General features: G+C 36.6%; 4 protein-coding genes across 4 annotated transcripts in view; 1 reads left to right on the top strand and 3 right to left on the bottom strand.

Annotated features, from left to right (window-relative positions):
• Positions 1 to 17,884: 17,884 nt before the first annotated feature.
• On the bottom strand, positions 17,885 to 18,451 carry LOC110689106. Its single transcript, XM_021865835.1, has one exon. The coding sequence runs from the start codon at positions 18,449 to 18,451 to the stop codon at positions 17,885 to 17,887; it is 567 nt and encodes a 188-aa protein (XP_021721527.1).
• Positions 18,452 to 22,202: 3,751 nt separating this feature from the next.
• Positions 22,203 to 23,008, bottom strand: LOC110689104. Its single transcript, XM_021865834.1, has 2 exons — positions 22,550 to 23,008; positions 22,203 to 22,508 (listed from the first exon to the last, which is right to left on the bottom strand). The coding sequence occupies exons 1-2, from the start codon at positions 23,006 to 23,008 to the stop codon at positions 22,203 to 22,205; spliced, it is 765 nt and encodes a 254-aa protein (XP_021721526.1).
• Positions 23,009 to 27,426: 4,418 nt separating this feature from the next.
• LOC110689548 (two-component response regulator ARR22-like) lies at positions 27,427 to 28,493 on the top strand. The gene is made up of 2 exons (XM_021866326.1): positions 27,427 to 27,657; positions 28,277 to 28,493. Exons 1-2 carry the CDS (start codon positions 27,427 to 27,429, stop codon positions 28,466 to 28,468), a joined length of 423 nt encoding a protein of 140 aa, XP_021722018.1. The 3' UTR covers positions 28,469 to 28,493.
• A 31,987-nt stretch (positions 28,494 to 60,480) lies between these two features.
• The window catches only part of LOC110689103, a 1,410-nt gene continuing 942 nt past the window's right edge, over positions 60,481 to 60,948 (bottom strand). The window contains exons 3-4 of the mRNA XM_021865833.1: positions 60,768 to 60,888; positions 60,481 to 60,722 (exon numbers count right to left, since the gene is read on the bottom strand). Coding sequence (XP_021721525.1) covers positions 60,481 to 60,722; positions 60,768 to 60,888 — 363 coding nt within the window. The remainder of the gene's footprint in view (positions 60,723 to 60,767; positions 60,889 to 60,948) is intronic.

Raw genomic sequence — 60,948 nt, 5'->3', positions numbered from 1 at the left:
AATTCCGAGCTATAACGAAAAAGATATGAGCAAAACATTCAACTTGGCTTAAAACCGACACTCTTCTACTAAAACGACCATATCTTAAAATATACAAATTATTTTCACCTAATTCTAATTGGGTTGGAAATTAGACTTGATAAAATTTCCAATGATATATTATATGCTTTATTTCGAGTTCCGGATCAAAAGTTATGATGATTTTAAAAACGCATAAAAACTTGAATTACCGCGCAGCAGCTAAATTGTCGCGACGCGGCAAGATCTGACGTGGCACGGGAGAAATTCCCGTGACACGATAATTTGGATGGGATTTTCATGTTTTTTAGTGCCCCGTGACTTGGCATAAGTACCGTGACCCGGCGCTATATGCCGTGACACGGTGGACTTTGCCGCGTCACGACGTTTTCTGCCGTGTCACGGTGGGTTGTTGACGTGTCATGGTGCTTAAAACTTCCCCGCGTCACGGGGAAATGTGCCACGACACTTCCGTGTCACGACAATAATTCCCGTGTCATGGTGCCAGTGCTGTGACACGGGACAACTCCGTGTCTTTTCCGCGTAATCCCTTCACGCGTTTTTACTCCCGTAGGTCAAATATTTCCCGCGTCACTCTATTTTTCCCCGCGTCACGCTAATTTCCCGCGTGACACGGTATAATCTGCCGTGTCGCGGTAGAATCTACCGTGTCGCAGTAGCCTTTTTTAGGGTTTTTATCTTTTTAGGGTTCCGTGTGTTCCCTCTGCTCATTTTCCCTATAATACCCCCCTCCTTTCTGCAGTTCGGGGCACCAATAATCATTCTCTTCTCCCTCTTTAACTTAATTTCTAGCCTCCTTATTCTTCCATAATAATTCCCCTAAGCACTCCAAGGAGTCTATACTTAACCTGAGGTTCCGTCCTTAAACCAAGGCGTGAAAGGTACAAATAACTGAGGGTTTGGACCAAATCAACTCTACTTTTTATTTAATTTAATTTTCATTTACTTTATTATTTTTATTGAAGTTACTAATAGTTTATTCATGATGTAGCAATTTAAAGGAACGCGCAGAATGTGAGTAATTATTTATTAATTTTATTACTCTTATTTTTATTTATATTGCTAGTATCATGATTAGGTTTATTATTTGATTTGACTTACGCTATTATTGTTGAATTGCTTCCAATATTGATGTTATTCTATTATATTTATTTTGATCTCCATATTGCATGTTAAAGGGAATATGTAATTGAAAATCACGCCTAATAAGATAATTTGGACGACTGGTTTAGGATCCTTTTTAATCTTGTTGTTTAATCAAGTGATCACAATATTTTAGAATTATGTGTGCATTAATATTCAACCAATTTAGTTAAATAATAGTTTGGAGCGAATAGAATTTTTGTTTGTATGCCTTTGAGATCGCAGGAATCACTTTTCATTATAAGAATCGAGTATAGGCCAATACGGGCGAATGTGACTCCATGACTCACTTCGTACCATCATCCCCGATCCTCCTTTCGTGGTTCCAAACCATATGGAGTTAGTAATCTCCTGGATTATGAATGGGGTGTAACCTTCACAGGTCAATCGTTGTTGCCTATCGTTGTCCCTTTATTCGTGGTTGCCTTAAATGATCCGTGAACGGTTTACAAGTTCCTTAAAAACTTTTGGCGGCTCCCTACTTTCCTTGTCCCTAATCGTATATGTCAATTCCTACTTCCTATGAGTGTCAAGCATATTCATCACATGCTTTTAACGTAGGCGCACTTCGAGCGACGCCTACACTCTCTAACTCCCATTCTTTGATGACAAAAACCCTCAAGCAAAAATATTTCCCTAACTCCGATATTATGAGTGCAAAAGTTCCGGCCAATGCTAGTTACACTTGGAGATCTCTTATGGCTGCGAGAGATTTGGTTGCAAAAGGGGATAGGAAGCTTATTGGCACGGGATCAAATATTGATGTTTGGAAGGACCTTTGGGTGCCTTCGCTGCCAAATTTCAGACCTCCAATTAGGTAGCAGATTGGTGATGATGCACCTAAGTATGTGAATGATTTGATCAGTGATGGTGAGTGGAATTTGAATGTTCTCAAGTCACATTTTTTGGAGTGGGAAGTCAATGAAGTCCTTAAAATTCCAATCCCACGTTTTGGTGAAATTGACTCTTGGACATGGCACTTTACAAAATCTGGTGACTTCTCTGTCCGTAGTGCATATCATGCTGCTCTTGGGGCCACGAATGAGAACTCTATTTCCTCTTCCTCTCTTAATCATGATACTACCTTATCTTATTTATGGGCTGCTAAATTACCACCAAAAATCAAGCATTTTGGTTGGAGAGCTCTCCGAAATGCCCTTCCTGTTAGGAGTAATCTGAAAAAGAGGGGTATATGTGCTGATGATACTTGTCCTATGTGTGGAGATGCTCCTGAAATGATTGGACATGCTTGTTTTTTTTTTCTACAATGCTGTGAAGACATTGTGGTACCTCTTCCCCCTTAGATTTGATGTGCAGGAAGATCTTTTCCATTCTGTTCTGGCTTGGTGTAAGGTGAAAGGAAATCTGATCAAGGATCATGCTTGGTGGGATAACTTCTAGAGTTTGCTGTGGGGAATATGGTTGAGGGGAAATGCTTGGACTTTCGAGAACAAAGACGTTCACATTGTTGATGTGCTTAGAAAGGCAGCAGGGATCATTGGTGAGTATGATAAGGCTAATGCTATTAGCCCATACGATATTAGCATCAGACCTGAGGTTCCTAAGAGGTGGGTCCCCCCCCCCCCACATGATGTTTATAAGCTGAATACGGATGCTGCAATTTTGACAGTGTGGATATTGGTGTGGGTGGCATTGCTCGTGACAGTGTTGGAGATATTATGCTTGCTGTTTGCAACAGGAAAAGGGGCTGCCCTGGAGTTGATTCTGCTGAGGCTATTGCTGCGAGGGATTGCTTGGGAATTGCATTAGAAGCTGGCCTCAACAAGATTATATTGGAATCTGATAGCTTTAAACTGGTGCAACACTTAAAAGGCAGAAAACAGGAACCTTCGTATTTTGGCCTAATTGTTGCAGACATCCTTAAGTTAGCTGAGGCTTGTTCTTTCTTTGGTGTTTTCATATTGGAAGACATGGGAATGGAGCTGCTCATAAATTAGCTTCTATTAGTAAAAATTATAATGAATTGCGTGTATGGATTGAGGATGCTCCCTGTGATTGTAGACACCCATTTGTGTCTCCCCAAAATCGAACCCGGTGATGAGTACCTTTCGCGTCGAATCATAATCGAATGAAGTGAAAGTGTGGAAAGTTTAGCGCTGCGAATAGTTTTAATTCTTTTCTCTGTTTTTGAAAACTTATTTTAAGAAAACAGCCAATCCAGTTTGTTTGGTCCATGATATGGATCCAATAATAGTGTAGTTTGATGGGGCTTGACAAGAGCTTTCCAACGATATATTATAAGCCTAATTCCGATGAATATTGAGGAAATTATGGCCAATTTACTAAACTGGACCCGGTTTGAGCTTTATATGCGGCCCAATGATCTAGGGGAGGGCCTAATATGATTTATCATTCCTAATGCAATTAGGAATGGTTTTAGTCCTCTAGAATCTTCTAGAAGGTTCTTTTCATTCCTAATTCAATTAGCATTGATAAATTGACTTTTGACTTTTCAGAGTTTTAATTAAAATCAAATAGCATTTTCCAGGAAATTATATGATTTTATCTTCCAGTACGGTAAATTTATCTGATTTTCGAAAACGCGTTAAAATCAGGCTTTACGCCTAACCCCAGGCCTTGGCGCCTGGAACCAGGCCTGGCACTAGTGTTGGTGCCTGGCGCCAGTTAGCCAAGGGTGGCGCCAACCCTGTTTTCTGTGCGTCAGACTCTGTTTTGTTTATTTTATCTTTTTGGCTGATTTTCTCTATAAATAACGTATTAAAAAATCCGTTTTCATTCATCATCTACATCTATCATTCACCAATTCACGAGTTTTTCTTTAGCATTCTCTAAATCATTCATCTCTCTCATTCATCTTTTTCTAAATTTGGTTTTTCACATACAAAATTCCGCATTCGCAAGATCTAGAAACACCTAGCCATATTCAAAGTTGCCTTCGCCCTAGACGTGAAAGGTTTAATTTCTGAGGGTTTGTTCCCAAATCTCTATTTCAATTATTTAATTTGATTGTTTGTTTATTATTTTCCTTGAAGTTACTAACGTGTGTATTTTGTTATTAAAAAGAGGTACGAGGCATCAAAGTAAGTACTTTATTGATTTATTGATGTTATGATGTAGAAATCATGTTTATGTTATTATTATGATATTCCTAGTATCATGTCTAGGGTAACAAATATATTAAATATGATTGTTATGATGCTTCCTATGTTCTTCCTAATGTTTATTCATGTTAGTATCATGTTAGGGTTAAAGATTTGATTTTTATTTCTTAGTGACATGCTAGGGTTTGTTATTAATCTTGTTAGTATCATGCCTAGGATCTTACTTTTATTATGCTTTAACATGAATATTATTATAATTATGATTATTATAATTATTATTAATTATGATTGTTATGATTATGATATTCTTTATTGTGATTATTATTATGATTATTATTATTTTGATATTGATTATCATGATTATTATTATTGTTGTTATTATGATTGTTATTGTTGCTTGATATTTATTGTTATTGCTTGATCACCTTTATTGCATGTTTAAAGGGAATTGGTACTTGTAATCACGCTTAATGAGATAATTAATAATCTTGTTTAGGTTAATGTGATTATAATTTAAGTGATCGCCAATAATAGATTTGTTTGTGCATTATATTCAACCAACATAGATTAAACAGGTTTAGGGTAATCCTAATGATTGCATGTTAATGAAAAAGCGCACATGAATACGATCAGAATAAAGTAGAGGCCTATTATTAGGGCAGGTTCAATCTCTTTTAGGTTGGATTTGTACCTTCATCCCCGAACCCTTATTTGGTTCTAGACCTTATGGAGTTGACGATCTCTTGGATCGTTAAGGGGTGTAACCTTCATCCTATGAACGGTTTACAAGTTCCTAAAAAAAAACTTGTTGGCGACTCTTTTGCTCTATCTTCTTCCCTTTTGGACGTCACCGTACTTTAGTGTATGATCACAGTGGGGTTCGAGCTAGTGGGATTAAAGCTTGAAATTATTCCCTACAGTGATGTAAACATTATTGCTGCTGGTGATGTTGATTTTGCTTAATAATATGTGATAGTTTCCCGCAAAAAAAAAAATCAATAAGATTCCGCATAACTATGTTTTATCATCAAAATAACACAAAAGTCATTCAAAATATTAGAGTTTATAAATGTATTAAAGTCAAAATGCAAACGTATAAAATGTATACTTCCTCCAATTTTAGTTACTTGCAACCACATTATTTTATCATGCACATACAATAACCTAGGTACGTTGATGATAAATTAGAAAATGAACAATTAATTTCATAATTATATATATTAATGTTCCACTATTTAAGTTAAGGGTAGTAGGGTACCATGCATAACCGAATATTTCTTTTGTTTCTTTTGTTGTTGTTGGTTTTGACTTTGGATAATTCCAAGTTTGTAATGAATTTTTCTTAATCTGATGGCATTTCTATAAACATATTGAAAAGGCGTGATCATTTATTCATTACTTTTGGTGAGTTGTTCAATTACTGTATTGCAACTTGCATTTACTATTTGGTGAGTAAATTACACATGTAACCCTCAACTAGTACATGGGTACTTGAAAAGACGATTATACCCCCAAATAAACAAATTGGGAATTAACTGGGTACAACTCTTCGACTTTTCATGGTTACTAGGGATTCTTACGCGCCCGATGCGTGCAGATGGCTAGCCCTTTTAGGAGAATTATCACTGGTGGCCTTTATGCCTAATGATATTTGCATAATATTTGCATGGTAATTTTTAAGTACTTATTGAGACAAATTGAATAAATTTAACAAGTCATCATAAAATTACATACTTAATTTTGTACTCCATGTATAATTGAAATTAATTTTGAATACTTTTAATTAAATACTTCCTCCGTTTTTTTTAAGTTGTCATCGTTTGACTTTTACACTGTTCACACACTACACTTTGACTCGCCTTTGTGATTTATAGATACGATAAAATATAATCATGTGGGATCTTGTTTGAATCGTCGATATGTATATTTTATTAATATCTAATTTTTATAATTTTACAATGTTTATAACTGAAGTTATTAAGCATAAAAAACATGTGTTGGCAATCGTGATAATAAAAAGGTATCAACTAAAAAAAACAGAGGAAGTAGTGTTTATATTCCACATTGAAAAAACAAAAAAAACAAAAAAAAAAGTCTGAAAGATGCTTTAAGTATTGAAATAAACACAAATAATTAATCAATTTTGGTGATTTACGAGACAATGTTGAGGCTTTTGAATTCAATAGGGGTAAATATGGAAAAGAATATTTTAGAGATATAAATGTCAAGCACTATTTATAAGAGTATTCTTAAAAAAAATTTAAGGTAGGGAAACTTTTAAATTATTGACCAAATATTCTCATTAATATATTTAAAATTTGAGTCATGTGAGATATTTAATTTGTTACATTTGTTTCTATGTGAAATATTCTCATCAAATTTTATATTTTTTGTTGATATGTAATTAAAATTATTTATATGTAGTTAAATATAAGTTATAGAGATCGTGAAAAATCAAAATAGGAACAATAAAAGAAATGAAAAATGGAAATTGATAAATCTACCTTTGGCTTTTCTTCTTAAAACAATCCCACATTTTCGAAAATTGGAAATAATCCCACTTTTTCGAAATTTGGAAACAATCCCCCCTTTTCGAAATTTGGAAACAATCCCACCTTTAACCTCAATATGCTTAAAACAAGCCTTTTACCAGTTTGTCAAATTAACACCTTGTTTAAGAAGGTGACTTGACACATGTCACCATCTTATTGGTTTTCGTTTTTTAAATAATTGTAGACCCCTGATTGTGTCTCCCGAAAAACCAAAGCCATTGATGAGTGTCTTTCACGTCATTGAATATCGAACAAGGTGAAATGTTAAAGAGTCCTATGAATTCTTCTGTTGTCTAAAATGTTTTCTAATAAAAATGATTTATTTATGTTTTCAAAAATCATTCATTTGTATCCAATTTATGAAAAAGTCCAATCCACTTTAGTTTGGTCCATAATATAAGTCCAGTAATTGTGTAGTGGGTGGGGTTTGAAAAGACCTTTCCAATGATATATTATATGCCCAATTCCGAGTTACAACGAGGAAGTTGTAGCCAAAATACTGAACTGGGTCCTAAATGAATTTTATGGGCAACCCAATTATCATGTAGAGGGTCCATTAACTATAATTGTATTCCTAAAGTTGTTAGGATTTATCCTAGTCTTCTACAATCTTCTAGAAGATTATTTTGAGTTCTAATGGGATTAGGATTAGTAATTATAATTAGATTTGATTTTGAAAAGATAAAGAATTCTATTTGGAATAAAACAAGTGTTTTTAAAAGATTAAATCTGGGTTTGATTAAAGATAAGTATGGACTCCAAGTAACCTAATTTGATTACAAGAAGGACTCCATATGAAAACTTTATTGCACAATAACCATCTCGTCGCGATATGTCCATTGCGCCGCGATGGGCTTATCGCACTACGATGGAGCTATCGCATCGCGATAGTCTTGTTGCGTCGCAATGGATTCGTTTTACTCTGAGTCTGTTCTAAATCTTTTCTACCATTTACGTTTGTTTTTTCTCTATAAATGGGTCTTTTTCCTTTGTTTTTAAATCATCAACAATCATCTATCCTCTCTCTCTCTCTCTAAACTAAAGCTTATTTTTTTCTTTCTCTCTTTCTAAGCCTATCCTTTTCAAAATATACTATACGTCCATCACGAGTCTCGAATACACTTAGCCAAGCTCGAAGTTGCCTTAGACCTAGACGTGAAAGGTTGATAATTATGAGGGTTTGATCCCAAATCTACTTTCTATTCATATTATTATTATAGTTTGATTTAATATTTTCATTGAAGTTACTAACGTGTGTACTGTTTTGATAGAAAGAGGTAAGAGGCTTCAAAGTGAGTAATTTCATTGCTCTATTTCTATAGAAATCATGCTTAGATTGTTTTATTAATTCCTAGTATCATATTTAGGTTGCTTTTATTGCTTTCTAGTATTATGTTAGGATTAAAACATTGATCTTTATTGCCTAGTGACATGGTAGGGTTTGTTATTAATCTTGTTAGTATCATGCCTAGGATATTGCTATCATTATTATGCTTTGATGTGATTGAGATTATTGTGATGATGATGATGATTTTTTTGTATCAATAATGTTACGTTGCTTGATATATTGTTGTTATTGCTTGATCACGCCCTCTCTTGCAGGTTTAAAGGGAATTTGTTCTTAAAATCACGCTTAGTAAGATAATTAATAATTTTATTTTAGGATAATATGACTTTAATTAAAGTAATCGCCAATAATAGATTTATTTGTGCATTAATAATCAACCATCATAGATTAAACATAATTTAGGATTAATATATTGATTGTATGTTGATTGGAAAGCGCATGTGAATACGAAAAGAACAAAGTAGAGACTTATTTAGGGCAGGTTCAATCTTTTTAGGTTGGATTTGTACCTTCACCCCTGAATATCCAGTCATGGTTCAAGACCACTATGGAGTTAGCGGATCGTGAATGGATTACAAGTTCCTAAAAGTTGCTTGCAACTCGTTTGCTCTAGCTTCCTTCTCTTTAGACGCCACCATACTTAAGTGTATGATCACAGTGTGGATCAAGTGTGAGATGTTTGAAATACTCCCTACAATAATTTTTTTTAAAAAAAGGATAATTAAAAAAAAATTAAAAACTCATCTGCGTGAAGCCAAAGGTGGTATTGTTTTGAACAGCCAAAGGTGGGATTATTAGTTTTCATTTTTCTTAAAATAAAGCAATGAGAGTACAAAAGGTTTTATTTCATAATTAAATGTACCATTACGTAAGTGAAAGTTGGGGCTAAATATAGACATGTACTTTTAGTCTCTAGTCTTGAAATGGAATTGTGATGATGATACAAAAAACCCGTTTTTCAGGCTAGATCAAAGTTAGAATGTTTATGAACTTTAGAATGTACGATAAAGTGATATGAAGTCTTTGAGACCGAGCTTTTTAAATTTTGATATTGTTATTTATTAGGTCTAAAATACGCTAAAAAATGTTTAATCTTGATTAATAATAGACTCAAACGCGTCAAATACAATGCTTAGGTCAAACGAGACTTCCATTGTAAAAAATAAACGAGTTAAACGTTAATCCTTACAATTTTGGTGCAAGACTTATACCGATGGATATCCCTTTCAACAAGTTTTCCAACGTATCACCAACCTAATTTTGATTTAATTCGAAAAAGATATGAAGAGAATATTAACCAGAGCCCAAAACCGACACTCTTGCACCATTTCAGCCATTTCTTAATCCTAATTGGGTTAGATGGTGGCAGTGGTGCAAACTGCAAATATTAGAAAATAATAATTAAAAGGTGTATAAAATTGAGCTTCTCTATTTTTCATATAGTAAATATTTATATTTATTTACAAGTTTGTCATTAATATACGTACAATGAAACAAATACTACGTATTTGTATATTGATTAGAAACTTCTCTTTCATAATTACAGAAATAAAAGATAATATTTTGGTATTCAAGTTAGATTTTAATCAATTAAAAATAAAACGTGATTACACGAGAAAAGGGCGTTTGATGTTAGGTCTTCAAAAAAGACTATATTTTATGCCTATAATTAAAGTTTTAAGGTAGAAGTTCGATTTAAAATGTAGATTTTAAACAATTAAACATAAAGTTTGAATACGTGGTGAAAACTCATTTCGGACACTTTTGTTAACTATCCACGGGTAAGTCAAAGTTGCAATGATAATAGAATGCGAGTAGTGAAGGCAAGGAAGTATGATAAAAGGAAGCAAGGGGCAAGGAAGATAGATGATTTTGTGCCTATAATTTTTTTATAGGGGTTATTATCTATTAGCAAGAACGTTGGCCTTTTACATATCATTTCTTTTGTTTGGCAATTAAAGGCAAACATGATGGTTAATAACCAACTATTTATTTATTTCTAAACATTCGGGTCACTAGTTAACACTATATTATTATGGGTTTTGCTCAAAATAAGGTCAGAGACCGGTCAGAATAATTCAGTTTAGTCATGTTCAGAATCCATTAGACATTGAATTATACCAATATCTTTTAAGCTTATTTAAATAAACCAATTTCGTGGAAAACATTGGAACAAAACCCCTAAAAATTGATTTATCTTATTCGTATTTCTGTGAAAATTTCAAAATTATTATTTGACATATATCTTTATTAGAAGAGGTGAAGCACTTATGTTTTGTTTTGGGGAAAAAAAATGTCAACTATGTTGCCTACTATATACTTCTCATGTACATGTAAGTTGAGTTATCATTAGTTTGAATAGAACATGTGAGGTTACATAAAATTCAATTCTAATTCCCATTTTATTATAAAAAAAATATATAACATTTAAATTAAATAGAAAAATAATCAATATTAATCGTAATACAACGTAGAAATAAGGGTTAGTTGACGAAATTGATATATGTAATTCGTAGCTTAGTTTCTTTCTCAAAAATATAGTATATGAGACTGGTTTGTAAATCTTATTTTCTTACAATGTATTTTTTTTTTTTCAAAATCTCGTGAAATGATAAGTGATTTTGTGAATCTCTTTTGATTGAGTACATAATGTTAAGTGATAGGCCGTCGTCGAGCCTACCAAAGATAAAAGTCCTATTGGTCTCACTAGCTAATTGAAAGGATAAGAAAGGGTCGAGCCCAAGAGAGGCGTTGAATCAACCACCGAGATACTACCATTTAAATAAGCTAAATGAAGTCAATATTGGGTTGATTTTATGTAACATGAATTAATTCAAATCAACTAAGACTAAAGGGTGATTAACAATATTTAGAGGATTATAGGGCTCAGGATATACCGCTCAACTTCATCACAAATCACAAATAGCATGTGGCAAACAATGGTAAATTAAGGGGGTAATATAGGGGAAGTTATCTAAAGCACCCAACTACTCTCTCAAGCTAGAGGGATTACTTGAATCATGAATACAACCTACTCTCGTGGTTACAAAGCATAAAACAAGTATTAAAGCATAATTACGATGACAAAAACATTCCCTTGACTAGAAATTCCTATTCTAATGGCATTTCAAGTCAATTAATCATAAGGGAGCTAACTCAAGTTCATCTCTCGATCCTTCGTTGAGAAAGCTTGGATAATATTTCTAGCAATGGCCATATACAAAACTAAGCAATTAAATCACTTATGCTCAACTAATTAATATCCAACAAATACCAAATTAACACATGCAACAAGTAATTAGTGACTACATTGAGGGTTTTACCCAAACCCTAAAAACTTAGACTACTCACAATCCATGGAGATTAAAGCAATTAAGTTTTTCAAGCTACTCATGAACAAGATTCAAACTAAAGATTAAGCTAATTAACAATCTAAGCATACAAGAATTAAGTAAATAATTAACAATCAAAGCAATTAAAATGGAAGAGAAGAGTAAGAAATGTTACTAGAAGCTTCAACTTTGAATAACAATGGTGGAACTTGTCTTCTACAATGATTGAGATTGAAATTTCCAAACTAATAATTAAAATCTAACTAATGATTTGAGAATATTTGTGTTTTAAAGATTACAAACTAAGAGAAAGCTATAAAAACTTGGATGCCCGTATAAATGGGCTAAAGAGAGTATTTACAAGACCCCCAAATAAAGAATACGGAGAAAACAAGAGTTGGGCACGCCTGCAGGTTTGCACGAACGTGCCAGGCTTGGCACGGACGTGCAGACTAAGCTGCACGGACGTGCTACCTTATGCACGGCCGTGCAGAGCCGAAGGACTACAATCAGAAGCTACTGCTTTGGCTTGGGAATCCTACACGGACGTGCAGCATATGGCACGGACGTGCAGACTAAGCTGCACGGACGTGCTACCTTATGCACGGTCGTGCAGAGCCGGAGGACTATAATCAGAAGCTACTGCTTTGGCTTGGGAATCCTACACGGACGTGCAGCATATGGCACGGACGTGCAGGCCTTGATCATTAGAATCAGTTTTGAAAGTGATTAAGGTTGGGCAGGCTGCATGAACGTGTTGAGTATCTTGCATGGACGTGCCTAATTCTGCACAGATGTGCAGACTCTGAAAGCTGCAAATTGGAGTTCCTGATTTTCATGAAGCACTCTTGCACGGACGTGCAAGGTATGACACGTCCGTGCAGGCTCTCTTAGGCCCTTTACTTCCCTTTTTCTTCGGTTTTGCTCTTTTGTCATGGCTTCTAACCTTGGTTTATCATCCATATGATTGAAATGGTCGTCTTTGGACCTAAAAACTTAACATAAACACTAACAACCCATGAAGCAAAGGGATACACAAAAATTGTACGAAAATAGAGTAAAAGCGAACCAAAACACCAATTTATCAAGTAAACAAGGTCCAAAATCACCCTAAAATCATATCGAATAACAAGTTATCAAATCCCCCCAAGCTAAGCTTTTTCTAGTCCTCGAGCAAAGCAAACATGTCAAATCAAGAAGGAAGATTACTTGCTAAATGATCAAACCAAGGAGAGGTAATAAAGAGGAAACAAAAAAACATAAATCCGCATGGTAATAACCATAATCACTTTTAGCACAAGTGAAAAGCAATTTAAACCCCTAAGTCGCCTAAGAGGACAAGTTTTTATCTCGTGAGGGTTTCCATTGATCTTAACCCACAACTCACAAAAACCACAACAAAACTATCAAACCACATCATTACTACCAAAGTAATCAAAACACATCAAAACCAATGTTTTTATTACCTAAGTTAACTCATCGGGATATAAATCACAAGCAAGACAAGTGAACGACTTTCAAGAATTACCAATCATACAAATGTGCACATGAGTTGGGGGTAGAGAGGAGAACTAAGAAAGGTTGCAATAGGATACTTCTTTAGGCCTTTTACTAGTTCATTAGGGCACGTCTAGATATTCCAAAAGTTGCAACAAGCCCTTTTTTTATTTTTTTTTTATAAAATCTCAAAATGCAAGTCCACCTCCCAAAAAGCACTCCCAAGCCCCTTTAACTACACTCTAACTCGGGAAATACACAAGAAACATCAAAATAGACAATGCGTGGCAGACATCCACAAATTGACCTCAAGATTAGAAAAAGTGAAAATTTTGATAATTTTGGAGGAGTTTTTTTTATCTCCCTTTTTTTCAACATACATGCCCTTGCCTCTTTTAATTGTGAGCGGCTCTTTCTTTTATTCGAAACATGTGGCTTATTATGCCATTTATTACACAAGATACAAATAGAACCAATTCCCTAATAGAGTTTCATTTTGGGAAGGAAAGAGGGCACATCAAGTGCACAAGGGACTGCAAATTGATTCAAACATATCCTACTTTTGGCAAATTTGACAATATCCTATGCTAGACGTGCAATTGAGCATTCATTGGTTTTTATTTCATATACTCTAATGCAATCAAGATTAAAAGACCTCTATATGACCCTAACTCTTGCACACACCTTTCTAAAAGAACTTTTACTCATCACTCAAGAGTCAAGCAAGCAAAACATATAAGCATCGTCGTTTAAGTCTCATCCTTGGCCTTTTTTTTTTTTTTTTTTTTTTTTTGTTACTATAAAGCAAGAATAATTGCAAAGTTAAGATAAACTAAGCTAAGCATAACTATACATCTAAATAAAGAGAGAGGAGAAGTATTCACAAATTAACAAATTTGGATTTAGGGTGTTGGATTTCAAAGGGAGCAATTTTAGATTTAAGGGGTTTGGATGTTAGGGGAAACGAACAAACAACATGCAAAATCAACACCATCAACACAAAAACACATATGAACCAACACATGAGCCAATGACTCCCCCCAAGCTATCATGGACATTGTCCCTAATGTTAAAACAATATAAGAAAAAGAGGAGGTAAAAAGGAATACTAACTCATTGGCTCGGGCCGCCTTGGGAGCTTGAGCCCTCCGGGTACCAATGTCGGTACATGTTTTGAAATTCACCCAATTTTGATCGAAGACCTTCGAAGCTTGTCCTCATATTGTCATAGGAGGACCTCATGTCTTTGTGAGACTTTCTCATAGTCTCAAAATCGGTGGACATGCGGTTGAAGCCTGCATTCATGAGCTACATTTGTTGCTTGAATGAAAGGTGTGGGTTGTCCTTACCCACACTTTGAACTTGGTACCCTTGTTGATATCCATGGTGTTGTTGTTGATATAATTGTTGTTGTTAGAATTATTGTTCCAGGTGCTCTTGTTGTTGTTCCTGCTCTTGCTCTTCTCTTTCCTCTCCCTCTGCGTAGGGAGCCCAAGGAAAGTTCTTGGTAAAGACCCAATTACTCTCTTCATAAATGACGGTCCTCTCGAGGGTTAAGGAGGTAGGTGTATGGAAGCCTACTTACTAACCAAACAAAGGGGTAGGGTCCTTGTACATCCTTGATCCCTTTCATTGTTCCCAAGGACATCATGTCCAACTAGGTCGGCCCAGGACAAACCTCTTCATCTGCAAAATCAAGATCAAGAAAAGCAGCAATTATGGTGATCATGCCACCTATGGTGATGTTGCCGGAACCCGTGGCAAATGCCTCAAGGAGGTCCACAAACCAAGCCCCAACATCTAAGGCCGAGTTTTCATCGCTCAAGTGCCAAAGGAAGTAAAGCTCCCTAGTTGACGCTACCCCTGAGCTGTCACCTCTAGCAAATGTCGTGTTTGCGATGGTGCGCTGTGAAAGTCTGAAAGCGGGGTGAATAAGGGTTGTGGCCTTATCGAACCTAGGGTTGTAATCAAATAGGCCCGTAAGTCGTCTTCAAAAGTCCCCCGAATCATAGTTTCGGGGGTACTTGCCCTTGGCTCCTATGGTTCCCGTATACTTGGCAATCCTAACCCAGACTCGATGACCTGACCCGAATGACCCAAAATCGACCCGAAACCAGTGACCCAAAAATGACCCAGAACTCAAATCAACCCGACCCGACCCATACTTGACCCGAAGTGGAATTGACCCGACCTTGACTCGAAACCTGAAATGACCCAACCCGAAATGACCCGACCCGAGATGACTCGACCCGAAGTTGACCCGAGACCCGAAACGACCTGACTTGAATTTAACCTGAACTAACCCGAGACCCGAAGTTGACCCGACCTTTAACTTGAATTAATTGACCCAAATAGACTCAAAACCCAAAGTGAGATGTGTTAATAGACCCAACAACATCTTACATGACTACATTGACTTTCATAAAATAGCTAAAATAATGGTCAAAGTGAGATGTGTGAATAGTGCAAATTGTCAAATTGTTGCGAGTAATTTGGAACAGAGGGAGTAAAAGAATAATACAAAGAAATTATTACAACAGTGACAATGATAATAAGAGTATTAAAACTAAGATCAATAAGAGAGTGAGGTATAACTCAATTAGTTAGAGCACCTCTTACTTTCAGGAGATCCTGGAATTGATTCTTAATCTAACACTAAAAAAAAGGTCAATAAAAGTCAAACAACTACTATATTCCATGAAAAAAGTAGCCTTAATAAATATAGTGAGTTTTTCATAAAAAAAAAAATATATATATATATATATATATATATATATATATATATATATATACAAAGTTGAATTTAACCAATTGCATCACTCGAATATGACCCGACTCGAAGTTGACCCATAAATTGGACCCAAAAATTGACCCAACCCGTATTGACCCGACCAGAGCTCGACCTGAAGTGTTGACCCGATACTCGACCTAACTCGATTATTAGTCGACCCGAAATCAATCCGAAACCCGAAATAACCCGACCCGACCTGAAATGACCCGACCCATACCCGACCCGAATGACCCATTTTCCAGGTCTAGGTTACCGTAGTAAGCCATCCAAAGGCTTTGTTTACCCTCCCAATAGTCATTTTATGGTTGACATTCATGAGGTAGAAGGTGATGTGACGAGGGGCTTGGGTTGTGTCTCTGTGCACGTAGAGGGTGGAGAGGAACTCAAGAGTTAACCTCTAGTAGGTTGGGGCGTGCTAATCTAGCCAAGGTCCTAGGTTGGAGCCCTCGAAAAGCATTCTTACATCTCCCCACCCCTAAGGTGTCGGCCACATCGCCATTGTAGAATTTGGTTGGCTTGACTCGCCTCCTATTATTCTTAACATAGTTGGCCAAGAAGTCCGGGTCATTAAAAACAATGCCCATTGTATCCACTTGTGGTGGATCAATGAAAGGAGGAGGTGATGGGTTGCGGTACCTATTGTCGGTGTTTTTAGGTCAATTTCGTCGAGACATGGTTGGTCTTTATGCAAGCAATCAAATAAGACAAAGCAAGGAAATCACTACAACAACACAAAGGGTACTAAGTCCTCTAAGCCAACAAATCAAGCCTCACAAAACACCAACAAGCACAACACAATCAATTCAAGCTCTAAGTCCACCACCTAAAACAAAGCAAGCAAATCACCAAACAACCAAGACTATCTCAATAATGCAATTCACAACAATTTCAACACTATTTTCATGCAATATTATCAAACAAATCAACACAACAATTCACTTAAGCAAGCATGTTCTTCATTCACAAAAATCAACCCCACAACACCAAACTTACTTACAAAATTTCAATTCTCACAACATTCACCAAACACCTTCGAATTCACAAAAACTTGACAATTATCAACTATCATTCACTCATGAGCAATTAGAAAAAAATTTCAAGTAATTTCATGCACAAACAACCACAAACTTAAGCTAGCAAGTGTAAGGGAGAGGAATGATTATACCGAGCGTATCGTGAGTGTGAAACCCGCAAATGAACCTCCCTAAGCTTCCATGTACTTGCTTGAGCTTACTCCTTCAACCAATTGCTTCAATTTCAACCCACAAGAAAAACCCCCAAATCAATTGTTTTCAAGTTAGGGTGTGATAATTTGGGTGATTTTTGGGTTTAAATGTTGAAAAGGAGTAGTACTTTGTGATTTAGAGTGAAAAGGAGTGAAGATTTTGTAAAAATTTGTTGAAATTGGGTGCAGATTTGAGTGTATGAGGGAAAATTGAGTGAGTAAGAAGGAGGAGGAAAGGAGTTTAGAGAGAGAAAGAGGAGGAGGGTTGTGGGTGAGAAAGAAAAGAATGAATTTTTTTTCTTTTTTTTTTGTTTAAAGCTGAGCTGAATACTCGGGTTTCTTGGGTTACTCGGCACGGACGTGCATGTCTGCACGGACGTGTTGAATTTGGCACGTCCTTGCCGAATATGAATTTTGTTTTCACAACTTCCTGGTTGCTCCTGATTGCGGTAGCACGGATGTGCATGATTATGCACGGACGTGCAACATTAACGGCATGGACGTTCTTAGTTTAGCACTTCCGTGCCAAACTTCAAAAATCCAATCCTGACTTCCTGATTCGTGCTGCCTTCCTCTTCACGGACGTGCTATGTTCTGCACGTCCGTGCAGACCTAATGCTGTACTGACTTTTTTTTAAGGCATAATAATAATAAAATTATTATGATCAACATTATTATTATAGCTACTACTTCACTTCCAAGGATGATTTTCTTACTTTCTCTTCATCAATACCTACAAAAGATATTAAGAGAAGAGTTAGTAATAATAAGAAAGATGGAAAGAAAATAATAGTTTGTGAGAGAGAGGTTGAGAAACTCGGGTTGCCTCCCGGAAGTGCTCTTTTAACGTCACTAGCTTGACGACATTGCATGATCATTGAGAGTAAGGAACATTAAACTCATCAAGGTGAACAACCTTGGCTTCTTCATGCACAAAACCGTCAAAGTATGCCTTAACTCTTTGGCCATTCACCTTGAATGGTTCACCATTGTCATTTGAGATTTCAATTGCACCATATGGAAACACCTTCTTAACGGTAAAAGGTCCTCTCCATCTTGACTTAAGCTTACCCGGAAACAAATTCAACCGGGAATTGAATAGTAGGACCTTGTCACCTTCTTTAAACTCCCTTTTGCTAATATGCTTGTCATGCCAAGCCTTGGTCTTTTCTTTGTAGATCCGTGCACTCTCATATGCATCCAACCTTAATTCTTCCAAGGCATGGAGGTCAAGAAAACTCTTTTCACTGGCACTTAGAAGGTGAAAATTAAATGTTTTGATAGCCCAATGAGCACGATGCTCAAGTTCTACTTGCAAATGGAATGACTTCCCATAAACAAGCTTGTACGGTGTGGTGCCAATTGAAGTTTTGAATGCGGTGTGGTAGGCCCATAAAGCATCATCAAATTTGGTTAACCAATCTTTTCTAGACCTATCCATCGTCTTCTTGAAAATCATTTTTACTTCCCTGTTTGAAATTTTGACTTGACCACTTGTTTATGGGTGGTAAGCCAATGACACCTTGTGCCTCACACCATATTTCTCAAGGAGAGCTTGGAAGGACCGCTTTGCAAAATGTGAACCTCCATCACTAATGACGGCACGTGTTACCTCGAACCTTGGGAAAATTACTCTTTTAAAGAGCTTGACCACCACCTTAGCATCATTAGTAGGAGATGCAATCTCTTCTACCCACTTTGACACATAATCCACGGCCACAAGAATGAACTTGTTCCCAAAAGAGGTTGGGAAAGGCCCCATAAAATCTATGCCCCATACATCGAAAATCTCTAGCTCAAGAATGTTGTTCAAAGGCATATCACTTCTTCTTGAAATATTACCGGTTCTTTAACACTGGTCATAAGCTTTCACCACACCCCACACATCTTTGAACATTGTGGGCCAATAAAAACCACATTGTAAGATTTTCGCCAAAGTCTTGTTAGCACTCATATGCCCTCCATAAGTTGAGGAGTGGCACATTGTGATAACATCTTCAATTTCAACATCCGGGACACACCTTCTAAAAAGGCCATCAACACCTTGTTTGAAGAGCAAGGGGTCATCCCAAAAGTATTGACGAACATCATGTAGAAACTTCCTTTTTTGTTGAGAGGAGAGGTCGGGAGGAAGAATAGAGCAAGATAGATAGTTTTCAATGTCCGAAAACCATGGTGCCGATGCTTGAAGAATAGAAAATAGTTGATTATCCGGAAATAAATCATTGATTGGCAAGTTATGAAGATCACCTACAAAGATAGGCAACCGTGAAAGATGGTCGGCCACAACATTTTCGACACCTTTCTTGTCTCTAATCTCAATGTCATAGTCTTGTAAGAGCAAGACCCACCATATCAATCTTGGCTTTGGTTCCTCCTTGGACAAGAGGTACTTCAAGGCCGAACGGTTGGTGAAGACTATGACTTTAGACCCAAACAAGTAAGACCTAAACTTCTCAATTGAATGAACAATGGCTAGAAACTCCTTTTCCGTGGTTGTGTAATTCCTTTGTGCTTCATCCAATGTCTTGCTAGTGTAGTAGATAACATGGAGCTTCTTATCCTTCCTTTGTCCAAGAACGGATCCAACGGTAAAATCCGAAGCATCACACATGAGCTCAAAAGAAAGCTTCTAATTGGGGGGTTAAATAATAGGGGCCAAAATCAATGTCTCCTTCAACCTATCAAATGCTAGCAAACTGTAGACACCCATTTGTGTCTCCCCAAAACCAAACCCAGTGATGAGTACCTTTCACGTCGAATCATAATCGAATGAAGCGAAAGTGTGGAAAGGTCTAGTGGTGCGGAAAGTTTTTATTTCTTTTCTCTTCTCTTTGTTTTTGAAAACTTTATTTTAAGAAAACAGTCAATCCAGTTTGGTTGTTCCATGATATGGGTCCAGTAGTGGTGTAGTTGGATGGGGATTGCAAAGACCTTTCCAACGATATATTATAAGCCCAATTCTGATGAACATTGAGGAAGTTATGGCCAATTTACCAAACTGGGTCTAGTTCGAGCCTTATATGCGGCCCAATGATCTAGGGGAGGGCCAAATATGATTTATCATTCCTAATGCAATTAGGAATGGTTTTAGTCTTCTAGAATCTTCTAGAAGGTTCTTTTCATTCCTAATTCAATTAGCATTGATAAATTGACTTTTGTTGACTTTTCAGAGTTTTAATTAAAATCAAATAGCATTTTCGAAGAAATTATATTATTTTATCCTCCAGTACGGTAAACTTATCGAATTTTCGAAAACGCGCTGAAATCGAGCTAGGCGTCCAACCCCAGGCCTTGGCGCCTGGAACTAGGCTTGGCGCCTGGTGCTAGTGCTGGTGCCTGGCGCCAGCTAGCCAGGGTTGGCGCCAGCTCTGTTTCCTGAGCGTCAGACTCTGTTTTGTTAATTTATCTTTTTCGGCTGATTTTCTCTATAAATATCGTATTAAAAACTCCATTTTCATTCATCATTTACATCTACATTCACCTACAATCAGTTTTCATTCATTAGCATTCTTTTAATTTTCTCTTAATCATTCATCTCTCTTTAAACAATCATTATTAAACACAAAAGGGGCATCATTTACCAACAATTGAGTGAGCGGCTTTGCGAATTTTGAAAAATCCTTTATGAACCGGCGGTAAAAACCCGCATGTCCAAGAAAGCTCCTTATCCCCTTCACATTTGTAGGGGGTGGGAGGCGCTCAAATACCTCAATTTTGGCACGATCTATTTCATTGGCCCTACTAGAAATCACGTGACCAAGAATATTGCCCTCCTCTACCATGAAATGACATTTTTCCCAATTCAAAACTAAGTTCGCCTCTTGACATCATTTTAACACTTTAATTAAATTCAAAAGACAAATGTCAAAAGATGAACCAAAAACAGAAAAGTCATCCATGAATACTTCAATTGATGATTCAAGCATGTCAGAAAAGATAGACATCATACACCTTTGAAATGTGGAAGGTGCATTACATAGTCTAGATGGAATCCTTCGATAAGCAAAGGTACCAAAATGACATGTGAATATAGTATTTTCTTGGTGCTCGGGTTGGATTGGGATTTAGAAGAATCTCGAATATCCACCTAAGAAGCAATAATGACTATGTGATGCTATTTCCAATATTTGATAACGATGGGGAGTGGGAAGTGGTCTTTCTGGGTGGAATTATTCAATTTTCTTTAATCAATGCACATCCTCCACTCGGTGACCGACCTTGTAGAAATGGTCTCACCCTTATCATTCTTGATGATGGTGACAAGGGAATAAACGCATCGTCAATTGTCCATCCCTAGATCAAATACAATTTATACAACCTATACAAACCTAATACGAGTATAAGGAAAGCATAGGGGTCGAACCACGGGGAACGAATAAACACCACCAAATGTTATCGACAATTAAGCTAGTCCGGAATAGGAGATAAATAAACTAAAGTCTAAAGATGCTAAAATAAGAAATAAATGTCACTCATCAGATGGTCATGCCTCCTTTTTTAGGCACAACTTGAACTGGGCTAACCCACTTACTATCGGAGATAGGGTAGATTATGCCCGCTTCAAGAAGTTTTAAAACTTCTTTTTTCACTACTTCCTTCATGTTTGGATTGATCCTTCTTTGGTTCTCAATCAAAAAAGCATGATCATCATCAAGTAAAATTTTATGCATGCAAATGGTGGGACTTATCCCCTTAATGTCATAATTTTGTACCCAATAACATCTCTATACTCCCTTAGAACAACTAGCTGGAGTTTCTCAAGAGAGATATCATCATGCTTGGCATTGACAATAACAAAATAACTCTCACTATCATCAAGAAAATCATATTTAAGTAGAGGGGGAAGGGGTTTAAGTTCAACCTTATGAGAAGGCGTAGTCCTCCCCTCTTAATTTACTTCCACGTTAAGCACTTTTAGTTTCATTTAATTCTGGACTAAAGGTTGGTTGAGCAAAAGATCATACCCCCTTGTTTCTTTACCTTCCTCAACTAAGCCTCCTGTTAGGATAACTTGTAAAGGATCTCCATTAAACAAACTTTCTTTAAGTCCCTTTCTAATGCATCGATTCTATGAATTTTATCAAACGATGGCTTTTTCAACATTTGTGAGAATGAAAATGAAATTTTCTCATCCCCCACATTCAATGTCAATCTTCCTTCATTCATATCAATTACTACACCTGCAGTGTTCAAAATGGTCTCCCCAAAATAAGGGGTACCCTTGTGTCTTCATCCATTTCCATCACCATGAAATCACAAGGCACAAATACTCTCCCAACTCGAACTGATACATCTTCAAGAATTCTTAAAGGTAGCCTAACCGTGCGGTCGACCAATAGTAAGGACATTCTTGTTGACTTCAAGTCTCCAACTTTCAAACTCTTCTGAATAGAATAGGGCATCAATCTCACACTTGCCCCAAGATCACACAAAGCATCCATAGCTTCCAAATCTCCAATATTCACCGGTATTGCATAGCTATTGGGGTTACCAAGCTTTTGAGGAAGCTTAGCTTGTTTTGAATTAGTGCACTCACCGCATTAGGAAGGGAGATGGTTGCACTCTCCTCAAGCCTACTCTTGTTGGATAGAAGATCCTTCAAAATTTTTGCATAGGTAGGCATTTGTGACATAGCATGAAGAAAGGGGATATTCAATCGAAGTCCTCTCATGACTTCAAGAAATTTCGAAAACTTCTCATTCAACTTCTTTTCTACAATCCTATGAGGAAATGGAATGGGAGGCCTGTATACTTTCATGGGGGGATTTTCAATTCTTTCCTCATCTCCCTCATTTTTCTTTATGGCTCCCTTATCTCTTTTTTGTTTCTCTTTTTTCTCAACATCAACTATTTCATTTTCAAAATCATCCTCACCTCTCACCACAACTCCCTCATCTCTCTTTTGTGGATCCCCTTCACTCATAACCGATCCTTCATAAACTCTCCTCGATCTCAAAGTAATGGCCTTATCTTGCTCCTTTGGGTTCACAACCATTGAGCTTGGGAAGTGACCGCTAGGATTGGAGGATAAACTTCCAACTTGTTACGTAATTGAGCCAATTGATTCTCAATTATCTTGTTATGCGCTTGGAGTTGTTGGATGTTTGCCGTCATATCCGCATTGCTTCTTGCTTGTTGTGTCATGAAAGTTTCAAGCACGGATTCAAGGCTAGTCTTTTGAGGAGGTGGAGGAGGAGGAGTGGGTTGGTTATATTGTTGTCTTTGTTGGTTTTGGTCCTTTTGATTAGGGTGACAGTATGGAGCTTGTTGTTTTGTGGATGGGGTTGGTTGTATTGGTTTTGAGGGAGGCCTTGGTTTTGTTGCTTCAACCCTGTGTTTTGTTGGGGTTTCCAACTTTGATTGTAGGGCTGGGAGTATTGATCATTTCTTTGCCCAATGGCCGCCGCTTGTTCTTGGTTAGTTGAGTTGCAATAGGAGGACAAGTGACCATTTCCTCCACAAGTCTCATAAGACATGACTTGTGAAGAAGAGCTTCGAAATGTAAGGGTGGCTTGATCTAGCTTGTGAGCTAGCATATCAAACTTTGATGCAATAAGGTCTATTGCACTAAGATTGTGGATTCCTCCCTTCTTTGCTTGAGGTTGCCTTCTATCATCTCCATATGCGTAGTGCTTTTCCACTTCTTCAATCATCTTGTATGCATCATCCACCGATAGCTTTTTAAGGCTACCAACGGCCCCGGAATCAAGGTTGGCCCTTGAAGTAGGAGTAAGACCATCATAGAAGCTTTGAACGATGATCCATGATGTGAAACCATGGTGTGGGCATTTCCTAGTGTAAACCTTGAAATGCTCCCAAGCTTCACTTAACGTTTCATCAATCTCCTGGTGAAATTGGTGATTTTTCTTCTTAGTTCGGTGGTCTTTTTGGGGGGACAATACTTTCTAAGGAAAGCTCTAGTGACTTCATCCCAAGTGCTCAATGATCCCTCTTCTACCATTCTCAACCAATTATTTTCTTTGTCACGGAGGGATAATTGAAACATGTGCATACGGATGCACTCTTCCGTAATGTTGTTTTGCTTGATGGTCGTGCACAACTCGAGAAAGTTGTCCAAATGAGAAAAGGACACTAATGAGATTTACCACCAACTTAATCACTTTGGATCATATGGATAAGTTGATGTGAAAGCTCAAAATTATTTGCATTTGTAGTGGGGAGATGTATGTCACTTTGTAGTTGGAATGCGTTTAGAGTGGTCATAATCTCGAAGCAACGGTTGAGGAGGAGGAAGATCATTATCACCCATGTTGTCTTCTTCGTTGTTCCTGATAACCTATTCCAATTTGGAATCTGAATAGACAATGGAGAATTCCGGAGTAACTTGCAAGAGTCTCCTTACGTTCCTTAAGGTCTTGTTCAACTCTAAATCCATGGGAATAAGCGATGATTGCTTATTATTTCATGTCATGCAAAGTCAAACAAAACTAAGAAAACGTTAGCAATGACTATCACAAGTTAAAAACGCAATTAAGAAAAAATAAATAAGAAAAATTACGATACAAATATACACACTTAGACTCATTCAACAATAATACATTCAATGTTACTTTGCATCCCCGGCAACGGCACCAAAATTTGATAGGCCGTCGTTGAGCCTACCAAAGATAAAAGTCCTATCTTGGTCTCACTAGCTAATAGAAACGGTAATTAAGGGTCGAACCAAAGAGAGGCTTTGAATCAACCACCGAGATACTACCGTTTAAATAAGCTAAATGAAGTCAATATTGGGTTGGTTTTATGTAACATGAACCAATTCAAATCAACTACAACTAAGGGGTGATTAACAATATTTAGAGGATTATAGGGCTCAGGATATACCACTCAACTTCATCACAAATAGAATGCAACAAACAATGGTAAATTAAGGGGGTAATATAGGGGAAGTCATCTAAAGCACCCAATTACTCTCTCAAGCTAGAGGGATTACTTGAATCATGAATACAACCTACTCTCGTGGTTACAAAGCATAAACAAGTATTAAAGCATAATAATGATGACAAAAACATTCCATTGACTGGAAATTCCTATTCTCATGGCATTTCAAGTCAATTAAGCATAAGAGAGCTAACTCAAGTTCATCTCTCGATCCTTCGTTGAGAAAGCTTGGATAATAGTTCTAGCAATGCCCATATACAAGAATGAACTAAGAAATAAAACCACTTAAGCTCAACTAATTAACACCCAAAAATTACCAAATTAACACATGAAACAAGTAATTAGTGACTACATTAAGGGTTTTACCCAAACCCTAGAAAATTAGACTACTCACAATCCATGGAGTTTAAAGCAATTATGGTTTTCAAGCTACTCATGAACAAGATTCAAACTAAAGATTAAGCTAATTAACAATCTAAGCATACAAGAATTAAGCAAATAATTAACAATCAAAGCAATTAAAATGGAAGAGAAGAGTAAGAAATGTTACTAAAAGCTTCAACTTTGAATAACAATGGTGGAACTTGTCTTCTACAATGATTGAGATTGAAATTTCCAAACTAATAATTAAAATCTAACTAATGATTTGAGAATATTTGTGTTTCTAAGATTACAAACTAAGAGAAATCTCTAAAAACTTGGATGCCCTTACAAATGAGCTAAAAGGGGAGTATTTATAAGACCCCAAATAAAGAAAACGGAGAAAACAATATTCGGGCACGCCTGCAGGTCTGCACGAACGTACTAGGCTTGGCACAAACGTCCAGACTAAGCTGCACGGACGTGCCACCTTATGCACGGTCATGCAGAGCCGGAGGACTATAATCAGAAGCTACTGATTTGGCTTGGGAATCCTTCACGGACGTGCCACATATGGCACGGACATGCAGGCCTTGATCATTAGAATCGGTTTTGAAACTGATTTGGGCTAGGCAGGCTACACGAACGTGCAGGATTTGGCACAGACGTGCTGAGTATCTTACACGGACGTGCCTAATTCTGCACGGACGTGCAGACTATGAAAGCTGCAAATTGAAGTTCCTGATTGTTATGAAGCACTCCTGCACGGACGTGTAAGGTATGGCACGTCCGTGCAGGCTCTCTTAGGCCCTTTTCTTCACTTTTTCTTCAGTTTTCTCTTTTGTCATGGCTTTTAACCTCGGTTTTTAATCCATATACTTCAAATGGTCGTCTTTAGACCTAAAAACTCAACAAAAACACTAACAACCCGTGAAGCAAAGGATACACAAAAATTGCACGAAAATAGAGTAAAAGCGAACCAAAACACCAATTTATCAATTAAACAAGGTACAAAATCACCCTAAAATCATATTGAATAAAAACTTATCATTTAGCCAAATTAATAATGTAATTTGGTAGAGTATCCATGTAAATCCGTATGAAAAAAAATTAGATTAGGATTTTTTTACTACTACCACCAAAAAAATCACAAAATTGTTTTTTACTACAAAAATTTTAAAAGTTTAATTTTACTACCAAAAAAATTTCTAAAAATTAATTTTTACCACCTACCGTCAAGAAAACCGTTAAATTTAACGATTTAAAAAAATTCTTCGATTTTCGTGTGCAAAACATGTTGTTCATAGGTTTAGGGAGAATTTTGGTCCATTGAATCAAATTTGAGGTCAGAATTGACAAAACATGATCGGAAATGCCTCGTTTTGTAAGTTTCACACATATTGATATATTTTTAAACACGCAACAGGAAGCATTTCCGATCATTTTTTATCAATTTTGACCTCAAATTTGATTCAATGGGACAAAATACCCCCCCAAAACCCCTAAAAATAATGTGTTTGGCATCAAAGAATTAAAAAAATTCCAATAGGTTTTTGACGGAAGGTGTAAAAAATAATTTTTAATTTTAATTTTGTGGTAAAATAAAAGTTTTAAAATTTTTGGTAGTAAAAAACAATTTTATGATTTTTTTGCCGGTAAAAGTAAAAAAATCCTTTAGATTATTAATCATAAAGTTAACCAACTTTGGCTATGAAGTATATTAATAAATCATGATGATGCGAAGCAAATAACAACTATGATTTTAGGTCTGTAATATAAATCAAAATCATACATATCATATCAAATAAATCGTATCAAATCGGGTATTGTTTCTCAAGATCATTTTGATTTTGTGCATGATTTTTTTTAAATATAAATGTAAGAGAAGAACCATGTATTCTTCAATTCATCGACAAAAAGGTAGTTTTAAATATTTTTCTTCAAAAATCATCCTTCTCCTTATATTATGCTTTTATACAATTTTTTTTCCATGAAATTAGATTAGAGAGAGTTTATCTCTAATCCAATAATGCATGTTTTTAACTTAGAATTGAATTATTAAAAATTTTCATTTCTATAAAACTATTGTATTACTTTTTATATGAGCTAATTCTTCTATCATTTTTTTGTTGTTATTATGTGTGCTTTTCAGACATGTCTAAAATGGTTGGAGATAGTAGCATGAGTGATGTGAAGAAGTTCACTGCTTTAATTGTAGACGATAACGTTCTTGTTCGAAAGATTGAACAAGCTTTTCTTAATAAGAAAGGATTTGAAACTAAGTTTGTGGAAAATGGCAAAGAGGTCGTAAATATTTTCAATGAAGGAAATTCTTTTGATGTTGTTATCATGGAAATGAAATTGCCAGTAATGGATGAGATTCAGGTAATTATTTGTGCATTATCTTGATGATTTTATTAGTTTTATAAATATTGGTGTTAACATCTCACTGTTAATTATTTATGGTTATTAATAAAAAAAAGTTTCAAAAGGGCAATAAATAAATCAATTATGATAATTATTACATTTTGACTTAATTAGAAAATATATAATAATTGGGTGATAGTGCATATATATAAGATTATATAAATTGGAACCATTCAAATTATATATACAATATGAATTATGTTCCCCTAGCTAATATTACATAAAATTTGGGTATATTTAGTTTAATTACTATATATATCATTATATTCACGATCTTGTTCATTCTCCATTATTCAAATTAATAAAAAAGAATTTAATTTTTATAGCTAGCGTTCCAATAACAGTAATGTATGATATTGAATGAAATAAGAAAATTTATCCCCCTTGCATTCTTAACATATACAATACTAATATATTTAATGTTTGTAGCATTCCAATAACAATAATGCATGATAATAAATAAGGAAATTTACCATCCTTGCGTTCTTACCTTATAAATAATAGTAATATATTCCAATAACAATAGTGCATGATAATTTATGTATAATGATTTTTAATTTTATTCTTTTATGCAAAGGCAACTAAAGAGCTGCGAGCTATGGGTGTTAAGTGTTTAATATTTGGCATGACAACTTCTGAAGCAAAGTCTGACATTCAATCATTCATTGAAGCCGGTTTAGATGAATGCTTTCCGAAGCCACTGGATTTTGTAATGATTGATAAGCACTCAAGCGCCTCGAAAATTGATACTCAAAACAAAAATAATTAATTATGTTTAGTAATTAAACTATGTTTACTATTTGAGACCTAAATTAAACGATGTAATCTTGGTTTGTTTATGTTGTTTCATGTTGTTTTTTTTTAGTTTTTAACAATACATTTATGATTAAAAGACATATAATTAATTATTTCTAAAAAAAGATATATAATTAAATATATTAAAGAGTACACATTATTATTAAATTGCACGTAATGATATGTTTTCCTAGATGAATATCACTATGTGGGGTCTTCAATAAAGGGTAAAGGGAATAAATAGTCTTAATTTTCTTATGCCTCGTTTGGTTGCATATGGGAATTGAATACTTATACGAAGTTACAATGCATGAAATTATGTTTGGTGGAAATAAAGGGAAATTGTATTTCCTATAACTTAATTTTTATTGTTTTTTTTGCTTAATTTCATGTAATTCCATCAATTATTATAACTTGAACTACTTTCCTAAATTTTTTTATGGAAATAATGTCATTTCATCAAAAAATAAATTTGGTAAGTTTGATTGACTAAGGTACGGTGGGGTAAATTAATTCTCATGTTTTACAAACCACCATTATTGACGTGCAACCAAACAAGGCCTTATTTATTGTTCATTAGGATAGTTACACATTTTTCACAGTCCTGTACTTTCCTTTTCCAAACCATAATATAGTGGTAGTGCTAAGGAAAACTATCTGAAAATTCAAAGATCTGATGTTCTGATTAGCATACGATCCGAAAATTATAGATATTTGATTCGAAATCGATATCAAGTGATCAGATAAAAAAACGAAAATCAAATCATATATCGAATATCCAAAATTTGGATTTTGGATATCCAATATCCAACATTACTTAATTTTCCGCATATTTTAGATTTTCAATCCCCAAATGAAAAAAAAAAGGTTTCAAAACTCTCAAAGAGTAAAAGTAAAGGCCTAACTAGAAACCATAATATCAACGACTATTTCACCAAATGCCACCGAGTACTTAAAAAATTCACCAAATGCCACTGAGTACTTCAAAAATTCACCAAATGCCATCAAGGTTTTCAAAATTCACCAAATGCCATTAAGCTTTTAAAAAATTCACCAAATGCCATCATTGACTAACGACCGTTAACTCTGTTAGTCAATAAGATTAAGTCTTGACACGTGTCATAATATGATTGGTTCATTTTAATTAATAAAATTAATTTTTTTTACTTCATATTCGTGGCAAAAATTACTCGGGTGTAGTTTTGGGGGTCATTTTGACCTTTTATGGACACAAATTAAGCTCGGAATTGAGAAAAAAAAAACATAAATGCTCCGTTTTGTGTGTTGAAAAATATTTTGATTAGCGTGTCGTTATTTTTTAACCATCAAAATTGATCGGGTAAGGTTTTAGAGGTCATTTTGACCCTTGATGGATACAAATAAAGCTCAGAATTGACAAAAAAAAACAACGTAAATGCTCCGTTTTTTGTGTTGAAAATTATTTCGATTAGTGTGTCGTTATTTTTAACCATCAAAGTTGATCGGGTAAGGTTTTGGGGGTCATTTTGATCCTTTATGGTAACAAATTAAGCTCGGAATTGACTAAAAAAACATATATGCCCCGTTTTGTATGTCAATATCGTAATATTTTTTTTTCAGAAAAAAATGCAATACGGGCTATTTACGTTTTTTTAGCCAATTTCGAGTTTAATTTGTATTCATAAAGGGTCAAAATGAACCCCAAAACCTTATTCGTCATGAAATTTTTTTAAAAAAAGTATTATTTTTATTCATTAAAATAAATAATTATTGTGTATTAATTTTAAAAAGTAATGACATTTGGTGAAATAATTTTCCAAAGTAATGGCATTTGGTAAAATAAGAACTGCATTAACGAAAAACTAACGTCCATATGCTATTAGTGGCACGAGGTGTCATTGTATTGTTTGTTAGTGACATTTGGTGAATTTTGAAAACTTTGATGGTATTCAATGAATTTTGTGACTACTCAGTGACATTTGGTGAAATAGCCGTAATATCAATCCCATAACCCCCACCACCTCTTTCAATCTCTCTCTCTCTCTCCTCTCAGATCTAGAATAAAAAAATCTCACTCCCAAGTTGACAATGGCAGCTAGTGGCGGCTTCTTTCTCAGTCTCTCCTCCTCACAGCTACGTACCCCACCATCCTCCTCAAGTTGAAAATTTCTTTCTCTTTATTTCTAATTTCCTTTAATCAATTTATTATCAATTTATATTTCTAATGTACCAATGTATCATTATCTTTCTGAGTTGATTGTTTAAATTTCTAGATCTGATGTCTTGCGAATATGCAAGAATATGAATACGTTCAAATTTTTATTACTTTCATTTAGTAAAGTAAACCAATTTTCCATTAAAATAATATTTATCAATCTATTAAAAGGCAAGCTCTAGGAATAAATACGGGCACATATAATAAGGGATTAAAAAAAATCATGTGCAAACATGGTAATGTTTCAAAATGTGTGAAGTTTTCTAAAATGATAATAGTTGTTTAAGATGGAGTAACGGACAAAGTATATGAAATAAATTAAAACATAGTCATGTGAGATAATATGCCTCAAAGTGAAGATTAATAATATCAACTTTTTTCTGTATTATATTTGTTGAAAACATAATTTAAGATACGTAGTATTAATAGTCAAATTTTAATCCTGGTCTACAACCAAACAAAATGAAATAAACATTATATTATCGTATGAAGAGGGTACATATAATCTCAAATACTCCTTTTTTTTTGGTATCACTCACATGCGTGCTAAAGTCGTATCACCTAATCAAAAGTAATTCCTAAAACTACTTACTAAGATAGATAGCAAAGTATAGTCCAATCTATATCTATACTAATCTATTAAAAGGCGTTACTAATAACATCTCTGTGCCACGTAAACCACGCCATGTCACCCACTCTAGCTTTCATTATGCCACATCATCACTACTTACCCAATATTGGGTCATATAAAAGAAATATTATGATCTAAATTATCAAGAATGAATATTTTTGTGAGGATTAGACTACGACAATAAATAAACTATGGGTCATAAATATCAATAACAAAAGTATGAGGATATAGGTTCACTAATAATTAATACTCCTGGACAAAACACAACAATCAATAACTAATATTGTAATTAATCAAATTAACAGGCTGTCTCAATAATAATCAAGCATCTTTGACTCATTAGATGCTACCTAGCTTAGTATTTTGTGGGAGCTGTTTGTTTATAATCAAGCATCTTTTACTCATAGCTCAAACGACCATGTCATCCAAATAAAACCAACAATTATGGAAAACAATAACCGTTATTTGTTCTAGCCTTAGCTTTAAAAGGAATTTAATATGATCCAAACTAGATGACCTTATAGCTCATGTATCATAACTTGCATTGCTTCATTTCTAGCTCATATGTTAATAACTTAGCTTCACTTCTATAGCTTTGAGTTTTCTACTAAAGTGAGACGCTCAAGCAATATATAATGTCGGTGTAGATAATATGCCAAGTTAGCTACAATAATAACATGAACTCGTGGGTAGAATTGGAATCTTGAATTCCATTCTTTTGTTCCTTGTTTCTTATATTTTTTATCATACATCATCTCATAACTTTAAGATTCATTCTTTAAGTGTTTAGACTTTTATACTTTGTTAGGTATATTTAAGCATCTAATGCACCATAAAACCAAGTTATTTTCTTTTAATTTGTACTTAAATTACACCATGCATTGATGAGTCCCATCATTTATTAGTATATAAAACAAAAAGATATGTTGATTGTCAACTGTTGACAAATTGAGTCTTGAACTCAATACTTCATATTTCTTAAAACTACCTAGGGGCCGTTTGGTTAGGGTTAATAATCAAATGGAAAGGGAATGAACATGCCTCATTCCCTTTGTTGTTGTTTGTTTATCATTTTTTCATTCCCTTTACCCAAAATCATTCTACATTTATTCCCACCCCCAGACTTTTCTATTCCATTTCCTAAGCCATCACAACACCAATCCACCATACCCACACCAGCCACTACCTTACTCGGTTACCCCCACCGCCTAGACACCTTGCCGAAACTCGCCACACCTCCCCCACTCCTCGTCGGAACCCGTTGCATCTCTCCCTCCCCTCCTCAAAAAACCTTCCCCGACCCTCTTAAACCCTAGAAAATCATCCTCCTCCCTTTAAAATCGTCGCCCATACCTTCCCCTACTAAAGATTCCAAATTTCCCAATCTCTTTGCCGCCTAAGATTCCGACACAAGCCACGAGGGAGCAGCAGGTTTGCGATTTCCAATCAAGTTCTCAGGTTCACAATTTCTATGTTATCAAATTTCCAAGTTCTCAGCTTCGCAATTCTGGTGATGGTTTTCAAGGGAGCAGCAATAAGACGATAGGGAGGGCAGGGGAAGGGATGGTCGATGGTTTTCAGTAGGGGTGTTCAAAAAAGCCTGACCCGAAATACCCGATGACACGCATAACATAACAGAGTAGTTTTATATTAAATCTTGAAATTCTTGGGTCGGGTACCGACCAGGTAAAATCACATGCTAGCGGGTCAGGTCATGGGCCAGACATTTGTTTAACCGGGTACCCGCTGACCCGTTATATAATTTTTTATTTTTTTTTTCTCTTTTAAATGGTCACTATTTAAGGGCCACATGAAATAGGGTTTTCTTTTAGCCTCCACTATACACATTTCTACTGCCTCTCGTCTTCCTTTTCAAATCTTAACCCCCTGAAAAAAACCCCATGAGAGATAAAAAAACTATATTACTACAACAATGAAGCAAGTTATATCCTAACTAAGATTGACGGTGGCTTGGCGGTAATTTCAAGCTATAAAAAGACCTCAGTATCCTTGTCGGCGGTGGCTCACTAAGTAGAGGGCTTGGCGGCGGTTGCAGACCAAGTGACAGTGGCCGCAAAAGCCGACTCACTTCCCAGCTTTTGTTCCTCGCTTCGTTTCTTTTCCATAGAAAGATCTAGCATTTCCTTTGATATTGTTTTCATTTCTGGCAATAATTTCTAATACTACCCATTTTTCAATTATTATATACCTTAATTTCATTGACTTTTCTTCAATTTGGTGTACGTTTCTCTCCTCTCTTTCTTTGAATTTTTGGTATTTTGTGAGAGTAATGATAAGGTTAGGTTATGATAATTTTTTTTCAAGCTGTTGTATTATCGATGGTAAATGAAAGATTTAGTATAAAAATAGTAGTTATGTAATTTTATTTTTGGTTAGATTCAACATTCAAGCAGACTTACCTATTAAAAAATAGAAGTCAAGTGGTTTTCATATTTAACGGGTACCCTATGACCCGACCCAAGAAAATCGGGTACCCGAAACCCGGGTACCCGGTTTTCTCGGGTCGGAACATGGGCCGACTTTCAAACTACCCGAAGATCCGGGTACTCGCTTTTTTGATACCCGAAAACCCGGGTACCCGGATCTGAACACCCCTAGTTTTCAGGGGAAGAGGATGGTTTTCTAGGGTTTTGCGTGGGCGGGGGAAGGTTTTCCGAGGATGAGAGATATTTTCAGGCGGCGGCGAGTGGTGGGGATGTGGGAAGACGAACGGCAATTTCTAGTGAGGTGGTGGCTAAGCTAGGTGGTGGAGTGGCTGGATAAGTGGGGAAGAGGGGTTGTGTGGTGGTGGTGGTGTTTCCCTTTGTTTTTTTAAACAAACAACATACTATATAGAAAGGGTTTTATTAATTCCATTCTCTTTGATTACCTTTGTTCATTCCATTCCGTTTACCCTGTGCAAACCAAACGATCCCCTAGTATTTTAAATACATGATATCTAATCGTTCTTTTTTATTTAGCCATAAAAGTCATTCATGAGAAGTTGTATTTTCAAAATGTCTTTTCTTTTCTTATTTGAGATTCGTTCTCAAAATATCTCCTATACCAATCATTGGAAACATTATTATTCTATTTATCCTTTCTAAAGGATTCTATACAATTGACAAGATAAAAGAGCAAGTGAGCAAAATTTCTGAAGAGTTCACTTTTGTGGAACAACCCTCCACTACTTAGGTTGAGAAGGACAAACGTCCTAAAAATTTCTCCACTTCTGACATACCCAAGTTCAAACCTACTAACAATCCAATATTCCATTTGAAGACCTTATCTACAACCATGGCTCTCAAGGGTTTGGACATAACACTCTTCCCTATGGTGTTCCCTCTCTCCTTAGAGCATGCTTGCCAGCAATGGTTTTATTCTCTAGATGTCAAGCACATTGCAACTTGGCAGTATATCACCGAATTTTTTATGAATCATTACAAGTGTAACATTTAAACTAGAACTAATGAACGTCAACTCTTCATTCTCAAACAGAAAGAGAGTGAAGACTTCACCGTTAATCTAAACTGGTGGAGGGAAACAACTGCACTCTTGGTGGATCCTCCCAAATAAAAGGAGATGGTTTGCCTCTTTATCCAAAATCTGACTCACAAGCACAATCAACATCTCAAATTTCTGCCATTGAACACTTTCAAAGTTGTATACTATATTGGCATCAATATTGAGGATAAGCTAATAAAGATTGCTGTTAGTTTTAGTAATAATAACACTTGGAAAAATGAAAAGAACAACCTTCCTTCTTCGTCTTCTAAGCCCGAAAATACTACCAACAATGTAATATTGGTTGATCTTAATGAAATTTTAGCTCTTAAAGCTTCATTGCCTAAGAAAAGGAGAACCCTTTGGGAATGATTTACAATGCCGCCTTTGATTGCCTCTACAGTCAAGTCTTGATTACACCTATTGGACCGTTCCCAAAGCCAAAACTTGAAGAAAGGAGTGCTAAGTGGAATCCTAATTCCCACTGCAAGTTCCACCAAGGAATATGTCACTCTACTAAGTAGTTATGGAAGCTGAAAGATGACATTCAAGACTTGGTTGATTCAAACAAACTTCATATCCCTCCAGGAGGCAAGAAGTACTGAAGGCAAGGCACAAGAAGGTTCCTTCGCACAAGATTTCATTATTCTCTCTTTTTTAATTATTTACTTCCCTTTTACTCATTCAATTCTAGCATAGATTTTCTTTTCTATCTTTATTTGAGTATTTTGATAGTTTGTTCACCTTTTTCCCATTAATAAAATGAACATTTCTTTTACATCTCGATCATGTTATTTTTGCAAAAATAAATAAATAAAAGAAATTGAACCAAGTACAAGGTATACCAATGATTTGAGGCACCCTTTGCATCCCATCATTTCCCCTTAACCATCCACGCACGTTTCATATTCCACTTCTTCATCAACCACTTTGAGCTTTGTCTAACGTTTGGCCTCATTTATTCAACCCACATTCACTTAACCTTGGGGTGGGAAGATGTGTGACTTGTGTAACATTAAAATGCAAGTTAAAAAAAAAATAAAAATAAAACAAAACAATGTCTAAATTAAAGGCTAGTGTTCCAATGTCTTTGATATGAACACGTCTCGAATTGCGTCTCTTATCAAGTGCTTGGTACCATGCCTGAGAAACATTAATGCTAAGTGAGTGATGGACAACATGATCCGAGATTATTCACATTGATTCAAAAGAATAAAAAGACCAAAAATTCAAAAAAAAAAAAAATTGTGTGAAAAATAAAACTTGCGAATTTAAATTTTAAACACACAATTACACATCTTGGGGGACTTCTCTCGGGTCTGAGCCTTTTACCCTTTTCTTCTTCAAACCATTAGCGTAATAACATTACAACCCTTGAAATACCTCTTTGAGGTGTACATACACTTGTGCAAAGTTCGCCTAGAGCTACGTTAGGACTGATTCTTAACGGATACATAGGTAACCTTACATCAAGGTACAGCCACATTCATATTCACATTCATATGCATGATCGAGTCAAAGAATATCAATGCTTATCCCTATCCATCTAGATCTAGACTTAGGGGCTTGAACCCACATCACTTATCCTACCCTGCCTAAAGAGTCAGTATCTCGACTCTTTTTACATCTCTTTCCATCACCATAACCTTTGCAGCCTCATCTTAGTAACTTTCACACACTTCATTCACATATTCATGTCCATATCCTCCTTCCCTTAGGAACCCCTTATCATGAAATCTTGTTCCCACAACCCCACACCACGCATGCTTCACGACAGCATACTGAAAAATCATCATCATTCTATAGCATTATCACAAATGTACTTAGCTTCCTGACCTAAGTACATTCATCAAGATTCATTATTACACTTTCTTAACTCCCTAAACTAATTAAGAAATACTTAGCAATCATCGTTGTATACGTGTTTAGTTTCCAAACCTAAGCGACTTTCAAGATTGTTTGTTCTTTATTGACACACTATATATGATGCCTAGTGTAGACACCTAAAAATGTCTCCCCAAAACCAAACCCGATGATGAGCAACCTTTCACCACCATTATTGGTCGTGTTGAGTATTTAATATTTGGAGTGCTTAAATCCATGTTCTATCCAATACATTTCATAAACCAATCCATTTCCTAGCTCATTTCCCTAAACCATAGCTTGTTTTCCTCTTTTCGTGTCCACGTCACAAAACCAAGAGAAACTGATTTTGTGGCTTAATAATTTTGATCCAATTATTATTTGGTTGTATGTTATTTAAAATAAGATTTCCAACCATATATAATAAGCCCAATTCCGATTTAAAATGAAGAAGATATGAACAAAACACTAAACTCGACCCAAAACCAACACCCTTTTACTAAAACGGCTATATCTTAGAATTTACAAATGATTTTTACCTGATTCTAATTGTTTTGGAAAGTATACTTGATAAGATTTCCAATGACATATTATATGCCTTGTTATGAGTTACGGATCAAAAATTTATGATAATTTGAAAAACGCATAAAAAACTGGAATTGCCATGCAGCAGCAAAATTGTCGCGACGCGGAAATATCCGACGTTGCATGGCATATAGTACCGTGCCATGGAAATCTGTACCATGTCCCGGTACATATACCGTGACACAGTGCTTTTCCCGCTTCATTTCTGCATTTTCACGCGTGCTTATTTCACTGTGACACGGTATACTGTATCGTGCCATGGTGGACTTTGCCACGTCGCGACAATATTTACAATGTCGTTGTAAACATACTGTGACACGGGATTTTTCCGTGTTTTCTCCGCGTAATTCTTCACGCGCTTTTATCCTATGTAGGTTAAATATGTCCCGCGTCACACCAATTTTCCCTGCATCACGGGAATCCTTGCCGTGTCGCGGCATGCTCTTGCCGTGTCACAGTGCATTTTTCCGTGTCGCGACGTTATTTTTTAGGGTTTTTATCTTTTTAGGGTTCTGTGTGTTCCCTCTGCTCATTTTCCCTATAAATAGAACCATCCTTTCTGCAGTTCGGGGCACGAAATCATTCTCGCTTCCTCTCTTTTACACCAAAAATCATTCTTTGCTCTCTCTCTCATATTCTAAGCCTTAAACCTATATTCCTATTTACACCATTCTTCCCTTAAGCACTCCAAGGATTCCATACTTAACCCGAGGTTTCGTCCTTAAACCAAGGCGTGAAAGATATAATTAACTGAGGGTTTGGACCAAATCAACTCTACTTTTTATTTAATGTAATTTTCATTTGATTTGTATTTTTTATTGAAGTTACTAACAATTTATTCATGATATAGCAATTTAAAGGAATGCGCAGAATGTGAGTAATTAATTAATTTTATTATTCTTATTTTATTTTAATATTGATAGTATCATGATTAGAGTAATTATTATTATTTGATTTGACTAACGTTATTATTTTTAAACTGCTTCCAATATTAATGTTTATTATATTTTTTTTATGATCACCATATTGCATATTTAAAAGAAAAATGAAATTGAAAATCATGACTAATAAGATAATTTGGACAACTGGTTTAGGTTCCTTTTTAATCTTGTTGTTTAATTCATGTGATCACGATATTTTAGAATTATTTGTTGCATTAATATTCAACCAATTTAGTATAATAATAGTTTGGAGCGAATAGAATCTTTGTTTGCATGCCTTTGAGATCGCAGGAATCACTTTTCAGTATAAGAATCGAGTATAGGCCAATACGGGCGAATGTGACTCCATGACTCACTTCGTACCATCATCCCCGATCCTCCTTTCGTGGTCCCGAACCATATGGAGTTAGTAATCTCATGGATTATGAATGGGGTGTAACCTTCACGGGTCAATCGTTGTTGCCTATCGTTGTCCCTTATTCGTGGTTGCCTTTTATGATCCGTGAACGGTTTACAAGTTCCTTAAAAACTTGTTGGCGGCTCCCTACTTTCCTTGTCCCTAATCGTATTATGTCAATTTCCACTTCCTATGAGTGCCAAGCATATTCACCACATGCTTAACGTAGGCGCACTTCGAATGACGCCTACACTTAGCTTCTTGACCAAAGCAACATACATGTCAACAAACTACCGTTCTTAGCTTCATGACTTCAGGGCATTTATTGATTATGTCACGTAATGTAATTACCCTTAACCTCCTGGCCTACGGACATTCATCATGCATATAATATTTTCAAGATGAGTAATTCAATTTGACAAGACGAAAATCCATGTGATTTGTCTCTCTTTGCTCAACGAGGAAGCGTAAAACTTCTTCCCTTTTTCATGTCTTTTCTGTTGGGGAAATTCAAAAACTTTTTAAAAATTTTCTCAGCGTGAACGTACAAAATTTTTCTAATTTTCATATTTTTTCTTTGGGGGAAGTTCAAAAACTTTTTCAAAATTTTTATCGAGGGAAGTTCGAAAATTCTTACTTCATTTTTCACGTCTTTCTTTTTCTGGAGAAAAGTCGATACCCTCCACTCATGACAAAAAATGACTGAATTTTTTGCATTTTCAGTTGTTTGTGTCTATGCACACACTCAAACTATACATACACACACAGTCACAAGTCATACAAATGTCGAGTCATGTCAAGTCAAGCTTGGTCAAGTCAATTACAGTCCATACGAGTCCTTTAGCAAATTCTATTTTGCAGGTCTCAGGTACAAGCAACAAATTGTCATCATCTACAACCCATGTTCGGGGAAAATTGAACCATTATCATTTATCAAACACCTAGTGATCATCTCTCGAGAAGAGAACGATTCATGTGACAAGTTTCTCAAGGCAAAGAGACTTGTAATTTCTCATTATAAGACAAGTTGTTCCCAAGCCATAGAGAATTGTCAGTTGTTGCACACTTCTCGAGGGGTAGAAGTTGGCGATTTTGTCCCAAGGCGTGGACGTAAAAAATTTCATTATCAGACAAGCTTTTCTCGAGACGTGGAGCATTGTCGGTCGTTGCACACTTCTCGAGGCGTAGAAGTCGATGATTGTGTCCCAAGGCGTGGATATGCAATTTCTCTTTATCAAACAAGTTTTTCCCAAGGTGGGAGAAGTGTCGGTCGTTGCACACTTCTCGAGGCATAGAAGTCGGCGATTATGTCCCAAGGTGTGGACATATAATTTCTCATTATCAGACAAGTTATTCCTGAGGCGCGAAAAATTATCGATCGTGTACACACCACTAGAAATAGGCCCATTTTCGACGAAAAAATTCCGTCGAAAACACCCTGAAATCCATCGAAAAAGTTGTTTCCGTCGGAAGTGGTTGTCGAAAATGCCTTGGTAGGAAAAACCACCTTTTCCGACAAAATTCTGTCATAAACACTTTTCCGAAGGGATTCCAATGGAATTTTGCGTCATTTAATAATTTCTGATACCAGAATAATCCGTCGGAAATTTCCGACGGAATATTAAATCCGCTCAGAAATTTTCGACCGTAATTCCGTCGAAACATGTTCCAACCGAAATTAACCGCACCACCACCGGTGCGGCGTATAACCATCTCCAACCCCAAACAGACCACCACCTCCACTATCCACCAACCAGCCTAAACATACCACCACCTCCACTACCCATCTGCCTCCACCACCAAACCACCGCACCTCAACAAAAAAATCAAAAAAATCCCCACCCACCCAAAACCCAGATCTTCCCACCACCGCCTCCCTCCCTTCAGCCGTCACCCACCTTACTCTAAAACCGACCTACCCACCGAACCCAAAAACCGACCCACCCTCCTAACCTTCTAACCGACCCACTCTCCTAACCTTCTAACACAAAGAGTGACCCACCCACTTAGCCCTTTAACTGACCCAGATCCAACCAAATCACCACGGCACCAAACCACCAAATACGACCAAAAAGCCAAACCACCAAGCCACCACATCCACACCGACCAGCCAACAACCGAAAATATTAAAAAAAAAAAAAACAAAACAAAAAAAAAATTAAAGACTCGAAAAGCATACCTTATTAACTAAAATTGGCTTTGAATTCTTGAATTTGGTTTAAATAGGTCAAATTCGACAATGAAAAGTCTAGATCTACACTGAAAATTCAGTCATGAAAAGTCTATATCTATAAGTATTAAAGCATAATCACGATGACAAAAATATTCCCTTGACTGGAAATTCCTATTCTCATGGCATTTCAAGTCTATTAAGCATAAGGGAGCTAACTCAAGTTCATCTCTCGATCCTTCGTTGAGAAAGCTTGGATAATAGTTCTAGTAATAATGGCCATATACAAGAACTAAGCAATTAAACCACTTAAGCTCAACTAATTAACACCCAAAAATTACAAAATTAACACATGCAGCAAGTAATTAGTGACTACATTGAGGGTTTTACCAAAACCCTAGAAAATTAGACTACTCACAATGCATGGAGATTAAAGCAATTAAGAATTTCAAGTAACTCATGAATAAGATTCAAACTAAGGATTAAGCTAAATAACAATCTAAGCATACAAGAATTAAGCAAAATAATTAACAATTAAAGCAATTAAAATGGAAGAGAAGAGTGAGAAAAAGTTACTAGAAGCTTCAACTTGAATAACAATGGTGGAACTTAACATCTACAATGATTGAGATTGAAATTTCCAAGCTAGTAATTAAAATCTAACTAATGATTTGAGAATATTTGTGTTTCTACAATTACAAACTTTGAGAAAGCTCTAAAAACTTCGCTCCGTACAAATGAGCTCAAGGGGTTATTTATAAAGACTCCCAAATAAAAAAGACGGAGAAAACAAGAGTCGGGCATGGCTACAGGTCGGCACGGACATGCAGCCTAATCTGCACGGACGTGACACCATGTGCACAGTCGTGCACAACCAAAAGATAAGAGGCAATCTGCTACTGATTTAATTACCCTTGAAATCCTGCACGGACGTGCTAGATATGGCACGGACGTGCAGGCCTTGAACTACACAATAAGTTTTGAAACTAATTCGGACTGGGAAAGCTGAACGGACGTGCTGAATATTCTGCACAAAGACGTGCAGGTCTTGAAAGGAGCAGACAGAAGTTTCTGATCGTTGTGATGCTCTCCTACACGGACATGCAAGGTATGACATGCCCGTGCAAGCTCTCTAAGGCCCTTATCTTCACTCTTTCTTCGGTTTTGCTCCATTTTCTCGGCTTTTAACCTCGGTTTATCATTCATATACTTCAAATGGTCGTCTTTGGACCTAAAAACTTAACAAAAACACTAACAACCCGTGAAGCAAGGGATACACAAAAATTGAACAAAAATAGAGTAGAAGTGAACCAAAATGCCAATATATCAAGGAAACAAGGTTCAAAATCACCCTAAAATCATATCGAATAACAAGTTATCAAATCCCCCCAAGCTAAGCTATTGTTAGACCTTGAGAAAAACAAACATGTCAATTAAAGAAGGAAGATAACTTCCTAATGATCAAACCAAGGAGAGGTACTAAAGAGGAAACACAAAACCGCATGGTAACAACCATAAACACTTTTAGCACAAGTCAAAAGCAATTTAAATCCCTAAGTCGACTAAGAGGACGAGTTTATATCTTGTGAGGGTTTCCCTTGAGCTTAACCCACAACTCACACAACCCACGCCAAAACTATCAAAACACGTCATTACTATCAAAGTAATCAATACACACTAAAACCAATGTTTTTATTGCCCAAGTAGACTCATCGGGATATAAATCACAAGCAAGACAAGTGAGCGACTTTCAAGAATTACCGATCATAGAAATGTGCACATGAGTTGGGGGGTAGAGAGTGGAACTAAGCAAGGTTGCAATAGGATACTTCTTTAGACCTTTTACTAGTTCATTAGAGCACGTCTAGATATTCCAATGTTGCAACAAGCCCTATTTCGGTTATAAAATCTCAAAATGAAATTTCACCTCCCAAAATGCACTCCCAAGCCCCTTTAACTACACTCTAAGTCGGGAATTACACAAGAAACATTAAAATAGACAATGTGCGGGAGGCATCCCCAAGTTGACCTCTAGATTAGAAAAAGTGAAAATTTTGAGAATTTTGGAAGAGTTTTTTATCTCCCTTTCTTTTTCTACTTCCTCCGTTACACGTTAAGTGCAACAAAGGGGTGTGCACATTTCCGAAGAAAAAAAATGGAAAGAGTAATTAAATAAAAGAAGTGCATGTGATTAGTTTGAGGAGAGAGAAAAGTGGGTCCCATTATTCCTTGGTTTACTTTTAATAAGTCTGCCAAAATTTTGTGGGGGAAGTGGATTTCCCGCCCCACTTTTCACCAAATTTCAAATCAAAATTTTGCCAAATATCAAAGTCAAACATTCTTTGTTCCAAAAGGCAACCTCCTTTATAAAGAGGCAGCTACAAACGCATTTCATTGTTCCATAAGTTCATAACACAACCACCAGTCAGCATGAGTTAGATAAAATTACAACCAAAGTTTTTTTTTTTTTAAAAAAAATTGAAGCAAAAAATTAATTCCTACAGCAGCATTCAAGAACAGCTTCATCAGCAATCATCATCAGCAGCTTATATTCCAACTTCAGGTTCCTTCTGCTTTGTCAAAAAAATCTGAAAAAAAAAAAAAAAAAAGAAGACAGCAAGCAATGGAAGAGGTCAGTGATGATGGGTTTTGGAGTATTGAACAAATGCTAATCGATGAAGAAAATCAACAATTTGATGATATGGAAACAGATGAAGATGGTTATGAAACAGAAACAGATGAAGAAAATGAACATGGACAGCCAACGATTTGCAGAAAACAATTAACTCTCGACCAAAGAAGGGGAATTGTCGATCATCTTCTTGCTATGCTACAAGAGGATGATGAATTACCTCGTGGTGCACAATAAAAAATAGCCAGGAAATTTCATGTTCACAGATCAACAGTACATCGAGTGTTTAAGGACATGCCAAAACAGAGAGAAAATGGAGAGGTGATTGATGTCAGGACAAAGAAATTGGGGAGGGTTGGTCCAAAACCAAAAGAATGGCCAGATGCACTACTACAGTCACACTTCATAGGTTGATTAAACAGGGCAAATTAAGGGTTCATTCAAGAAACAATCATCCAGCCCTCAGTGCAGATCATAAGATTGCAAGGATGAATTGGGTTTTATCCCATATCATCCCTGGCACACCCACAACAAATCCCAGATTTGTTGATATGGATAAAGTAATTCATATCGACGAAAAATGGTTTTATTTAAACCCGGAGACAAGGAAGTTTTATCCATGTCCACTAGAAGAAGACCCATACAGATGCCAACAAAGTAAAAGGTTCAAAGTAAAAGGCATGTTCATGGGACTCATTGGCAGAGTACTTCAAGATGAACAAGGCAGAATTATTCACGATGGGAAGTATGGGATTTTCCCATTTGTGTATGAGCAAATGGCTAAAAAAAGTAGCAAGAACAAGTAAGCTGGGACAATGGAATTAAAAGCACATCAACATGTCACAAAAGATATCATAAGAGATATTCTTGTAAACAAAGTCATTCCAGCTATTCTAGAGAAGTGGCCAAGACAATTAGGCAGGGATGTGTACATTCAATGGGACAACGCTAGACCACACAAAATACCAACAGATCCAGAGTTTGTGGCAGAAGCAACCCAAAGGGGCCTCAACATCCAAATGATACATCAACCTGCCCAATCCCTTGATTTAAATGTCTTAGACTTAGGCCTATTCAACTCAATTCAGTCACTGCAATATCATATTTTCCCAACTAATTTGTCTGAGTTAATTAAGGAAGTTGAGAATGCATACACTGAGTTTGACCCTATTGTGAACAGAAACAGTTGGCTGACATTACAAATGGTTATGCTAAAGATTCTTCATCATAAAGGGGGAAACAACTTCAGAACTCCACATATGGCAAAGGAAAGGCTGGAAAATGCAGGAATTTTGCCCAGAAATGTTCCAGCGGACAAGTATTAGAGGAGGCAATCCACTATCTTAGTGAAAGGTTCAGGCCATCAGATCGACCAAATGACACAAATGCATAACAAGAAGTAGGAAATGAAGAAGGAAGGAATGAAGTGGATGCAGACTAAATGCAGCAGTACATATTGCCATTTTGAACCACATTTTGTGCAGGTAATAGTCATAGGGGCTCCTTATAATGTGGTTATGTGTTTCTGCCCTTTTATATGTATAGTTAAGAAAAGGCATGGAAGGCAATCAAGTTGATTACAAGTTATAACATTTGTTGATTGCCACATGTAACCACATTTTATGAATGTAATTAGTCTAGGGCCCCTTAGTAAAATTTGCTATGTGGTTATGCCATCTTTTGTGTGTAATTAAACTAATGGCATGTAAGGCAATCAAGTAGGGACTCTTTATGTGTGTGTGTGCCTTATTTATTTTAAGCATTTCCATCAGAAGGTAATTTTTTTTTTCAGTACATGAGTATGGTTTGTTACCTCAAACATCAAATGTTACATTATTTAATGGAGCAAAATCAAACACATGAACCATTTTATCAATTGAGTCCCTTCATCATCTGGAAATCTACAACATAAACTGATCTCTCAACTAAGTATCACTGAGATCAATAAACCAAAATAGGACTGACATGCATTACAATGACCTCCCCAATTCAATGAAACACATGCATTAAAGGAAACATTCATCATTCATCAATCAACCATCTCCATATTCATCAACATTCATGAACCACAAAAGGCAACCATATTCACAATGTGAAACAGAAAAGGCAACCATATCCACAATATCACCAGAAAAGCCAACCATATTCACAACAAAAACCAAAAAAGGCAACCATATTCACAATGTGAAGCAGAAAAGGCAACCATATCCACAATATCACCAGAAAATCCAACCATATTCACAACAAAAACCCCAAAAGGCAACCATATTCTCAATGTGAAACAGAGAAGACAACCATAGACACAATATCAAATAAAAAACCCAACCATATTCACAATATAAACCAAAATAGCTAACCATATCCACAATATCAACCAGAAAACCAAAACCATAGTCACAATATCACCAGAAAACCACGACCAAAATAGCCAACCATATCCACAATATCAACCAGAAAAACCAAAACCATATTCACAATATCACCATAAAACCACAACCAAAATAGCCAACCATATCCACAATATCAACTAGAAAACCACAACCATATTCACAATATAAACCAAAATAGCCAACCATATCCACAATATCAACCAGAAAACCAAAACCATAGTCACAATATCACCAGAAAACCACAACCAAAATAGCCAACCATATCCTCAATATCAACCAGAAAACCAAAACCATATTTACAATATCACCAGAAAACCACAACCAAAATAGCTAACCATATCCACAATATCAACTAGAAAACCACAACCATATTCACAATATCACCAGAAAACCACAACCAAAATAGCCAACAATATCCACAATATCAACTAGAAAACCACAACCATATTCACAATATCACCAGAAAACCACAACCAAAATAGTCAACCATATCCACAATATCAACTAGAAAACCACAACCATATTCACAATATCACCAGAAAACCACAACCAAAATAGCCAACCATATCCACAATATCAATCAGAAAACCACAACCATATTCACAATATCACCAGAAAAGCCAACCATATTCAAAATAGGAGCAACATCGATAATCATCACAATTGGGACTCATAGCAAGATTATCTCATTGTAGCAATAGCAATAACAATAAAGCAAAACATGTATTGAAGAATATAACAACCAGAGCTAGCATATATTTCATGCAACAAACAAAGGGACTAAGGTAAACAGAAACATAAATTAAATATGGGTGAAGAAAATTATACGCTGCCCATTCACTGAGAAGGGTGAAATTTTCGATCAAGATGTTTTAGAAAATCGAGGTAACATGGATCGAATTGGTCCTCATCAACCACGAACCCAGAACTGATCCTTTTGTTGCCATCTTTTGCTTCTTCAGAAGGGAAGATCATTTTGGCTGGGGGATTTTTCATTGTAAAACCATAGTACTCCTCCTCTTCAACAGCCTTTCCCTTTTCTTTTACCCCACCCTTTCCCCCTTTCTTCGTCTCCTTCCCTTTACCCCCGTGTTTTCCCCCTCCCTTTCCATCTGAACCTCCCTCATTCCCGTTGTCTCTTTCTTCAGCATCACAAATTTTCACCCCCTTCCCACTTATCCTCCGCATAATTGTAGCTCTACCTAGCCTTCTTGGTTTAAAGGTGGGTCTTGTCGATTTGACAATTGGAACCCTAGGATGGTAGTTCTCTTCCAAATCCACCACAGGATCTTCACCTTTTTCCATCTGAAAGAATTAAGGACCCTTCCCAAACAATCAAAAGAATGGTCAGACAACGCCTCCTTAGCTTCACCGGATCTGTAAAATTGAAAAGGCCAAGGCAAATCATCCTCAAGATACACAATAAGCTCATCAAGAACATCACGTTCGTCGTCATCATCACAAGCGAAAAACGCATCATGTAAAGGGGTCAAATCAGCCATTTTTAGGGACTCAAGTGTACACAAACGAGTAAATCAGCGAAATTTGTTTAAAAAAAAAGGGGAAAAGCGTTGATTCCGGTCAGATTTGATTGGAAAATCAACGGGGGAAACTCGAATGGAAGAGAGAGATTGATGGAAGACATAGATGGATGGAAGAGAGAGAAAGAGGGGCGTATGGTTGTGGTTAGGGTTTCTGGGTTCATGAGATGAATGAAGATGAATGATGAAGGTGGGAGTTGATTTAATCTGAATTGATTGAATTAAATGTGGGTAGTTGGGAGGGTTGTGTTTTGATTTTGGTGGGAGTCATTTGATAAGTTAACTAAGGAATGGATTCTAATCAAATCTGTAAATTTGTGTTAATTTGTTTTTTAAGAAAATTAAGTAAGGGAAGAATTGTAATTTGGCAGAAATTTTTTTACTATATTAGGAAATTTTCACTTTGTTGTACTTAATGTGTAGCTTCCTGTAGGCGTCGTTTGAAATGCGCCTACGTTAAAAGCATGTGTGAATATGCTTGGCACTCATAGGAAGTGGGAATTGACATTACGACTAGGGACAAATAAAGTAGGGAGCCGCCAACAAGTTTTTTAAGGAACTTGTAAACCGTTCACGGATCATAAAAAGGCAACCACAATAAGGGACAACGAAGGCAACAACGATTGACCCGTGAAGGTTACACCCCATTCATAATCCATGAGATTACTAACTCCATATGGTTCGGAACCACGAAAGGAAGATCGGGGATGGTGGTACGAAGTGAGTCACGTTCGCCCGTATTGGCCTCTACTCGATTCTTATAGTGAAAAACATTCCTGTGATCTCAAAGGCATACAAACAATAATTCAATTCGCTCCAAACTATTATTAAGCTAAATTGGTTGAATATTAATGCAACACATAATTCTAAAAATTTGGTGATCACTTCAATTAATAATAAGATTAAAAGGGAACCTAAACCGGTTGTCCAAATTATCTTATTAGTCGTGATTTTCAATTACATATTCCCTTTAACATGCAATATGGTGATAAAAAATAATAATAGAATCAATATTAATATAAAAACCAATTTAATCATAATTCCAACAATATAAAAATCGTTAGAAAAATAACAATAGTAAAAAGAGCATGATCCTTACTTTGAATCTGTTTGTTTGCAACTACAAAATAATAAACGAGTTAGTAACTTTAAGGAAATAATAAAATCAATAACTAAATTAAATTAAATAGAAACAAGATTGATTTTGGGGCCAAACCCTCAAACGATTCTACCTTTCACGCTTTGGTTTAAGGACAGAACCTCGAGTAAAATATGGACTCCTTTGAGTGCTTGAAGAAGGAATTTTGAAGCGAAAAGGGTAGGCTAGTGTTTAGGTTAATAGCATAGAAGAGAGAAAATAAGAATAATCGAATTCTGGTTGCCCCGTACATCAGAAATGAGGGGGTATTTATAGGGAAATGTGCTGAGGGAGCACACGGAACCCTAAAATGATAAAAACCCTGAAAAAGTATCCCGTGACACGGTCAGACTATACCGTGACACGGTTAGACTGTACAGTCAGACGGTACAAGTTTCCGTGACACGGTCAGTTTTGGAGTGACGCGGGAAATTTTTAGAAAACGGAACGGAAAACGCGTTAAGGGTTTACGCGGAAAGGACACGAAACTCTCTGTGTCACGGCAGACCTCCCGTGTCACGGGAAGTTCCACCGCCAGACGGGAACAATTCCCGTGACATGGTCAGGCTGTACCGTGACACGGTCAGGCTGTACCGTGACACGGTCAGTTCCAGTCCATTTTTCCGTCTAAATTCATTTTTAACCCTAATTTCTTTCGGCTTTTTAAGTGCCGATTGATAATTTCGGGCTTTTTTTCTGACTTTATTATTCGGGCTAAAATAAGAAAATAATAAAATAAAAATAAATAAAATATTTGGGCCAAAAATAAATAATAAGATAAAAAGGTTTGGGCTTAAAATTAATTAACAAATTAAAACTATGCTTTTACCAAACACCAAGACTAATACATGGACCTTTCAAAGGTATGAATTTAATAAAATATGATTTTTTAAGCACTCTCGGGATTAAATACTAAACCCGAACAATAGTGGCGGTGAAAGGTTATTTATCATTGAGTTTGGTTTTGGGGAGACATTTTTAGGTGTCTACAGAAGCCCCCACTTTGACTGAGTTTGTAGAAACGTCAGCTTCGAAAACGATAGTCAAAGTAGCCGATAGGGACGGAGAATGATTAAAGACGTTCTACGATCCTAAATCATTCTGTATACGCCGATACTTGCAGAAAAGTGTTAATTCCACAGATAAAAGAGTAAAGGGATAGAATACATATCTGGCACCAGTGTATCGGTGACAAACGAATTTGGCAGCTTCCTAAGCTTGAAGGAATCCACTGAGTGACATTTGTTGAAACGCTTTCCATGCTTGAGGAAAGCCGACTGAAGAGTTTGGTACCTTTCTATGCCTGAAGAAAGCTACCGGGTAATACTTTCCATGCCTGAGGAAAGTCGACGAACGAATTTGGTGTCATTCTATGCTTGAAGAATTCCACCGATAATGCCTTCCGTACTTGAGGAAAGCCGACAAAGGAATTTTGTGGTTTTCTATACTTGAAGAAAAATCCACTTATGATGTTTTCCATACCTTGATCGTGAAGACAGTCAAAAGCTTCATTGTAAGTCATCTCTATTGGTGTGTATTCTTCAATGGTCCGTTTTGCGCGTTACTTAGGAGCATTGAGTTCTTCATTAAATCCTTGGTGAGAATTTTGTTCGATAACCATCATCTGATTTTCTCGTCCTTCTACCACATTCAAGAGCATGGCAATGACATCTTGCAGTTTTCAAACGTCCTCTTTTAGACTTGACAAATTTTCCTCGGTATTATCTAAGAAAATACTTTCATCCTCCTCAATCATGGCCACTTCATCAAGAGAGGTTATATAAGCGATCTTGATCATGGGCTCATCTACAGGTAGAGCTGTCAAAAGCTGACCTGACCCAAAATACCGACCCTAACCCAACCTATTAACCGACCCGTCTAAACCCGAAAAAGATGGTGACCCAAACCCGACCTGAAACCAACCCTAGACCCGAGTTAACCCGAGTATTTGAGACCTGAACCTGAACATTAACCGACTTAGAGATGACCCGACCCGAATGTAACCCGTAAATTATTAACCTGACCTGAACCTAACCTGAACCGAAATTGACCCAAACCCGTTTTAACCCGTCAAAACCCGAATTCAACCCGACTTGTTCCTAACCCAACTCGAATTCAACCTGACTTGTTCCTAACTCGACCTGCTACAAACCCGACTCGAATTTCAACCCGACATGTTGCAAACCCGACTCGAATCAACCTGACTTGTTATTCACCGGACCCAAATTCAACCCGACTTGTTATTGAATCAATTTGTATAGGTCGTTATCTCATGTTGGCATTAGAACAGAAATTGAATCCTAATTCTATTCCTTCAATATTTCACTTTGAATTCTAAGAGGTTAGTTTCACAACATGTTTTTAAGGACGAATTTCTGGGACGAAGCATGTTTTCCGCAAATTATTGACTTGAACCGAACCCGACTTGAACTTGAGAATGAACCGACTTGGAAATGTCCTGACTTGATTATAACCCGCAAATTATTGACTTGAACACGAGAATGACCCGACCTAATTATAACCCGTAAATAATTGACTTGAACCGAGCCTGACTCGAACCCGAGAATCACCCTAAATCGTTTAAACCCGTAAAGACCCGAATTTAACCCGACCTATTTTTCACCCTACCCGAATGTAACCCGAACTTTTACTAACCCGACCTAAACCCGCCCCAAACCCAATAAGATGTATGACATGACGTGAATCGACTCAAGCATGACCTAACCCGAACCCGACCCGTATATGTTATGACATTAACCCGTATTGACCCGACCCGAGATGACCCGACTAACACTAACCTGACTCAAACCCGACCCGTTTACCCGAATTGACAGCTCTGCCTACAGGTTTGATAAGGTGTGAAGGATCGAAGGATGTTTGATCTTCTACGATGGCTAGAATCTCGGAAGTTTCATTGTCATCGATCAGATCTTGAATAGCTTCTTTGAGTTTCCAACACTCCTCAGTGTCGTGACCCTTTCCTTGGTGATACTTGCAATGTTTATTAGGATCCCACTTGGGCGGCCTGGCTTCTGAAAATGGATCTTTGATAGGTTCTATGGGCATGACTAGTCCTTTGTGGTGTAGCTTTTCGAAAGTTGTTTCATAACTCATGCAAAGTGGAGTGAACACTCTTTTCGACCTTTGGATTCGTGGTTTAGAAGTGTTCGTAGCATGTACTTCGTTAATTTGAGAGGAAGAAGAAGGATGGTCGTTCTTCTTTCCTCTCGCACTATTATCTTTTAGAAGGTCATCTTCAATGTGAACGCCTATATTATATACAGCCTTGAAAGTATTCAAGTTGTGTTGGTATTTTAAGTGCTTTGCATATTTTTCTTGAAGGTTCTTGATGAACATCCTTACAGACTCTTTTTTGGAAGGCACCTTAACAATATTAGCAGAAGTTTCCCTTCATTTGTTGAAGAAAGAAGTGAACCCTTCGTTTTCTTTTTGTTTTAACATCTCAAGTTGTCTGTGGTCTGTTTCGCCTTGGATGCTACACTTATATCTATCTACGAAAGCGTTTGTTATGGAATCCCAAGAAGAGGTTTTCTCTTTGTCAAGGGAAAAGAACCATTGTTGACAAACAATTTCAAGAGATAAAGAAAACAAGGAATGAAAGACTTTCCTATCAATCCCTTAATGTTCATTATGGTCTCAAAGGATTTTATGTGGAAGTAAGGATTATCTGTTAGCTGGAACTTAGGGATGTCATTGGCATTGAACTTCTGCGGAAGAAGCTCCTTGTCCACTGAGACCCCTTGTGAGCTAATGCCCTGGAATCTATAGTCATTGGATATTTTTCTCAAGCTTTCTTACATGAGCTCCATTTGTTGTTGTTTTACTGGATCATTGATTTGAAGGGTTAAAGTCTTCAATGCCTCAATCACGTCTGCCATTTGCTTCTTAAGCTCATTGACTTCTTCTTGACTTGCCATTATCTTCTTATATTTTCTTTTTCGACCAACTGGTTTATCAAAAATTTGAACTTGAATGAAGGTATTGTCCTTGATTATTAATCGCTCTTCTCTCCTTGACCAAGTACTGCGGAAAGGGAAATTAGGGATAAGTTTTTATTATTTAGTTTGAATCAAGCTCTATTCAACATGGAAGAGATGGAAGGAGGTTGGAAGAATGAATATTGTGATATGGAGAAAGCATGTAGAGAATGGAAAGATGTAGTATAGACGGAGAGATATGAAAAAAAAATTAGAAACAGAATGTACCCCCAACTCAAATGACGGAAAAAACCGACTCATGCATGAACCTAAGACATGGTCATGGTGTGAAAAGAGTATGTACAAAGTGTGTGCTAAGACTAGTGAGTGTAGGTGACATGTTAAGACTCGTGTCATGACCATGTGGCTAGACTATGTGATTAGACTCAAGCAAAGACTAAGTTAAGACTTCATGTATATGCACTAAACTGGTCAGGTTAAGGTATTTTAGTCATAACTTTTTATTTGTGCCTTTGATTGGGACGAAACCAATGCCAAATTAAAGATAAAACTCGGGGCTACAGATCCATAGGTTGTACGACTCGTAGTTATTCCTAGAACTCTGGCTATGACCAAACCAAGTTGACGCTTATGCTGTATACGGAAATAAAAATCCGGGTTGACTCAAAGGAACTATGACTCGATTTTAGACATATTTATTAAGCAAAGCCCTTTAGTCCTTGGTTAGTTTATTTAAACATATTCATAATTACAATTCAAACCAAATGGTTAGTTTAGTCACACAATAAGTATGCACAAGTAAGAGATGCACAAGTAGTCAAGTAGTCACAACATGATGCAATGAGTTTGCAACCTAACCATAGCTCTAGTTCACTAACTTTCAGGATATGGGTTAGTCAAAGAGGGTCCATGGTTATGATTCCGGATGCACCGCCCAGAAGCCTTACCTTCGGAAGGGTTGGCGCATGTGGATGGGACCCCGCGAGTTAAACTCGCTTCCATGGTTTGGTGAGTTCAACATTCTCGGATGCACCCTTTATTGCTCAGAGCGTTCAATCAAGTAGATGGAGCATGAATTCCCAGAGGGTTATGTCCATATATAGAACACATATGGGTTTCAGAATAAAGAGAAAAACTCAATCAGGAAGTAGAATCAAGCCAATAGTGCTAGAACTGGTCGAAAAAAAAAGAACGCATATTTCTGGCTCGGTATTGGAAGAACACAGCGCCAGCCAAACAGGGATTGTCGCCAGGATATGAGCCCTGTCGCCTGGCAAAAAAATTGTCGCAGTGACAAAGCCATATCTTTGGTGACAGGATCTATTTTCTAGACGCCAGTTCCTACATGCCTCAGCAGCTGTTTGTGTTCTTAGAATTTTCCAGTTTTTCGCAGCATTATTAGCATTATTTCGATTCTAGTTATGAAAGATATTCCTCAAATTTCATGTGTAAAAAATCCTATGTTTTTTAATCATTACGGGTGGTCTTTTCAATGAGAACATTTTCTGTGCATATGACAATAATGTTAATCAAAATTACGCACATGAAATACTTAGAACTTTTCGAGTCTCATCCACTCATTCTAAATCATTGCCGAAATAAATAATTTCAGGAATTAAAATAGAAATCCTCCCCAATGGAGTCGCCAAAATACTGTAGGGAATATTTCAAGCATTACCCTAAACTTGAACCCCACTGTGATCATACACTAAAGTACGGTGGTGTCCAAAGGGAAGAAAACTAGAGCAAAAGAGTCGCCAACAAGTTTTAGGAACTTGTAAATTGTTCACGGGTGAAGGTTACACCCCTTAACAATCCATGAGATCGTTAACTCCAATATGTCTGGAACAAAAACTGGATGTTCGAAGATGAAGGTACAAATTCAATCTAAAAGAGAAAGAACATGTCCTAATAATAGGCCTCTACTTTATTCTGATCGTATTCAAGTGCGCTTTCTGACTAACAAGATTAATATCAAATCCTAGCATGTCACTTAACAATAAAAAACAAAGCTTTAGCCCTAACATGTTACTAACATGAATATTAAGAAAGAAAATAGGAAGAATCATAAAAATCATAATTGACATTATATTCTTTGCTCTAAACATCATACTAAGAAAAGCATCCTAACATGATACTAAGAATCAAAAATAACAATCTAAACATGAATTTTATGTCAAAATATCAATTAAACAATTAAAGCACTTACTTGGATGCCCCGTCTCTCTTTTTAATAACAAAATACACACGTTAGTAACTTCAAGGAAAAATAATAATCAAAGAATTAAATTGAATAATTGAAAGAAAGAATTAAGAAAGTTTAGACTAGATTTGGTACCAAACCCTCAAAAATATCAAACCTTTCACATCTAAGGCGAAGGCAACTTCGAACTATGCTAGGTGTGTCTAGTGCTAACATATAAGGAATTGTGTTTGTAAAAGGCTTGGCTTAGAAACAGGGAAATAGAGAATAAGCTTTAGCTTAGAGAGAGAATAGAATTACAGAGTTTTTGTTGAGAGTAGATGATTAAAAACGGAGGTTTAAGGATGTTATTTATAACGAAAAACAGTCCAAATTTGATAAAAAAAAAAGGATCAGAGTTTGAAGAGGAATAAAACTCAACGATGTTGCCGCAACTGCCCCTGTCGCCGTGCGACAGTGTGCAGCGCCGCGAGACAGGCCTGTCGTTCGGCGCTGCAAGACAGTTTTTGTGGATTTTATTTTTATCATATCTTTTGATCCATAAGTCTAAATAAAGAATATAATATGTCGTTGGAAAGCTCTTGAAGTCTACTTTTCAAATCAATTATAATAAGATTAAAATATTTTGTAGATAAAAATATATGGCCGAAATAGTGGAAGGATGTCAGTTTTGGGTTGAGTTTCATATTCCATTCATATCTTTTTCGTTATAGCTCGGATTTAACATTATAATATATCACTGGAAATATAATTTCAAGATCTATCCAACCATATAAAATTTGGATAAATATTATGAGGCAAGAAAATAATATCTAAAAATATTCCATCTCGTACAAAACAAGGATTCTTAAAAGGTGTAATTTTATTCAATTTCAAACTCTTTGAAACATAATTATCAATCCTAAATCCATTACGATTCAAAATAATTGTCTAGAGTATTCTAGAAAATTATAATCAATCCTAATAGCTTAAGGTATAATAATTAATAATAGGCCCTCCTCTAGATCATTGGGCCGTACGTAAGAACCAAACCAGACCCAGTTTAATATTTTGGCCATAACTTCCTCATTATTCATCGAAATTGAGCTTAAAATATATCGTTGGAAATCTCTTTTCGATCCCTATCCAACTACACTATTATTGGACCCTTATCATGGACCAAATTAAACTGGAATGCACGTTTTTCATAAATAGGGTAAGAAATGAAATATTTTCAAAAACAGAAAGAAGAGATATTTTAATTAAAACATCCTCATCACTAGACTTTTCACACTTTCAATTTGTTTAATAATCAAATGACATGAAAGGTATTCATCACTGGGTTTGGTTTTGGGGAGACACATTTGGGTGTCTATAGTTGTCTTCACCCACACCTTGACGTTGATACCCTTGTTGGTACCCTTGTTGTTACTCATGTTGTTATTGTTGAAAGGACTGTTGTTGTTGGAATTGTTGTTGTTGATGCTCTTGCTCTTGTTGTTAAGGTTTCCCATTCTCTTCTTCCTCTTTACCGGGAACACAAGGATGGTCCCTCTCAAAGACCCAATTGCTCTCATCGTAGATGTAGATCCTCTCTGAGTCGGGAAGGAAGGTATAGGGCCGCGCACTCACATGCCACAAGTAAGGATGTGGCCCTTCTGCATCCACAACCCATCTCATTTTCCTCGGTGATTGCATGTCAAGCTGCGTCGGCCCTCGACAAACCTCCTCATCTGCAAAATTAAGATTAAGAGCAGAAGCAATAATGGTGATCATGCCACCTATGGTAATGCTACCGAACCCTGTGGAAACATCCTCTAGGTGGTCGTGCTACCCTCGCTCAAGTGCTAAAGGAAGTGAAGCTCCCTAATGGACATTACTCATGAACTATCATCTCTAGCGAACGTCGTGTTCGCTATGGTGCGCTGTGAAACCCTAAAGGCGGGGTGGATGATGGTCGTGGCCTTGTCGGTCCTCGGGTTATAGTCGAAAAGGCCGGTGATTTTTCTCTAAAATTCACCCGCACAATAATTACGAGGGGGCCTATCCCTTGGTCCTATGGTTCCGTTGGTTGGCCACCCAAAGGCTTGGTTTACCCTCCTTATGTTCATGTTTTGTTGGGTGTTCATAAGTTGGAAGGTAATGCGGCGGGGGACTCCATTGGTGTCTTGTTGCACTTGGAGTGTGAAAAGGAACTCAAGTGTCAACCTCTTGTAGGTTAGGGCGTGTAAGTCTAGCCAACGACCTAGGCCACATCCCTCAAATAGCATCCTAATGTCATCCACTACCCCCAAGGCCTCGGCTACATTTTCATCATAGAGTTTGGTTGGACTAATTCTCCTCCTACTTATCCTAATGTAATTGTTCAAAAAGGTCGGGTCATTAAACACAATCCACATAGTATCCACTTGTGGTGGATCAACATGGGAGAGGAGGAGAAGGGTTGCGGTACCTAGAATCCGCGTTTCTAGGTCGGTTTCTTCGATTCATGGTCGGTCTTTATGCAATGCAATCAAACAAACCAAGACAAAATAATCACCACACAACCACACAAAGAAACTAGGTCCACAAAGTCGACCAATCAAAGCTCAAACAAGGCCAACAAACACAACACAATTAAGCCAAGCTAATGCACCAATGCAACTAACAACAATTTCAAGTTCTAAGTCCACCACCTAAACAAGCCAAGGCTAATCAACAAAGAACCAAGACTACTTCAATAATGCATCCACAACAACTCACCATTAATTTCATGCACTATTATCAAACAAACCAACAGAACAACTCACTCAAACAAGCATGTTTCTCATTCACAAAAATCAACTCCTCAATTCCAAAATTACAAAAATCCAATTCTCAAAACACACCAAATTGCATTCAAATTCAATAATGCTTGACAATCATCAACTATCTTTCACTCATGAACAATTATACCGAGTCTATCGTGGGTGTAAAACCCGCAAATGAACCTTTTTAACCTTCTTTATGCTTGCTTGAGCTTACTCCAACACTCAATTGCTTTAATTTTTAGCCCACAAGAAAACCCCCAAATCAATTTTTTCAAAGTTAGGGTTTGAGAAATTTGGTGATTTTTGGGTTTGAATGTGGAAAAAGGAGGAGTATTAGTATGTGAATTTGTTGAAAAGGAGTGAAGATTTTGGAGAAATTTGTTGATTTTTGGTGTGATTTTGAGTGTTTGAGGGAATTTGAGTGAGTTTAGAGAAGGAGGAGAAGAATTTAGAGAGACAAAGAGGATGAAAACCACGAGTTAGAGTGAGTGAGGAGTGTTGAAAAAAAAATTATGTTAATATGCGTGAAGAGTCGTCTGTCAGGGGCCGTACAGACGTGCACCCTATGGCACGGATGTGCAACCCCGACCAGAAGCCTTGCTGCATCTGCCTTAGGTTGTACGAACATGCACCCAGAAGCACGGACGTGCAACCTATTTTGCACGGACGTGCTTAGTTTGGCACGTCCGTGCCAAACTTGAAATTTTCAAACTTATGTTACTGGTCGCTTCTGCCCGCATCTGCATGGACGTGCGATGTTCTGCACGTCCGTGCAGACCTGATGTTGTACAAAACTCTTTTTTTTTTAATAAAACAATAAGGTATAATAACAATAATTAAATTATTATTAGCACCATTATTATTATTATTATGATTATTATTATACCTACTACCTCACTTCCATAAATATTTTTCTTACTTATATTTTCATCAATACTTACAAAAGATATTAAGAGTAAAGTTAGTAATAATAAAAATTATGGAAAGGAAATAATAGTTTATGAGAGAGGGGGTTGAGAAACTCGGGTTGCCTCCCGGAAGCACTCTTTTAACGTCACTAGCTTGACGACATGGCGGAATCAATGAGAGTAAGGAACATCAAACTCATCAAGGTGAACAACCTTGGCTTCTTCATGCACAAAATCGTCAAATTATGCCTTAAGCCTTTGGCCATTCACCTTAAACGGTTCACCATTGTCATTTGAGATTTCCCATAAAATTAATGCCCCATACATCAAAAATCTCTACCTCAAGAATGTTCTTCAAAGGCATCTCACTTCTTCTTGAAATATTACCACTTCTTTGACACTAGTCACAAGATTTCACTACACCCCACACATCTTTGAACATTGTAGGCCAATAAAAACCAAATTGTAAGATTTTTGCCAAAGTTTTGTTAGCACTCATATGCCCTCCACAAGGTGAGGTGTGTCACATTGTAATAACATCTTCAATTTCATCATCTGGGATACACCTTCTAAAAAATCCATCAACACCTTAATTGAAGAGCAAGGGGTCGTCCCAAAAGTATTGATGAACATCATGTAGAAACTTCCTTTTTTGTTGATAGGAGAGGTCAGGAGGAAGAATAGACCAAGATAAATATTTTGCAATGTCCGCAAACCATGGTACTGGTGCTTGAAGTATAGCAAATAATTGATCATCCGGAAACAGATCATCGATTGGCAAGTTATCAAGATCACCTACAAAGATAGGCAACTGTGAAAGATGATCGGCCACAACATTTTTAGCACCTTTTTTTGTCTCTAATCTCAATGTCATAGTCTTGTAAGAGCAAGACCCACTGTATCAATCTTGGATTTGGTTCCTTCTTGGGCAAGAGATACTTCAAGGCCTAATGGTCGGTGAAGACTATGACTTTAGACCCCAACAAGTTGGACCTAAACTTCTAGATTGCATGAACAATGGCTAGAAACTCCTTTTCTATGGTTGTGTAATTCTTTTGTGCATCATCCAATGTTTGGCTAGTGTAGTAGATGGCATGGAGCTTCTTATCCTTCCTTTATCCAAGAATGGACCTAATGGAAAAATCCGAAGCATCACACATGAGCTCAAAAGAAAGCTCCCAATTAGGGGGTTGAATGATAGGAGCTGAATTCAATGCCTCATTTAACCTATCAAATGCTAGCAAACGATCATTAGTAAACACAAAAGGGGTATCCTTTACCAACAATTGAGTGAGCGAATTTGCGATTTTTGAAAAATCCTTTATGAACCGGCGGTAAAAACCCGCGTGTTCAAGAAAGCTTCTTATCCCCTTCACATTTGTAGGGGGTGGGAGGCGCTCAATGACCTCAATTTTGGTACAATATACTTTAATGCCCCTACTAGAAATCACATGACCAAGAACAACGCCCTCTTCTACCATGAAATGACATTTTTCCCAATTCAAGACCAAATTCACCTCTTGACATCTTTTCAACACTTTAATCAAATTCAAAAGGCAAATGTCAAAAGATGAACCAAAAACAGAAAAGTCATCCATGAATACTTCAATTGATGATTCAAGCATGTCGGAAAAAATAGACATCATACACCTTTGAAATGTGGAAGGTGCATTACAAAGTCCAAATGGCATCCTTCGATAAGCAGAGGTGCCAAAAGGACATGTGAATGTAGTCTTTTCTTGGTCCTCTGGTTGAATTGGGATTTTGAAGAATCCAGAATATCCATCCAAGAAGCAATAATGACTATGTGATGCTAGTCTTTCCAATATTTGATCAATGAAGGGGAGTGGAAAGTGGTCTTTCCGGGTGGATTTATTTAATTTTCTATAATCAATGCACATCCTCCACCCGGTGACTGGCCTTGTATAAATGGTCTCACCCTTATCATTCTTAATGATGGTCATGCCTCCTTTTTAAGCATAACTTGAACTGGACTAACCCACTTACTATCGGAGATAGGGTAGATTATGCCCGCTTCAAGGAGTTTTAAAACTTTCCGTTTTTCACAACTTCCTTCATATTTGGATTGAGCCTTCTTTGGCGCTCAATAGAAGAAGCATGATCATCATCAAGTAAAATCTTATGCATGCAAATTGTGGGACTTATCCCTTTTCATCAATTTTGTACCCAATAACGTCTCTATACTCCTTTAGAACAACTAGGAGTTTATCAAGAGAAATATCATCAAGCTTGGCATTGACAATAACGGGATAAGCTTCACTATCATCAAGGAAAGCATATTTAAGTAGAGGGGGAAGGGGTTTAAGTTCAACCTTATGAGGAGGCATAGTCCTCTTCTCTTTTACCTCCATATTAAGCACTTCCATTTTCATTTCATTGTGGACTAAAGGTTAGTTGAGCAAAAGATCATACCCCCTTGTTTCTTTACCTTCCTCAACTAAGCCTCTCGTTAGGATAGCTTGTAAAGGATCTCCTTCAATCAAATTCTCTTGGAACTCCTCTAAGTCCATTTCCAATGTGTCAACTCTATGAACTTCATCAATCGATGGCTTTTTCAATGTTTGGGAGAATGAGAATGAAATTTTCTCATCTCCCACATTCAATGTTAA

Source organism: Chenopodium quinoa, unplaced genomic scaffold (genome assembly GCF_001683475.1).
Source record: "Chenopodium quinoa cultivar QQ74 unplaced genomic scaffold, ASM168347v1, whole genome shotgun sequence".
NCBI classification, from domain to species: Eukaryota; Viridiplantae; Streptophyta; class Magnoliopsida; order Caryophyllales; family Amaranthaceae; genus Chenopodium; species Chenopodium quinoa.
The sequence above is the reverse complement of the archived record's forward strand: the minus strand, read 5'-3'. Positions and strand labels throughout refer to the sequence as shown.

Bases quoted from the DNA above. Each gene is read 5' to 3' on its own strand.
- LOC110689106 (XM_021865835.1), bottom strand. From the start codon at position 18,451: ATGGATAGGTCTAGAAAAGATTGGTTAACCAAATTTGATGATGCTTTA.
- LOC110689104 (XM_021865834.1), bottom strand. From the start codon at position 23,008: ATGGTTGTGAACCCAAAGGAGCAAGATAAGGCCATTACTTTGAGATCG. The intron at 22,509-22,549 runs GTGAGTGCACTA...CTTCCTCAAAAG, and splicing joins CCATCTCCCTTCCTAATGCG to CTTGGTAACCCCAATAGCTA.
- LOC110689548 (XM_021866326.1), top strand. From the start codon at position 27,427: ATGTCTAAAATGGTTGGAGATAGTAGCATGAGTGATGTGAAGAAGTTC. The intron at 27,658-28,276 runs GTAATTATTTGT...TTTTATGCAAAG, and splicing joins CAGTAATGGATGAGATTCAG to GCAACTAAAGAGCTGCGAGC.